The 64,000-nt window shown below is 42.8% G+C and overlaps 2 protein-coding genes across 4 annotated transcripts; both read left to right on the top strand.

Moving 5' to 3' along the window:
- Positions 1-5,704: 5,704 nt before the first annotated feature.
- Hipk1 (homeodomain interacting protein kinase 1) lies at positions 5,705-56,736 on the top strand. 3 transcript variants are annotated; one of them, XM_041638184.1, is made up of 16 exons: positions 5,705-5,834; positions 16,773-17,850; positions 28,015-28,138; positions 32,751-32,870; positions 33,573-33,659; positions 34,631-34,815; positions 35,121-35,181; positions 37,090-37,315; positions 41,160-41,281; positions 42,132-42,266; positions 44,587-44,729; positions 45,100-45,282; positions 45,884-46,090; positions 48,455-48,696; positions 51,016-51,146; positions 52,042-56,736. In XM_041638184.1, the coding sequence occupies exons 2-16, from the start codon at positions 16,775-16,777 to the stop codon at positions 52,528-52,530; spliced, it is 3,531 nt and encodes a 1,176-aa protein (XP_041494118.1). In that variant the 5' UTR covers positions 5,705-5,834; positions 16,773-16,774; the 3' UTR covers positions 52,531-56,736. The 3 variants fall into 3 exon arrangements, with proteins under 3 accessions (XP_041494118.1, XP_041494119.1, XP_041494117.1); XM_041638185.1 differs by having other exon boundaries at positions 35,121-35,283; positions 52,750-56,736; XM_041638183.1 differs by having other exon boundaries at positions 35,121-35,283.
- A 1,950-nt stretch (positions 56,737-58,686) lies between these two features.
- Positions 58,687-61,283, top strand: Olfml3 (olfactomedin like 3). The gene is made up of 3 exons (XM_041638124.1): positions 58,687-58,827; positions 59,460-59,745; positions 60,048-61,283. The coding sequence occupies exons 1-3, from the start codon at positions 58,714-58,716 to the stop codon at positions 60,866-60,868; spliced, it is 1,221 nt and encodes a 406-aa protein (XP_041494058.1). The 5' UTR covers positions 58,687-58,713; the 3' UTR covers positions 60,869-61,283.
- The last annotated feature ends 2,717 nt before the right edge of the window (positions 61,284-64,000 follow it).

Raw genomic sequence — 64,000 nt, 5'->3', positions numbered from 1 at the left:
CTATTTAATTGCCAGATCTAGTGGGTACACCAGTCCCCCCCCTTTACTTTTCAAAATCTTTGAATACCACAGATCAGCATTTTCTTTTAGAAAGCATTGTTGTCTGAGGTTTCTGTCCTGCCCAGTTCCTGCAGTTGTTAAGTCCCAAAGAAATCACACAGAGGTCTACATTAATCATAAACTGATTGGCCCATTAGCTCAGGCTTCTTATTAACTCTTATAACTTATATTAGCCCATTATTCTTATCTGTGTTAGCCACATGGCTCGGTGCCTTTTTTAGCGGGGCAGGTCACATCTTCCTTCTTCTGTATCTGGGCAGGACTCCAGAGGGAGCTTCCCTCTTCCCAGAATTCTCCTGTTCTCATTGGCCCACCTCTACTTCCTGTCTGGTTGTCCCGCCTATACTTCCTGCCTGGCTACTGGCCAATTAGCGTTTATTTAAAACATAATTGACAGAATATAGACAATTGTCCTACACCAAAGCATCAAAGAGACTTTCTCCTATTATCAGTAAGCTAAAAATCCCTGCAAATAGAAAATATATCCCACAGTGGCTTTGTTAAGATAAACTCTAGAAATGGGGGCAGTTCCAGGTTTATTCAGAAGCTCAATGACCCACTCATTCCACTGTTCTTGTTGTCCCCCAAATGCTGTCTCTATTGCTCCTCATGACAGCTTTAGGCTCATGTCTGAATTCCTTTCTCTCAGAAAGTGGACAGATGCAGGAAAAAAAGACTTTTTCTTCCAGGAAGTAGTGGTGCAAGCCTTTAATCCCAGCTTTAATCCCAGAGGCAGGCTGGTCTCTGTGAGTTCCAGGCCAGCCTCGTCTACAGAGGGAGTTTCAGGACTGGCTCCATAGCTACTGTGAAACCCTGTCTCAAAAAAAAGTGTATATATAAAATGTAAAAAAGTGTATATATGAAAATAAAGTGTATCTATACACTTTAAATGTATATTTTATGTATATAAATATACACAGATATGTATTATATAAAAATATATATACAGACTTTAAATACACACACACAGACTTTTTCCTCTCAAAGTGGTTTATTTTTTGACACAGGGTTTCATTTTGTAGCCTGTACTAACTTGATAATCATTATATAGACCAGGCTGGCCTCAAACCTATAGTAATTTTCCTGCCTCTGCCCATCTTAGATTATGGATATATACCACCAGGCATGGCCAGTGCTCCATGCAGGGTCTCACTGTGTAGTTCTGGGTGTCCTAGAACTTGATATGTGGACCATGCTGGTCTCCAACTAACATATATTTAACTGCCCCTGTCTTCTGAGTGCTGAGATTAAAAGCATGCATTACCATTCCCAGTTTTGACCAGTGCTATCTTAAAAAAAAAAAAAAAAAACTTCTCCAGGAGGCTAGCCTGCAAATTTCACTGGCCAGAGCTGGATCCACATCCAGATTACCAGAAGTGGTTTATGCTTAGTCTCTGAATTGTATGGGGGAACTTGACTTGTCTTCCTTACAAATCAAAGGGTCAGGGGGCTGGAGAGATGGCTCAGAGGTTAAGAGCACTGGCTGCTCTTCCCGAGGTCCTGAGTTCAATTCCCAGCAACCACATGATGGCTGACAACCATCTGTAATGAGATCTGGCGCCCTCTTCTGGCATGGAGGTGTATATGCAGGAGGCACATTGTATACGTAATAAATAAATCTTTTAAAAAAAAATCAAAGGGTCAGCTGGGCGATGGTGGCGCACATCTTTAAATCCCAGCACTTGGGAGGCAGAGGTGAGTGGTCTCTGTGAGTTCAACGCCAGCCTGGTCTACAAGAGCGAGTTTCAGGAGAGGCTCCAAAGCTACTGAGAAACTCTGTCTTGAAAAACCAAAACCCAACAAACATTAAAGGATCTTCTACCTTGCAGTCTGGGATTAGACTGCTAGGAAAGTACCTTTGGTTCAGAGGTGGATTTTCCCTTTAAAACACTCTCTCTTCCCTGGGCACGTAGGCTCAGCTGTAACACCCAGCACACCTTCACCTTAACAGCATCCATACCCTAGAGTTCCCACCACTGAAGGTGTGCAGAACAGATGTGTGTGTTCATTGCACACAGGCCTGGCCTACAAAATCTTCCCACACTGGCCTGGAGAGAAAGCTCAGAGGTTAAAAGCACTTGTTGCTCTTGCAGAAGACCTGAGTTCTGGCCCCAGCACTCACATGGTGGCTCACAACCATGTAACTGCAGTTCCTGGGGATCTAACATCATGTTCTGACTTCTGAGGCCATGTGGTGCACATATAGACACCCAGGAAAAAAGCACAGGCATAAAATTAAATTGGGGTGGGGGGGAAAAGACAGGATTTCATTGTGTAGCTAGCTGCTCTGGAGCTCACTATGTAGACCAGGCTGGTCTCAACTCACAGAAATCATTTGCCTCTGCTTCCTGAGTGTTGGTTTTAAAGGCTTGCACTACTACACTCAGTTCCAAATGAATCTTTTTTTTAAAAAAAATTTAAATCCTTACAATCCACATTCTTCCTTTCCTTTTTTGTGCTCAGATAAAGGATTGGGTGGAGAAATGAAAGGCTCTAAAAATAACAAAGCTAAAGAACCTGGTTGAAAGGTGCACGAACCCTCGAATGCCTTCTTGGAGTCAAATATCCCTCGTACCCCTAGCTACCCAATCTATTAAATAGAATTTGATAATCTTAAAACACCAAGGTATTTTTTTTTTCAAGACTGGATATCACTGTGTATCTCTAGGTGGCTTGGATCGTTCTATGTTACCAGGTTGACCTCAAAGTCATCAAGATTAGTTTGTCTCTGCCTCCTGGAAAAGTAGCTTTAAAAAGTTACTTGAGCCAGGCGGTGGTGGCACACACCTTTATTCCCAGCTCTTGGGAGGCAGTGGATCACTGAGTTCAAGCCCAGTCTGGTTCCAGGAGTGAGTTCCAGGACAGGCTCCAAAGCAAAAGAAAGAAAAAAATAATAGAGACAAGGTCCAAGGCTGTAGTCCAGGCTGGCCTTGAACTCCTGATCTTCCTGCCTGTACCTCCCAAGGGCTGGGACTGCAGGCCTGTGCCACTAGGTTTGGCTGCAAGTGAGTTCAGACTCTGCTTTGCCCTTCCAGCTTCTCATAGCCCCATCTCCTTTTCCAGCTGCTCTGCCCTTGTCTGGGAGGGAGTACTTCATCTGCCCCTCTCCAGTTTTCCTCCACTCCAGCCAGCTGTCTTCCCTACTCCCACTTCTTCCTTATTAGTCCTCTGATTAAGCCTCTTCATTAATTTTCAAAATGTGAGTCTCCCTGTTTACTAATCCGGCACCAGCGAGAGGAGCTGTAAACTGCAGGCTCCATCAGTGCATGGGCTGTGCCGTTTCATCTTTAGTTTCTAGCAACGTCTGGCACACAGCAGTTACCCTAACTCTAGAGATTTGGTGAATGGGTTACCGACTTGTCGCTGCACCAAACTTGGAGCTTTGTTGACTAGCGCATGCTTGAATATGGTCTTCTCTGATGGTGCTCTCTGACTCCATTATTCAAGTCATGTGTATTTGTATTCATTTTTCCTCACTAAACTGCAAACTCTGGGAGGGAAAAAGACTGTATCTTATCTTACTCATCTTTCACCTGAACCAGTGTCTAGGGAGTGTTTGGCATGAAGCAGTTTGTTAGATGAATGAGCGAATAACATTAGCAAGGAAAATACTAGACTTTGAAAAGTTCCCTGAAGATCAGAAAACAAACAAATAAAACAGAACAAATCCTGGAAGCTGGGTTGTAGTGACACACACCTTTAATCCCAGCACTTGGGAGGCAGAGGGAGTCGAGGCCAACCTTGTTTACAGAGTCGCAGGATAGCCGTGATTACATAGAGAATCCCTGTCTCGAAAAAACAAAAACCAAAAAAACAAGCAAACAAAAGTTCCCTGAAAAATGTGAGATTAAGGAAAAGAGTTAAGAACAGTGAAAATAGAGAGTAATTAATGTAACAAAGGCACAAATAGCAGGCAGATGACGGTGCTAGATCAGACCTGGGAGTCAGTCAGAAAAGGCTCTCTATAGGTAAAATCGGAGACGTTTTACACACAGAAGGGACATAACAAGAGAGTAAATTAGAAGCCGGTCATGGAGTTCTGGTGAAGTATGGCAAAATACGCAATTCATGACTAAAGTCTGCTTTTAAAGCAGGATCTGTTCAACCCCAGCCTCAAGTTTCTGCCTTTTTCTTGGCTCACTAAGCAGGCATGCTCATTCATTCTTGTGTCTTGATATTTCCAGGGCCAGGCCAACGAGGGGACTTCATGTTCTCTAAACAGAAGGAAGTTTCTGTGAGAATGAGCAAACAAACCTGCCCTGTGGGACTGAATGCTTTTGCTAACCCTGGCTCTCCAGGGAAATGAACTTCCCTGTTCCAGTGGTAAGAAGAGAAAGTCAAATGACTTTCCTTAAAAGGTATTATAGGATAGTCTAGAAAAATTTTGTGAGGTGAATTCAAAGAAATCAAGGATGTATATAGTAAGTGAGGTGTCAGAAACATAACAGATAGAAAGGCTTCCGAAGTCTGCTCCCCTCCTCAGAGAGAGAACATGTAAATTAAATATCCATGGTGGCAGTGGCAGACAGTCACTGACTTTAGTAATCTGTGAGATGGGACAGGTGGATTCTCCCCCAACCTCACTTTGAAGACCAAGCTGGCCTTCAACTCACAGATCCACCTGTTCTGCCTCTTGAATCCTCGGATTAAAGACAAGAACCATCACGCCCTACTCTCATAAATACTAGCCTCTAAAAATGTTCCCCATTTCAGGCGTCAACATTTTACACAGCAGAAGGCATATCTGAAGGCCTACGGCATCGCTTGAGGCTGAGTTGGCAACTGTGTATTAAGATAACCCAGTTTTCAGTGTCCGTTTTCTTAGAACATTGTGCCCAGCGCGCTGTTTCCTGAGTCCTCTGCCTCTCTACCGTCTGTGGAGGTAAGAACATTTTCGTTTACTGCATGCATTTAGGAGTTGAGTTCGGAGTAGTTGTTTTCTTTTTTCCTCTCACACCGCAATGGGAACGCTTCAGTCAGTAAAGGGAGGCGTCCAGATCCCGTCTGCTGCCAGAAAGTACTCGACATGGCAGCGAACCACTGAAGCCTAAACTGAGATAATTCTTCATCCTAGGGGCTTCTCAGGTAGTCTATGTCTCCCCGAGCTGCCCAATCGCTAGGATACGCCTGTGTGTGTGGGGGGGAATCACACTGGTTTGGGGTGATGTCACATAGGCTGAGATGACATCTACCAGCGGGAAACCCGACAGCCTCCAGACGCCGGTAAACCACCTCAGAGACTGCTTAGCGGAGGGGGCCGGGGAATCCGGTCCCCACACACCGTCCACGCTGGCTCCCCACGGAGGCTCACCCGCTCCTGCGGCCCGCAGCACGAAGCAATGATCCCGACCGGCCCGCTCCTCCGCACTTCCGCCTCAGTAGGTGTCATGGCGCTAGGAGGCTGAATGGTTCCGGCGAGGCGGGGCCGGCCGGATGAGGGCGGGCGCTCGGGGCTCCATTTGTCGGGTCTGGCGACAACGGCAGCTGCGGAGCGAAGGGCCGGGCCGTGGCCCCGGACGGCAGCGGGAGGGCGAGGCGGGAGCGCGCGGCGCTGAGGCGGCGGCGGGAAGGGGCCGGGCGGCGGGGCAGGCGGGAGGCTGGCGAGGCTCCGGCCGCGGGACGGGCTCGGGGACGGCTCCGGGGGGCGGGGGCCGGGGCCCGGGCCGGCTCGTGCGGGGGGTATGATGACCCGGCGGCGGGGCCCCGGATCGCGTCTCCTCCGCCGTCTCCTCGCGGCGGCCCCGGCTCGCGGCTGAGAACTACACCCACCGGCGGTGAGTCAGGCCGGGCGAGGATGGATGGGGTCCGGGCGCCCTGGGGTGGGCGCCCCGAGGTGGCGCCGAGCGGGCCGCGGGCTGCCGGGGGCGGCCGGCTTGCACCGGGAGCCTCTCTGGGCAGGCCCCGCGCGGCCCCGGGAGCCGCGTCCCGCTGCCTGGTCGCGAGCGGCGGGACGCGACCGTGTGCCCGGGAAACTCCCCCTGCCTCCTGCCACCTCCCTCCCGAGCTTGCTGTTGTCCTCAGGTGACAGGGGCCCGTCTGGCGGCTCCCCACCCTCCGGTTCCCCGCCCCTACCCCTGGCTGCGGTGGCAGGTCCCTATGAGAAGCTTGTGCGTGTGCATGTCACCCCACTGCCTGTCGCTCTAGTTCGGGCGTATTTGTGCTTCGGGGGACCGGGAAGCCGTGTCTAGAGAACATTGTGGTGGTCGGGTTGGTGTGGAAGCTTTTCTGTTCTCTTCGCTCACGATTCTGTAATCGTTGAGTTTGTAGTTTGTGATGGTGGGTGGTGAGGCTCTGTGGGGACCAGCCACTCAGATGTGTTTTTTTTTCCCCCAAGACAAAGCTAGAGGTCTTTTTCAAAAGAAACTTTTGCAGCCTGTCGTTACTTTCAAAGCCAAAACCAACAAAAACCCCAAACGGTTAAAGGAAAAGGTGGAAACAACCAAAATGACTTGGGTAGGGCCCGCGCTATAAACAGCTCTGTGGGGAAGAGCCCCCTTTGTGCTTTGGCAGCCGAGACCTGAAACTTGGTCTCCAGGAGCGTCGGTCTAACCTCCAGTTTGTTGTGGTGACGAACCATGAGCAATGGCCTGTGTGTTTATGCTGGGCGCGCTTTCTTTCCTGTTTGGGGATGGGTACTGGGAATGGAAGGGGGGGTGGGGTGGACAACCCCAAGCTCCAGTAAGTAAATCTTTACGTAACCACTGACTCGGTCTTGGATACTCATCTTAAGATGCTCATTCTTGTCTAGTTAGTGACACTGAGAAGTCTCAGTAGTGTGGTGCGGCCACATTCTAGTTTCAAGAGTAGATTCTCCTGCCGGAGACCGCCCTTTTTATCTTGTTTCTTAGTAACTCTGAAAACAGCAGTATGGCTTCCTGCTCTAGGTGAAGTGGGGTTAATTTAAGTGGCTGATGTCCTCAGCAGAACCTACAATTTTGCTCTTGTTTGTATAAAGCTATTTTTGATTCGTGGTCTGTAAGATTTTTTGTTGTTCTTAAGATTAGAGAGAATGCAAACCTTCGTCAGCTTTTCTTTTTCCATTTAAAAACCTAAAGCTTTCTGTAAAACAAAAACTTAACTGATTTTACCTAATCATTGTTATTCAGCTGGTTATTTTGGGTATTTGCATGCAATTTCATTAGGCGTAGGTTGTTACCATATGATGAAGGCTTTAAGATAGCTTCTCAGCTTGAAGGGTATTTTGTTGAAGTGTTTGAGATAGAAGCTGGAGGCTTCCAAACTGGTAAAGCATCTGACAGAAACGGTGACTGCGATCTTGTCTGTGTGCCAGCTCTGGTTTGTGATAGTCTCATGGCCAGTTGATTTCTGGACATTGTATTATATTTTACAGATTTTAGACCAAGCTGATTGGTAATGAGATTTAAAATCAAACCAGACCTTCCTCCTGAACAAAAAAAAATAAGTCAAAGTTCACATTTCTCTGGAAAACAGAATTCTTTCCTCCTTTGTTTTTGTTTTTATAAGCCCAGATCCACCGATCTACCAGTGGTTTGTTGGTAGAAATCAGTGAGCCAGACCTGCCTGTGAACTTCTTAGACTTGGAACTTGTGCAGCTTGTTGGTTATGTATTTTAACTCGGCCTTTCGTAATTTGAATAATTTTGTAAGCCTGAGCAGTCTGATCTGTCAGCTGCCCTTTTCTGGACTGTGTGACAACTGTCTATGTTTGGTTAGACCTTTCCCTACTAGTTCCTCTCCAGTTTCTTCCCTTGTAATTCATGTTGTTTTGCACACTGGTTATTAAGATTATTTTCTTCTTTTTTGTTTGTTACTAATGCTTTGTTGACCAGGCTGACCTCACACTCCTGACCTGAAAGGATGGTTCTGGGTTAGCATCGCTGAAACTTCATGGTGCCTGGTGTGGGTCTATTTTTGCCTTTGGTTTTGCCTTTTGTCCTTTTTTAATTGTAGAAATTCAGCTAGTGTATTATAATGTATTCCTGTAGTACATACTTTGTCACATTTATTTATTCAGTGTGTGCAGGAGAGGACACATTGCAGGAATTGGTTTTCTGTCATGTTTTCAGGCTTAGCAGCAAGTGCCTCTACCCACTGAGCCATTTTGCAGGCCCTCTAGTGCCTTTTATAGTTTCCTTTTCCTTTTAGGGTGCATATTACTTCAGCAGTCTTCTGAGGTTATTGAATAAGACGATCTATTTCTAAAGTCACCTGGTACCATGTTTTCCTTGCTGCTTAATGAAAAGGAACCAGGAGACCTGAATTCTTTGCCAGCATTTTGCTCATTAGCTTTGTGTAAAACTTATTTGGCCTTCTTGAGTTTCTTTTTTTCCATATTAGAATTAGAGGATGTTAGAAAGATTCTTTTTAAAGTCTGTTAGCTATAAAAGTCCAGTACTTTTTTTTTTCTCTTTCTTTCTACTTCTCCAGTCAAATATATTTCCTTTCTCTACACAGTTCCTCATTTTTCCATAGCCCTTGGATCCTGGCAAAAGGCACCCCATTCTTCTTGAAACAGCCTCATCTCCTCCCATCTGCCAAGCCATTGTTACCTTACTTAAGCCCTCCTTCTTTCATCTTTGCTGGCTGATCTGAACTGGGCCCTCACTTGGTGGTGTTTGTGTTTTATAGTGATCTCTACTTTGTTCTTATGTTGGGAACTCTTTGTGCTGTTGTTTTCTTTATCAAACTTTATAAATCTTGTTGATTATCTCTGATAAATATAAAATAATTCACATTTCTAACACAAAGGACCTATTTTCTTTTGTTCTGTTGCAATAGATTTGTTATGCAGAACCAGTTTAAGCAGATATTGAAACTGGGGGAAACATTCTACCTAGGAGAAAAGCATCCTTTTTTTTTGTTTTTGTTTTTGAGACAGGGTTTCTCTGTAGCTTTGGTGCCTGTCCTGGAACTAGCTCCTATAGACCACGCTGGCCTTGAACTCACAGAGATCTGCCTGCCTCTGCCTCCCAAGTGCTGGGATTAAAGGTGTACGCCACCACCGCCCGGCAAGGAAAGCCTCCTTTAGCTTGCTAGTTTATCAAAACTTGTCAGGGAATTTTTTTAAATGGCTGAAGGTACACAGAGTTGTAGATGATCTCCTGGCAGCTAACATCACCTTTCCCACACCCTGTTTTGCAATACTAGTTGGGAAACTGGTTTGTCATACACAGTCCCACATGAAGGAGGAAGTACTGCCAAGGGGTGGCAAACTTTGATTCAAATGTTGTTCATTAGGGTTTCAAGCTTACTTTTTTACTTCAGTGTTACTATGCTTAGAACAGTAATATATTATTACAGACAAAAGACTGTAATTTCTGTCACATCATGTATTTCTCTAATTCAGTCATAATTATTTCTGAGATTCCCCTACATTTATGTATGGAACAATAGTGTGATGTCTTTATAGTCAGTCATGCTAGGAAATACTTGGTACATACTGTATGCCAGCCATTATAATGGGTGCTAGTGATAACAGAAAAGAGAGAGGAAAACTGTGATGTCTCACTACCCTGATGTTAAGGATCATCCTTACAGAATGTAAACTTGAGAAAAGAAGCTGGCTTTTATTTTTTAAATCATGTACATGCGCACGCGCGCACACACACACAACATACACACGTCGGGACAGTTCTCCTCTACTGTAGTTCTGGGGATTAAGCTCAGGTACCAAATGCTTGTATCTGCTCAGTTATGTTGCTGATCCACTACTAGTCGGCTTTAAGATGTTTTGTCTCTTAGGTTTATTAATTTTATGTCTATCAGTATTTTGCTTGAATGTGTATGTGTACCACTTGTGTGCCTAGTACCTGAGATCAGAAGAGAGTGTCCGCTCCACTACACTGGAGTTGATGTTTGTGAGAGCTGAGAACTGAACCCTGGGTCCCCTGCCAGAGCAACAAGCGAGCCAACCATGGAGCCACCAGTCTAACCCCCCCCCCCCCCCATCTCCGGAGTCAGCTTTTAAATAAATAAGTCTAAATAGTGATACGTCTCTAAGTTATGGGAACTGTCCCTACTTTGCTCTTTGGGTCCTACATTTGCTTTCTCTAGTCTTCCCTGTCGTTTGGATCTCAGTTCAATTGCCAGCATCATACAAGGCTTTAATACCAATACCATGCAAGGCTTTTCCTGATGCCATCTCTATTATATTGTGTTTTCTTCATAGCTTACCACTATTTGCCTCTCTCTCTCTCTCTCTCTCTCTCTCTCTCTGTTTGTACATTAATTGCATTTCTCTTTCTCTCTTTGTGAGTGTGTAGAGAGAGAAGGGGTGGTATGGGAGAAAGAACAAACTATCCCCAGCTGGATATAAGCTCTAAGAGATAAAAGACCATACCTATCTTTAATACCACTGTGTCTGTTGTGTCTAGAACAGTTTCTGGCAGGCAGGCATCAGGTCCTCAATACATGTTTGTTAAGGGACTAAATTAAGCAAGTGTAACTGTAAAGAAAGTAGCGTGTGCTTTGGGAGTATTTATTTATCAGGAGCTTGACCTACTATAAAGTAGCCCTAGGGAAGACTTCCGAGTATTTTTGTCTGATTAAATAATTTAGTAGAAGGATAAATGTTTCTGTTTTATGTAACAGCCTAAAGTCAATGTTCTGTGTCAAAGTGGTGTTCCAGGTTAGTAGTCTGCTCCCCGCTCTGTGGACACTTCAAACCCATGCTTCCATCTTACTCTGCCATCGCTTGGATGTCGTCTCAGGGTAGAAGCTTGGGGCTCTGCAAACCTTATCCACTCATTGTTCTCTGCTGGCGAAGAAGACTGTTCAACATAGTCTAGTCTTGCGTCTAATAAAGGAGAAAGTAGATTTTTTTTTTAAATAAAAATCAACAAGCTCTAACACACTGAAGTGAGATTTAAATGGGGCCTAGGACACATAGACGTTAGAGAAAGAAAAGGCTAAGAAGGGAAATGAAGTTCAGTTGAGAAAAGCACATTGTATATGAAGGAACTTGGACTGGAGAAGTCAGGGCCCGAGTGTCCTGGGAAAGGAGTGGGTAAACCAAGTCTGTAAAAGTAACCCTAGGCCAGACTCTGTAAGGTCTGCTGATAAACACTGGGGCTTTGGGCTCTTCCTGAAGGTTTAAATGGGGCGGGGGGATGTATATTGTTTTTCCAGATGTACATTTCTAAAGCAAGCTTCAGCTAGGAGGTGAAGAGTGAACTGGGAAAGATGAGCACAGGCAGGGTTCTTACAAGTACAATTTGGGGGAGACCAGGCAGACTGTTTAAGTAAATAGTTCAGAATTGAAGTTTTAAGTAGCTAGTACAGGAGGACTGTAGAAAACTTGAGTGGAGTAGAAAGATTAGGTTTCTGGCGAAAGAATTTTCTCAAATTTTTATTTTACGTTTATATGTGTATGCGAACACATCCATGTATGCCAGTGTGGAGACCAGGTTGGTGTTACGTGTCCCCGTTTACTGGTAGCCATTTTATTTTTGAGACAGGGTCATCTCTCACTGAACCTGGAGCTTGAAAATTGGGCAAAGAGCTCCAAGGATCCACCAGTTTCTGCCCTCTAGCAGCGGCGTGTACCCAGCACCTAACTTATATGTGGGTGCTAGGGATCTGAACTCATGTCCTCATGAGTGTACACTATTCCCGAGCCACCTCCCTAGAGCTTGTTTTACTTTTACCAAACATGTACTCTTGGGCCGGGAAGACGGTCAGCGGTGAAGGTGCGTGTTGTCCATGCCTGGCCACCTGGGCGGAAGGAGAGAACGGATTCCACAGAGTTGTTTTCTGATCTCACATCACATCATGCCACATACACTCACTAATAACAGAAATAATAAATAAAGCATGTTCTTTTACTTATCTAATCTATTGATAAGAATGTCTGTCAGAATGTATATTGGAGAATATATGTTCTGCATCCAGGTCAGATACATGGGAGAACTCAATATAAAGTATTTATTGGTTTTAGTTATTTAGGTAATCAGTTGTTAGATTGTGTCAGAGAAGAAGGATGACACTGAAAACCCGAATTTGTTATAGGTACATTGCGGGGAACATGGAAGTTATGTACGCCTCTAATCCCAGCACTTAGGAAGCAGAGGCAGGGGGTTCTCAGAGGCTAGTTTGGTCTACAGAGCAAGTCTCAGGACAGCCAGGGCTACGCAGTGAGACAAAAACTTTGAAAATGATTATCTCACCTGTGGTCCCAACCATTCCATGCAGTGTTGTGTTTTAATTGCTGCAGGGTCACCTGCCTGTGGGGAAAGCGGTGTGCAGTACATGCCAGGGAGTAAGATGCTCTTAAAGAGCGCATTTGAAAGCCTTTCACTCCAGCAGGGCCTCGTTCGTGAGCAGTAGATACAAATACCAAACAGCCTTTGCCTCTTAGTTCTACTTTGGGATTATCGCGGGGAAAGCGGGGAGCAAATTCGTTGTGTCACGTTAGTTAAGTCTTTGGAAAGTGAATTTTGAAATAAAAAACTGTTCATTGCTGGAGCCAAGAGGTGAAATGTTTCAGGAAGTCAGAAATATTTGATTTATCGGAAGCTATCTTCATTTATACTGAAAAGATTTGTGATTTCTTTAACAGAGCATTATATACAGTAAAATACAGTCATTAATTCTGCCCCATATTTTTGTTTGACAAGTCTTGCCTAGGAAAATAATTGATTCCCATTTGCATAGGCAGATTTGTAGGACAGTATCTGTGTCTAGAAATGGCCTTTTTAAGCCTTATTTCAGAGTGGATTTATAAATAACAGTGTTAGTTTTTCTAGGCCATTTTGATTCTGTGTTTTCTTCTCACCTTGTTACTGAGGTCTGAGTGAGTGTCAGCCACATGAAGAATCCTGGCGCTAAAATACGTATGTGTGAGAAAGACAAGTGAAATCCTGCTTGTTTTTGTCCCTTGCATGGACTAGGTTTGTTTTTCTGAGTATGTTATATTCAAAATGTCCTAGGACATGTTTTCTTTCCTCTCTTTTTTGAGGGGTGGGGTCGAGTAATGTTGAGTGAAAATTTGAAGTCATTAGTATTTGTTATTTTGTTATAGGTCAAAAGTTGGCAGTAACATCACTCTGGCAAATGTAGTGTTTTTAAAGAGTATCTGGTAATGAAGGCTACAAAAAAACAGTGGCCAAGAGTGGTGGTGCACGCCTCAGAAGAGAGGGGGAGGAGGAAGGAGGGGTTCAAGGTCATCTTCAACTAAATAGTTGAGTTTGAGGCTAGCCTGAACTCACTAAGAAACTGTCTTAAAACTCAGGCAGTAAACAAATGGGTATTTCATGAATTCTGATAATTACTTTATAACCTTGTCTTTTGATTTTGGGTTCTGTGAGGTAGGGTCATAAAGCCTAGGCTAGTCTCACACTTAGCTAAGGCTAGCCTTGAGCTTCCGACCCCCTCTGCTCCTACCATCTCAAGTGCTAATATGACAAGTGTGCCACCACTGGCCCACGACCCCTTGTCCTTTACAGTGGCTTCAAACTGTACATTTTATAATAAAACTTTTTTTACGACTTTTAACTACATAAATATCGTGCTCCGTGTTTTTGCATGAATTGTTAAATTTATATTTAAATAGGGAAAGCAAATTTGGAACATTTATTTCTTTTTAAGTTTGGCGCAATTTTATGATGGCAAGTAATACTTTGTATTTATTTTAATAGGCAAAATTTGTAAAGGAATTCCAAATTCAGTTTTGTTTTCTTTTAGAATTTTTTTTAAAGATTTATCATTTTTATGTACATTGGTGTTTTGCCTGCATGAAGAGCAGCCAGTGCTCTTAACCACTGAGCCATCTCTCCAGCCCCAAGACTTTTATTAACTTGGTTTTACATTGGTGATGTAGGTAGGCCAAAATACTTTTTTTTTTTTTTTTTTTTTTTGGTTTTTCAAGATAGGGTTTCTCTGTGGCTTTGGAACCTGTCCTGGAACTAGCTCTGTAGACCAGGCTGGTCTCGAACTCACAGAGATCCGCCTGCCTCTGCCTCCCGAGTGCTGGGATTAAAGGCGTGTGCCACCATCGCCCGGCCCAAAATACTTTGTATATACATGACCTCCTAAGTTGAAGTGCACTGGCCTTAGCTTTTAATTTGTACTTTTTTTCTCCTTGAGGTTCATATAAATTATGGAAACTTACTTAAAGTAAAGCCAAACCACATTTTAGAAATTGAAGGTTGAAGATACATTTCTTCTTTGCAGCTGACTACAGTGCAGATAGTTCTAAGTTGTAATCAGGCACAAAGAAGTGCATGTATTTCTCCCCTCCCTCTTTCATTTAAATCATTGCCAGGGATCAAATCCAAGGCCCTGTGAATTCTAGGCAGACACAATCTCTGACCTCCACTCCAGCCCCTACACAATGCTTTTTCATGTTCTGTAACATCTATTGTCATGTTTCCTTCCTTTCTAATCATATGTTTATTTTCTTGTGACTTGTAAAATTGTACTATGGGGATTGGAGACTTCACCCATATCTTAAGAACCATGCAAACAAAAGAGAAGGACATGTAAAGAAAACAAAATCAAAGCCAAAGCATTTGAAAGTACTACAGTTTACGTATTAGTGTTAGTGAGTTGTAGATAATGAATTGGTAGGGGTCAAGACTTTCTTCCAGCAAATGTTGTGTTGCATTAACAGATTCTGGAAGGGGCTAGGTGATAGAAGTGAGGAAGAAAACAGATGGTACCTGTCCTCATGGAATTTATACTGTGGGCAGGGATGTGACAGTAAATAATTTAAAATTATAGGAGAAGAACGGCAACTTCATAATGGAAGGGACAAAGGGATGTGTGTGTGGGTGTGCACGTGTGTGCATGCTGAGGGAGAGAAGAGGTTTATATTAGAAACTGATGTTGAGAGCCTTACAGGAACTGATGAGCATATGCCTGTAGTCTCAGCCCTTAGGAGGTAGAGGCAGGGGGAGATGGATCAAAGTAGGGAAGCTGGTCAGCAAGAACATTTTGAAAATTTTTTGGTGAGGCTTTTGAGTCTGTGGACATGTGAGTATGTTTGCAGGAACAGGATGTGTGAGTGAGTGTGTGTGTGTAGGCTACAGGCTAATGTCATATCTTTCTCAATTGCTCTCCATCCTTTTTTGAGACAGGGTCTCTCACTGAACTTGGAGCTTACTGATTCAGCCAGACTGGATGGCCACCAAGCCTTAGGAATCCATCTCCCCAGTGTTGGGATTATAGGTGCATACTGCTGTGCCTGGCTTTTATGTGGGTGCAAGGGATCTTAACTCAGGTCCTCATGCTTGCATGGCAAGCACCTACTGGTCAAGCCATCTTGCTAGCCCCTTGGTTGATGGAGGAAGGTCATTGACTAATAAAAAAACTGCCTTGGCCCATCTGATAGGGCAGAATTTAGATAGGCGGAGTAAACAGAACAGAATGCTGGGAGCTAGGTAGCAAGCTCGAGGGTAGATTGGATACTAAAGGTCCTGTCTCAACCAAAACAACAAACAACCCCAACAACAAATAAAAGCAGTTTTTTGGAATTGAGTGTGTTTGAGGCAGTTCTTTGGAGGCTGTTTGCACTGTGAACTAGAATGCCGACTTGAACTGTAGTTAGGTACAGATCAGACAGGTAGTAGTTTGTGAAGACAGGGAGAGGTGTGCGTGCATGTAATGAGTGTGTCAGGAGCCACTGCTTTCCCTGCGTTAATACCCAATTCTCAGAAGAGCTCCGGACATGGCTGTGCTGTTACCATTATAGAGATGAGGAAGCCAAGGCTCATTGCTCCCTGATTCTTGGCTTGAGTCGGGGGCTGTTTGGTGCCATACCATAACTGGGATAGAAAATTGAGAGTGGAGTGAGGCCTGTCAAGTCGGATTTTGGACATGTTGAACTTGAGGTGTATTATAGTCAAGTGGGCATTTGGATCAAATTTGGTGGGAGGAGTAGAAGAGGAGGAGGAGAGAGAGGGGTCTCCATTTGAAATAGAAATGTTAGGTTTTTTTTTTTTTAAGATGACATATTGGGTTATAAAGAGGGAAAGTATAGAACTAGGAAAGGAGTTTGCTGTAGAGCCCCAAGGCCTCTGAAGGGAAGGCCCAGCTGGTGAGAAGAGAGCAGATGAAGATGACATGGCATGTGTTCTGTGCTAAGAGTTTGGACTTTATTCTTAAAAAATAGCTTTGGGGGGTTTAATGTTTCAGCTTACTGAACTTTAGATGTCTGCGGGAAATTCAGGACAGCCTTACTCTTATTTCCTTTCCCCTTATCTTTACATTTCTCTCTCCTTTCTCCTTCTCTCTTTGTCTCTCTCTCTTGTCTGACTCCATCTCCCTGTGTAGTCCAGCATGATTTCATGTACATGATATGCATGTATGTGTCTGGTGTGTATGTCATCTTCAGACCGTGGAGGTCAGAGGACAACTTGTGGGAGTCACCTGTCTCCTTCCTCCGTGAGCATCTTGGAAGAATGCTCACATTGCCGGCACTTGCCTTTGCCCACTGAGCTGTCTTACCTCCTGACCCTGTCTAAGGATAGCTTTCTGTACAAAGTCCTCTTGCCTTGTCGACCTGGGTGACTTCTGGTTGGTGGCGGTCTCTCCAGGGCTGGAGAGCAGAACACTATTTTATGTGTGGCTTGTGCAGAGGAGTGGACCTGTATCTGTGAATGTCAGTTAGGACTGAATTAGCCTTTGGGGGGCGGGAAACAGCGCGGTTTCAGTCTTTTATCAGCTACAATATGCTGGTGGTAAGCTTTGCATCACGAACCCTTGTGGTCTTATTCTTGCTTTCTTTCCATGTAGGTATGGCATCACAGCTGCAGGTGTTTTCCCCCCCATCAGTGTCGTCGAGTGCCTTCTGCAGTGCGAAGAAACTGAAAATAGAGCCCTCTGGCTGGGATGTTTCAGGACAGAGCAGCAACGACAAATATTATACCCACAGCAAAACCCTCCCAGCCACACAAGGGCAAGCCAGCTCCTCTCACCAGGTAGCAAATTTCAATATTCCTGCTTACGACCAGGGCCTCCTCCTCCCAGCTCCTGCAGTGGAGCATATTGTGGTAACAGCTGCTGATAGCTCAGGCAGTGCCGCCACGGCAACCTTCCAAAGCAGCCAGACCCTGACGCACAGGAGCAACGTTTCTTTGCTTGAGCCATATCAAAAATGTGGATTGAAAAGAAAAAGTGAGGAAGTCGACAGCAACGGTAGTGTGCAGATCATAGAAGAACATCCCCCTCTCATGCTGCAAAACAGAACTGTGGTGGGTGCTGCTGCCACGACCACCACTGTGACCACGAAGAGTAGTAGTTCTAGCGGAGAAGGGGATTACCAGCTGGTCCAGCATGAGATCCTTTGCTCTATGACCAACAGCTATGAAGTCTTGGAGTTCCTAGGCCGGGGGACATTTGGACAGGTGGCAAAGTGCTGGAAGCGGAGCACCAAGGAAATTGTGGCGATTAAGATCTTGAAGAACCACCCGTCCTATGCCAGACAAGGGCAGATTGAAGTGAGCATCCTTTCCCGCCTAAGCAGTGAAAATGCTGATGAGTATAATTTTGTCCGTTCTTATGAGTGTTTCCAGCACAAGAATCACACCTGCCTTGTGTTTGAGATGTTGGAGCAGAACTTGTATGATTTTCTAAAGCAGAACAAGTTCAGCCCGCTGCCACTCAAGTACATCAGGCCAATCTTGCAGCAGGTGGCCACAGCCTTGATGAAGCTGAAGAGTCTGGGTCTCATTCATGCTGACCTCAAACCTGAAAACATAATGCTGGTTGATCCAGTTCGCCAGCCCTACCGAGTGAAGGTCATTGACTTTGGTTCTGCTAGTCACGTTTCCAAAGCTGTGTGTTCAACCTACCTGCAGTCACGCTACTACAGGCAAGTGCAAAATCCTGAAGAACTGTCCTCGTGTTTAACATGCATAGCATAGAAATCTAACTATACTACCCAGGAGTCTACTTATTTCTAGATTCCAAGATGGGAGCAGGGTTTGTTTTAGCTCCTTACATGTATATGTGGCATTCCTATAAGTAACATGCTTTTCTTGCTGACATCCTCTTTAGTACTAGCAAAATGAGCTCAAATTTCATTCTGAAGGTTGTTGCTAGCCTAATTGTGCTAGTTTCTGGCTCATTCCTGACTGCCATTACACCCGACTTTTCCCACTTGAAGGACTGACTGTACAAGATGATCCATCTGGGCAGATGCTGCAGGGGTTTCTTTAGCTCATACCTTGGCATGTAAATGTCTTGGGAACACCTTTAGATGTAACCTAGCAGCAGTTTATTCTTATTAGATGATTGCTGTGATCTTCTGTTTGAACATCTCTACAGTATTTTGAACTTATTTAGTTATCCTAAGATAGCCTGACCTAAGTATGTTAGTGATTTATCTTTCTAGAGCAGTTTACTTCTAATACAAGGCTTTTTTATTATTTTAAATTCTTGTAACAGTACTTATGTTGGTATACACAATTTTGTGTGTTTTATAACCAAGGCTTTAAAAATGTGCTCTTCTTAGATCTTTATTTTACCTAGTCACTGATCTTAAGAATCTGATACTTAATAACATAAATAGCATATTGATTGTACAACCATTCAGTCCAGAAATGAAGCATGGACTAGGGTATGTAGCTCAAACACAGGATTTGCCTAGCCTGCATGAGGCTGAGTTTAATGCCTCCCCACACAAGAAATAGGTAACTATAAAATACATATTTATGTGTATTCTTTTAGGAGTATGTGTGTGTGTGTGTGTGTCTTTTTTTGCTGGGGGGGAGGGGGGAAGACAAGGTCTTACTATATAGCCTTGTTTGGCCTGGCTGGAACTTGCTGTGTAGATCAGGCTGGAATTGAACTCACAGCGATCTGCCTATTAGGATTAATAGATTTGTTATCTGTTTTCTTTGAATTTTGTGTATTTTATGTGTATGGGTGTTGTTAGTATGTATGTCTGTGTACCAAGAGTGTGCCTGGTCCCCACAGAAGCTCGATCCAGTCCTCTGCAATGAAGTTACAGATGGGTGTGATCTGCCATGTAGGAACTGGGAATTGAACCCAGGTCTTCTAGAAGAACAGTCGGTACTTTTAACCACAGAGTCATCTCTCCAGCTCCATCTCTATATCTTAATGATTTATGGTTCTGAGGTTAATCTGTTCTGCAGCACCCAGCAAGGATGTCTTTCCTTCTTCTGTTAAGAAATGTCTCATTGTATGTATATGCCACATTTTGTTTATCCATTTGTTGATAGGCATTTGGGTTGTTATCACCTTTCAGCTCTTGTGAATGATGCTACTTTGAACACTGCTGTACATGTATCAAAATTCATATTTTTAGGCTTTTCAGTTGGGTAGACTTGCTAGATCTTAGGGAGTTGTGAGTAGCTTTGAGAAGCTATTAACTTGCATGGAGGCTGTGCTCCTATATTCCTCCCAGCAGCGAAGGAAAGTTCCAGTTGCTTCATGTTTCCTCCAACACTTGTTATTTTCTATATATTTTTTAAAAATAGCTATCTTTATGGGTATAAAGTGGTATCTCAGGTAGTTTTGATTTATGTTTTCCTAATCAGTGATACATTTTTCATGTCCTTATTTTATACCTTATACTTTTTTTGGAGAGATACTTAATTCATGTCCTCCGCCCAGATTTTCAGTTGGTTTTGTTATGTTGTAGAAATTAAAAAATATATATTCTAGGCATTAAGAGATATGATTTGCACTTTAATCCCAGCACTCGGGAGGCAGAGACAGGCGGATCTCTGTGAGTTCGAGACCAGCCTGGTCTACAAGAGCTAGTTCCAGGACAGGCTCCAAAACCACAGAGAAACCCTGTCTCGAAAAACCAAAAAAAAAAAAAAAAACAAAACAAAACAAAGAGATATGATTTGCAAATATCTTGTATCCTTTTATAGCTTTTGAATCTCTTGCTAGTGTCTGATACACAAATCTTCTGACCTTGTTTATTCTTCAGGTGTCATGCATTACAAACCCATCATTGTGGAGTTTATCTCCTGTTTTCTTCTACAAATCTTAGACTTTTAGCTCCTACATTTATCTATTTAAGTTCGAGTTAATTTATTTTTGTGACAGGTTTTTGCTATATAACTCTGGTTGACCTGGCACTCACTTGGTAGCTCAAGCTGGCTTTGAACTCAGCAGTCTCCTTCCTGGCTCAGCCTCCTGAATACTTGGATTGCAGGCATGGGCTACCACCCCTTGTTCATTTTTTTGTTTTGTTTTTGCTTTTGTTTTTTGAGACAGGGTTTCTCTGTAGCTTTGGAGCCTGTTCTGGAACTAGCTTTTGTAGACCAGGCTGAACTCAAACTCACAGAGGTCCTCCTGCCTCTGCCTCCCGAGTGCTGGGATTAAAGGCATGTGCCACCACCGCCCAGCTCCCTTGTTCAATTTTTATTGTTTAAAGTAATGCCTAGGGGCTGGAGAGATGGCTCAGTGGTTAAGATCACTGCCTGCTCTTCCAAAGGTCCTGAGTTCAATTCCCAGCAACCACATGGTGGCTCACAACCGTCTGTAATGAGATCTGGTGCCCTCTTCTGGCCTGCAGGCATACATGCAGACAGGATACTGAGAATACTATACACATAATAAATAAAAAAAAATTCTTTAAAAAAAAATAAAGTAATGCCTAATTTAATTCTTTTGCATGTGACTATTTCACATAAAGTCCTTTGCTCTATAGACTGTCCGTTCCCCCAGTGAATGGTCTTGGCATCCTTGTCAAATTAATTCCACCGTATATTTAAGAGTTTATTTCTGTATCCCATACTGTTAATTTCTGTATGTCTATCTAAGCAGTGGTTCTCAACCTGTGGGGCACGACCGCTTGGGTGGTCGAATGAGCCTTTCACTGGGGTCATATATCAGATATCCTGCATATCAGGAATTTATATCAGTAGCAAAATTACAATTGTGAAATAGCAGTGAAAATAATTTTATGGTTGGGGGTCACCACAACATGAGAAACCATATTAAAGGGTCACAACATTAGGGAGATTGAGAATCACTGGTCTATAGGATAGATTTTTCTATTTTTTCCTTCCAGTCATAGGATTTAATAAAAATAACATTGACATCGCAAATTTTTTTGGGTAGTGCAGTACTGACAGCTTAATGATAGTCTTTTAATCTATCCTCACTTTTAAAAATCTTTATGGTTTTATAAAACTATGACATGTTTTGCTTGAAATGAGGCAAAGGAGCTCGCAGAACTGTGGTTCCCAGTGTCATCCTGCTCCTGCAACCCAGGCTGGTGTTGAAATTTTTCACTTCAGTTTACTTATTTATGACTTTGGAGATTTAGGCTCCAGCTGCATTTGCTTCTGATATTCCCCTTTGAGCACCCCTCCCCCATACAGTACAAAAGCACTGCATGCTTACAGGTGTGCTGGAGAACTTCCTGCCCCATTTCCATTCTCTGAGGGCAGGAGGTGAGAGCCCAGCAGCTCAGGCAGGACCTTCTCAGCTCTGAGCCAGTCCTTGGTGTGCAGGTGTTCATTAACCGTTTGTGCACCCTCTCAGAGATAGCTAGGCGGTTTTAAAACAAAACGGCAGAACAAAAGGGGATGTAGGATATTTTATGAAATCATTTTTGATTGGATCTTTACATAGAGACTAAAAGTGATTGATTTTTAGTATTAGGCTACTAAATCTGTATACTTTTTCCTTTTGGTTTTGATCTTATAAAAAATTAAGGTTTTCTAAGTTTTAAAGTATTCTACAAAGCTACTTATGAATTTGGTTGTTGGCTTTAAGAATAATTTCAAGGGGAAGAAAGCGTACTTCTTAAGTGTCTTCTGTTCCCATGCCATCACTGCGAGCAGCTCAGCATCCAGGGCTTGTGGCTTGGCCTAGGATTCCCCTGCTGGCCTAGGATTCCCCTTGCGTGCTGTGTTGTCTCATAGTAATACTTGATAACAGCATGAGCAGGTAGAAGAGCTGTGTAGGCAGCCCTCCCTCATCCCTGGTTTTGTCCTCAGTGGGCCTTGAGCATCCTCATATCTCTTTGTTGCCACCCCCCCCCTTTTTTCTTTTGATTTTCGAGACAGGGTTTCTCCGTAGCTGTCCTGTCCTGGAACTAGCTCTTGTAGACCAGGCTGGCCTCGAACTCACAGAGATCCGCCTGCCTCCGCCTCCTGAGTGCTGGGATTAAAGGCATGCGCCACCACCGCCCGGCTCCCACTCCCCCTTTTTTGTCTTTTGTAAACCTTTAGCTGGGGAAGCTGCCTTCAAATCCACTCTTTTAAGTTTACATTGCTTTGTCTCAATGTTAAACATACCCAGATACTACCATTTGGCAGAAATTTGCCACACTTAGCCGTAGGCATGGCTAAAGGATCCAGGCAGTGGAAATGTTTGAAAGCTGCTGTCTTTGGGGCTAGAGTTTTAGGGACAGAGGTCTGCCACAATTGCAGCTGCAGGGCTTTGCTCTTCTGTACAAACTAGCCAGCATTTGTTTCAAGCTTAGATCACTTTGTTATTTATGGGTGGACACTGTAGAGAAGAAAAGTATAGCTTAATTTATCCTACACAAACAATCTAATTTCCTGTAACAGTGAAACTACAGTTTCAATCTAAGCCACAGATGCAGGAAGTTGGACTTTATGTAACATCTCTAATCTGGTGAATAAGTAGGCTTGGTGCCTCAGCAAAGGGAAGAAAGAAGCTGAATGTTCATGAAAACAACCAAAGAATGATTTGTACTCGGCTTGCTGTGGGTGCCAGTGAACTAGAGCTTTATGACCTTGGAGGAGCTTTTCAAAATTGGGAAATGAACGCGCAGGGACTGCTGTTTCTGCCATTTGGCTATTTAATTAGTACCTTTAGTGCTTGTGCTTTAAGAATGGGGCTGTATCCTCTAAGGCAATGGCTCTCAACTGTCTTAATGCTGTGACTAGAAATACCATTCCTCATGTGGTAGTGACCCTCAGCCATAAAATTATGTTGTTGTGGCCTGGAGGACTGGCTCAGCCCGTTAAAGGCTAGGCTCACAACCAAAAATGTAAGAGTTCAGTTCCCAGCACCCATGGCTGTCCCTCCAGGTACCTTAAAAAATTATGTTATTGCTACTTCATAACTATAATTTTGCTACTGTTATGAATCATAAATATCTCTTATGCAGATATCTAACATGCAAATCCTGTAGGGGTTGAGACTCACGGTTGAGAACCACTGTTAGAGAGAGACGCATTATTCAAAAAGCACAATTAGTAGCATGTTCCTATTGAAATAAATGCTGCCAAGTTTGGTTGGTTAGTGATGTAACTCAATGGTAGAGCAGTTGCCTAGCAAAGGCAAGGCCCTGGCTTCAGTCTTCATGGGGGGAGGGGACAAAAAAAAAACCAGTTGTGCTTTCAGGTGGATCTGAGTTCAAGGCCAGCCTGGTTTACAAGGCGAGTTCCAGGAGGGGCTCCAAACCTACACGGAGAAACCCTGTCTCAAAAAACCAAAGCGATGGTGGCGCACGCCTTTAATCCCAGCACTTGGGAGGCAGAGGCATGCAGATCTCTGTGAGTTCGAGACCAGCTCTGGTCTTCAGAGCTAGTTCCAGGACAGGCTCCAAAGCCACAGAGAAACCCTGTCTCGAAAAACCAAAAAAAAAAAAAACAAAAAAAAAAACAAAAAACCAAAGCAAACAAAATACTGCCAAGTTTGTTGTTGTCATCTCTAGCTTTCTCCTACACTTGAGTACGTAGTCTTTTTATTGCCTTATGTGTATTACAATGTTGTAACTGGAAACAGACTAGATAAGTAATTATCTAATTCATCCTTCCTTTTTTTTCCCTTCCTTTCTTCCTCTTTTATTTAACTTTGAGACAGCACCTCCTGGTGTAGCCTGGGCTGGCCTTGACCCTTCAATCTTTGTGCTTCTGTTTCTTAAGTGCTGGGGTAACAGTATGTGCCTGGTTCGGCCTTCTTAAACACATAGCAGAACCAGGGTTTCCATGTCTGTAGACATTCCAGTACTGGGGATAAGATTCAGGACTAGCACATGTTAAAAATGCTCCCTACACCGAACTACCCCTCCAACCCCTCCAAAGACTTTATATTAAGACTGGAGAGTCTAAAGGAGGCCTAGAGGAAAATGCAGTGAGAATAATTTCAACAAATGAAATCTCAATTTAGAGGTGCTGTCATTGTTTGGTAAAGGGGAAGACACTTCATGCACTAACTAGAGGTTAAGATGAGTGTGTTTAGGCTCAGTGAGGAGAAGCCCCCACTGCAGCTTTCTTTCCTTTCCTTCTTACTCTCCCTTTCTTCTTTCCTCTTCTTTCTCCTTCCGCCCCCCCATCCACTTTTTTTATTTGTTTGTCATTAGTTTAAATCCATGAGGTTTTCTTTAGTAGTTGCCTTTGTGTAAGGGAAGAGTTGCTATCTTGTGTGGATTTTCTCTGAGAGCTGTTGGCTGCTTTAGTCATTCCAGAACCAGGGGAGCCGAGGAAAAACAGATTGCAGCCAACCTTCACTGTTTGTGTGTGTGTGTTTTTTTAAATGAGGCTGGAATTAGTGTTTTCCTTAATTTCTTTGACACTTCAAGCTGTGTTATTTTAAAGAAGTTAAAAACTGGGCTGGCCCATTATTCCCTCCTGATCTACCTTTTCAAAAATGTCTTTCTGTAAGGTAGGGCTGCTAAAACCTCCGGGTTCTCGGTCTATGCTTTGGAATGTTCTCAGCCCAGTTTTTATTCCGGCACCAAGCCATGTGTGCTCGCCCTGCCAGCTATTTCTGGCGCTGTCGTGAACTTGGAAATTGATGTTGCTGCTCACTGAAAGTAAGACATTTTTCCCCCTTTTTTTTCAATTTTAGAAAAGCTTTTATATTTTTTCTGGCCACTCCTATTCTCAGCTTTATTAATTCTCCTAAGAACATGCCATAGTGGTTGGAATTTAATTGAATTTTGGAATTCCATCAGTTGTAAATGGCTGCAGTTACTTTCAACATCACACATCACTTTTCTTCCTTCCTTTTCTTTTGTAAGACAGTTTCTGGAACTGCCATGTAGACCAGGTGGGCCTCAGGTTTGCAGTGGTCGTCTTGATGGATCACTGTATGGTGCAGCTGTGACGACTGTGGGTTGGGGTTCCTATCAGACACTACAGAAGCTGGGGATGTTTGCTCTACTCCAGCTGTCTAGCAGAATGAGTCTGAACAGGCCTAAATTTTCTACTGTTTCAGGGTAAGCATCAGGAAATGTCGTATAACCTACCTGTTTCCCAAGGGTGTTGATGTTTAATTACCTGTAGAAGCTATTTTTTTGTGGGGGGGGGGGATATTCTAGGCAAGTCATGATGATGCAGACCTGTAGTTCTAGGGCTTGGGAGACCAAGATAGGAGAATCCCAAATTCAAGGGCAGCCTGGGTTATAAAATGAGTTCAAGGCCAAGTGGGACTACATTGCAAGACCTCCTGGCTCAGAATATTAAAACAGCAGACAGCCAAAACCCAACAACAGTATAACCAATGAATCTTTTCTCAAGCAACTCAACACACACACACACAGCATAGCAATAATCATGTATTACCTAAAACCAAAATTTGGAAAACTTAGGCAATCTGTGAGGATGCATGTCCAGTTAGATGGCTCTTCATGGAGGGACCCGCTTTTTGTTTTCCTCTTACATGAGAGAGTTATATCAGGAATATATTTTCAGACCCCAAAATCTTAGATTTATTGGAAGGAAAGAACATTTTTAGAGAAAGTGATGAAGGTATCAGAGTTTGGATCGTAGATCCTGTCTGCCTAGGTGTCATTATTTAGTAGTGTAGCCTCAGACAAGTAATTTAACCTCTCAGTTTCTTCATCTGTCAAATGAAGATAGCGCTTTATCTCATCGATCCTAAAATGCTCTAATTGGCTCCAGGATGCCGCATTATTGCCACATGAAAGGAGCAGCATCGCCACTAACCTGAGCTATATCTTCATCTGTGAAACGTTAGAAAATGAAAACAAAGCCAGGCAGTGGTGGAGCACACCTTTAATCCCAGCACAGAGGCAGAGGCAAGCGGATCTCTGTGAGTTCAAGGCCAGCCTGGTCTACAGAGCTAGTTCCAGGACAGGCTCTAAAGCTATAGAGAAACCCTGACTTGAAAAAGAAAAAAAAAAGTGAAAACATGTGCAATTTAAGAATTGCTGGTGTGCTGGGCGGTGGTGGCGCACGCCTTTAATCCCAGCACTTGGGAGGCAGAGGCAGGCAGATCTCTGTGAGTTCGAGACCAGCCTGGACTACAAGAGCTAGTTCCAGGACAGGCTCCAAAACCACAGAGAAACCCTGTCTCGGAAAACCAAAAAAAAAAAAAAAAAAGAATTGCTGGTGTGCAACAATGCTTATGATTCAACATTTATGAAGACTTTAGAAGTACACAGCATATGGTACGCGCTGTCATTTCTCATTGTTACTGTATTCATGTTACCTGTTCTCATTCAACTGCTCAACCGTTGTTTGAGAATCAAATCAACCCATTGCATATGTTCTACCCCTGAGGTCTACTCTTAAACTTTATCATGTCTTTTTGAATCTATTTTTCAATATTTGCGAGTTGAGATTTTAGTGTTTTTTGTTTGTTTGTTTTTCATTTTTTGTGGGAGAAAAAAAATATATATATATGGAAGTCATAGGATAACTTTCAGGTTGATTTCCTTCTACCATGTGGATTTTGGGGCCAGAACTCAGGTCCACAAGCTTGGTTTACCTTTTTATCCACTGTATATAATTTTTTAGTCATACTTTGAGAAAAGTCTACTTATGCATGCCACCATTCCAAATAAGTTGATGAAGGTGAGGATGTAGCTAGTATATATTTAATTCTGCGGTGTGCTGAGAGCCATCCCTGCTCTATCACTTACTGTAGTTTTAGGATGTAGCTAGTATGTATCTAATTCTGCGGTGTGCTGAGAGCCATCCCTGCTCTATCACTTACTGTAGTTTTAGGATGTAGCTAGTATGTATTTAATTCTGAGGTGCGCTGAGAGCCATCCCTGCTCTATCACTTACTGTAGTTTTAGGCAGCTCTCTCCTGTCTCAGTTTCCTGTTCTGTCAGTGGGAATAGTAATTTCATTTCAGATGTGTTCGCCTATAGAGTACTCTTAGTTTATGGATTATTGGACTTGAAGCATTAATGAAAATCAAATTTCTAAAAAAAAAAGTTTTAAGACTCAAAATAATGGTGCTGAAATAATAATTTTTATACCTAACATTTACATATTCTTTTTATGTGCCAACTACTGACTCAAGATTTTATTAATTTATTTCAATTTTGTATGATAGGTGCTCCCACTGTCTGCATTGTGTATCAGAAACCCAAGGCATAGAGTTGACGTTAGATGGTGACAGTTACTAAGTAATGGGCCTGAGGTTCAAACTCCCATAGGTTGGTACTTGAGTCTGCTGCAAATACCAGTTTTTCAGAAGTCCTTTTTGTCATGAAGGTAGTAGTAAAACAACTAAGATGCTCAGAAAAAAAAAATCTTTATGATCTTTTATTTGTAATTATAATATTTAAAAAGCTCTCAAAACAGACATTTTCCCTTGAGTTTAATATAACTTCTTTATCATCAGGACCTGCCTTGAACCAGTACAAGATTGGTTAATGTCTTTATTTAGCCAATTTAATATGCTTACTTAGAGTATTATTACAGAGATAGTAACGTATCAATTGTGCGCACTATCATGAACTCTGGTGGGGTTGTTGGATACATAGATTATGTTCTGTATTACCTTTCTGCAGTTCGAAACTTCTGAATTTTTTTCAAGGCGGCATTCCTCCGTTTTGTTCTGACTGTCCTGGAACTCACTCTGTTGATTAGAGACCTGCCTGTATCTGAGTCCTGGGATTAAAGATATGTGCCACCACTGCCTGGCTGAAGCTTCTGAATTCAAGTTCTGACTGTGTAGTTATATACTGATGGTTTTCAGTTTCCTTAAACAAATGTTCTTGTTGCTGATACTGCAGCAGGATTTAGTCACCATCCATAGTTAATTTCCCTGATTAATGTTTGCTATTTTACCTTATGTCTTTGTATTTTGCTAGAGCCCCTGAAATTATTCTTGGATTACCATTCTGTGAAGCTATTGACATGTGGTCACTGGGCTGTGTGATAGCGGAGCTGTTCCTGGGATGGCCTCTTTATCCTGGTGCTTCAGAGTACGATCAGGTAAGAGTGTTTGTTTGAATCAACTTGGAGAGCAACACAAACTCAGATTGCATAGGTCCACACATACAAAGAGTGCTTCTTTAACAACTTGAAAAAACAGACCACACAGCGTAGGAATGTTGAAAAAAATTAAGGGTGTCGTAAGTCCAAAATATAGATGTGGACAAATAGTCTATTATATATATTGATACTTACCAAAAATATGTATAAATCTATTCTTTTAAAATAGTTCTTTTATTAATATAATTAAATTCCTCCCCCCTTACAAATCTATCCTGTCATTCCTTCTTTTTGGTTTTTTGAGACAATGTTTCTCTTTGTAACAGCTTTGTAGATCAGGTTAGCCATGAAATCAGAGAGATCTACCTGCTTCTGCCTCTGGTGTGTGCTGTAATCGTGTTAGCTTGGCTTGTTTCTAGCTGGCTTTGCTAGCTTGAATTATCCCATCTACCTTTTCCCTCTGGAGTTTTACCTTCTTTTGTTTGTTTGTTTTTTGTTTTTCGAGACAGGGTTTCTTTAGCAGCCCTAGCTGTCCTGGAACTAGCTCTTGTGGACCAAGCTAGTCTTGAACTCACAGAGATCCTCCTACCTCTGCCTCCTAAGTGCTGGGATTAAAGTCATGCACCACCACCCCCCAGCCTTTTACCTTTCTTTATTCTATTAACTTCTTCTTATTGTAGCTGAGTGGCTGGCCCCTAGTGTCCTCTTCCTTTCCATTTCTTCTCTCTGCCTGGCAGCCCCGCCTATCCATCTCCTGCCTAATTACTGGCTGTTCAGCTTTTGATTAGACCAATCATGTATTTTAGGCAACACAAAGCAACACAGCTTCACAGAGTTAAACAAGTGCAACATAAAAAGAATGTGACACATCATTAACCAAATATTCCATAGCATAAACAGATATATCAAATCTTCAACTAATATTCCACAGCAGTGTGCAACTATCACCCAGCTACAAATTTATTCTTAAAAGGTTAAAGCTTTCCAAAAACTTAAACATAAGACCACACATGTTGTCATTCTTTTTTTTTTTTGGAGACAAGGTCTCTTTGCATAGAGCCCTAGTCCTATGTCGACCAGGCTGGCTGATAGGATTAAAGGAGTGTTCTACCAAGCCCAGCCTTGATGCTATTCTTAAATAACCGGATCTCAATCATTACAGTATAGTGCTAACTCATAATTTGGTGTTTGCTGTGCTATTGTAGTATTTTGCAGTCACCTCTTGATGTTGACACACTGAACTCAAGGTTGGCGAGCATCTACTTACAGTGCTGCATACTGCTAATCATTTCTGCTTAAGGTAGCTAAGAAAACTTGATCTCTTGTGCTTCTTGTGCATTTTTTACAAATAAATATGTGTTAATAATACATTTATGGCTTTGCTAAGGTTTCTGGCCAACGCTAGGCTGTTAGTAATTAAGTCTTGAGGGATCCAAAATAGGTTGGAGATACAGCTCAGTGGTAGAGCACTTATTAACTAACATCTTGAGAGGGCTAAATTCGATAACCAGCCTTGATGTGGGGAAGGAATATACAAATTTTGACTATAAGGATGAAGTGTTGTTGCCTTAACCCTGTGTTCTTTAAGGGCTGGCCATCTGTTATTACTAGTGCAATATATTCTAGAGAAATAAATGTGCTAGCAAAGTATTTAGATAGAGAAAAAAGGAGTCTAATTGTTACTGAAAATTCAAAACATTTTTTTCTGCCAGGCAGTGGTGCCTCCCAGTACTTGAAAGGCACAGAGGTGTTGGAGGCTGCTAGTTCATTCCCGGCTGCTCAGTCCCAAGATAATCACACAGAAACTATATTATTTGCAATACTGTTTGGCCAATATCTTTTTTTTTTTTTGGTTTTTCGAGACAGGGTTTCTCTGTGGTTTTGGAGTCTGTCCTGGAACTAGCTCTTGTAGACCAGGCTGGTCTCGAACTCACAGAGATCCGCCTGCCTCTGCCTCCCAAGTCCTGGGATTAAAGGCGCGCGCCACCACCACCCGGCGGCCAATATCTTAAATGTATTGCTAGCTAGCTCTTATATCCAAAACTAACCCATTTCTCATTGACTCTGCCTTCCTTCTCCCAGCATTCAGTTTAGTTTTCCCACCTACCTCTATTCTGCTAAGCCACTGGCCAAAACAGCTTTATTCATTAACCAATAAAAGCAACACATATACATAAAAACCTCCCACACCACATGGGAAGGTGGATCTCTACATTTGAAGCCAGCCTGGTCTACAGAGTAAGTTCTAGGACAGCCAGGGCTACACAGAAAAACCCTGTCTTGAAAACAAAAACAAAAATAATTTCTTCTACCGCCCATTTGGTCTAAAGTTGTGTTTTTATCTCTGTGATAAAGAAGGATTTTATCTATATTATATATGGTTGGCATTTTTCTAGCTCTGTACTGATTAACTCTAGTCAACTGTGTCTTGTGAGTTAAGAGATGAAAGTAAAGTTTAACTGGAGTTCTGGGAGTGAACTTTGGCTTACTCAGCACTGCTATTATTTATTATTTTATTTTATATAGAGCTCAGAACAAAGTAATTGAATACATTAGGTTTCAGAAGTTATGCTACAGATTAGGTGTCTTCTGAAGTAGGTTTTATGAGGACAGTCATTTGAGTCATAAAACTTTTTTGAACTTATTTTGTGGAGACTGGCCTTAAACTCCCAATCCTTTGGCCTTGCTCTCTAGTACTGGGATTCTAGGTGTGTACCACTTTGTCTGACTCATAGCTGTAAATGCTGCTACTGTGTTAAAACTGATAAGTTTTAGAAGACAGGATACTGTTTCAAAAAAAAAAAGTCCATTAAAAAAAGTTTTACTATGGAAATAATTTGAATTCCCATTTCTTGCTCTCCACAATACTGGCAGTTCTTTAAGAGTAGAGACTTGCATTCCACTAGTCTGCCATCCACTGACACCACCACATCCATTGCACATAACAGACATAAGTTTTGTCTTGTTTTTGAGAAATTTGTAATTAGAAGGTGAAAAAGAACAAAACATTGTTTTCTCTTAGCTCAGAATTCTGTCTCATTTTTGAGCTGACTTGGAGTAAATTATAAAATAGGTTACTCGTGTTATAGGTAACTAGTTATGTTGTGCTTTGTAAGTTTTTAATCTTTCCTACCTCGTAAGAATAATGGCTTTCTAATTTAGAAGAAAAAAGTATGAGGGATAGGATATGATGCAAGTCCATAATTGGGATTGTACCAGAGCATTGACTCTCAGTTCTTAGTCCTTCCCGGACCCTTCTGAGAGGCTAATGAAGCTTAGATCCTCACCCTTGAAATATACACATATGTTGGGGGCTGTGGACCCCCAGACCCTGAATTTCTTGTAAACTTGTTTTGCTTGCAGCTGCTCTGAGCAAAACAACTTGTTTTCCTATGTTTGCAGCTGCTCTTAGCACGAGACCTTCAGGAATTCCTGATGGCAGGGGAGTGGTTTCTGGTGGGTTTGGGTTGGGTATGGCTGTCCATTAAGGATCCTTATATAAGCTGCCCTGGAACACAATAAAGGGGGCATTCTTGGCATTCTTGTTTCATATGTGTTTAAAGCTCCAGCCGCAAATGGTCCTGTAGTGCAGGTGCTATGCTACAGGCGTGGTATCGTAGTACACGTAGTAGTTCACGGACAACACACACACGTTGTCTTCATAAAACTTGAGGGGACTCATGGATTCTGCTCCAACCAATCACAGCCTCCAGGAATGTAGTTCTTAGTCCAGCTATTCAATTGTACTTGTTCAGGCTTAGCAACAGATCAGTGTAAATTTCCTAGAAGCAAGTACAATTGGCTTTAGAAGCTGATATAGCCAGCAGAGCTTTTTTTGTAAAGAAAAAGGATATGGTCCTTTGGAAATGTCTGTGTAATATGCTGGTGGGTGATAGGAGAAGTGGTTTGCCTGTGCTGAGTAAATAGGATGCTACTGGGGAACAGGACTGGGGCTAGTTTATCTTGGTGCATCTGGGTAATAAAAAAGGATTCATGCAATAGGGTCCAGCTAAGGTTTTTTGTTTGTTTGTTTTTATAAAAATAACTTTATAGAGTTAGAATTCACATGCTACACACATCAACCATTTGTACAGATTGATGGGTTTTTAGTATGTTTGCAGGAATGCACAATAGTTACCAATTTTAGAACATTCTGTCGTTCTATAATAACACCTAGTATCAATGCCTATTTTCCTCCAAACTCCTCGATTCTTCTTACCTCTACACAAATGCTAAGATATTTTTTTTCTCTATGTAAATTTGCCCTCTCTGGTGTGTCATAAATATTCATCACATAGAAAGTGTGGAGCTCTGTGATAGACTTATTTTACTTGTATCAGAACATCACTTTTTTGGCTAAATGATGTTCCATTGTGTATATACCACCTTTTGTTTATCTGTTAGTAGCAATATACATGGTTACTTTTTTTTGCCTATTGTGAATAATGCTTCTGTGAACATTGGTATACAAATATCAAAATCTAGAGCTGGAGAGATAGATGGCTTAGAGGTTAAGAACACTGGCTGTTCTGGCTAGAGTTGATTTCAGTGTAAAAGCTTTTGATATATTTTTCCACTTGAAATTGATGTTTGATGGTTTTGATTTTTCCAGATTCGATATATTTCACAAACACAAGGCCTGCCAGCTGAATATCTTCTCAGTGCTGGAACTAAAACAACCAGGTTCTTCAACAGAGATCCTAATTTGGGGTACCCACTGTGGAGGCTTAAGGTATGTCTTCCTTACAACTTTAAAATTAGGTTTTAGTTAATAATTTCTTGACTTAGAGGAAGGAAAGTGTGGGAAGGGGGTATATTTGTAGGAAAAATCCTTTGGAAAATGATTTTATTACATCTATTATGCCTTATGCATGTGTGAAAATCACAAAGATAATGAGCCAGTTCAGCTGTTTGAGATTGTTCTGCGTATTTAGGATTGGCAGTTGAGGGTGCAGAGACTCATGCTCAGTAAGCGTGGGAGCTAGAGAAGCATAATGACTGTCCCAGGGAGATCACCAGCACAGTGAGACAACCTTATTTCTAACGTTCACATTCAGGCCTTAGAGATTTTCCTGAAATAAGAGTCTGTTTTTAATACTGAACTTTCTCCTTTAGTGTGAGAAATCCATTAACCTCCTGACACTCTGCCTCTGAGCCTGTTAAACATTATTGAGGTCTGTGTCCATGTCCAAGAATCTGTAAGAGGAAATGGTTGCATCCCATTTACCTGACCGTAGCGCTGTGTGGTGTCCCTGCTGCCATGCTTGTTTCGCACTGTTGAAAGGACTCTGTCTCTCCACTGTAGAACGCTCAGGTTCTATCTTTGCCATCTGTAGTTGACAAGGCAACAATACAATCTCTTTGTATTCTGCCTTCAGATTAAAAGAAAAATGTGAAAATAATGTAGAGTTTTTTAAAAATCCGTGTTTTATAGACACCTGAAGAACATGAATTAGAGACTGGAATAAAGTCAAAAGAAGCCCGGAAGTACATTTTTAACTGCTTAGACGACATGGCTCAGGTAAGTGTGGCAAGCCTAGAAAGGCGGGATTGGTGTGGTGCTTCAGTCAGAGACACATGTCTGAGGATTATACATGCTAACATTTTGCTACGTGTTAAAAGAACATTTGATACTTTAAAGATACTTGATTGAGTTTCTGTAGCCCAAATACACCGAACTAAAACAATATTCTCAGATCTGAAGCTCTTTGTGTACCAAGTAATACTAAAAATGTCCATATTTTGGATTTTATTTGGGGTTTTGGTGTCAGGACTGTTCAACTAGTAAAGTCTGTGCAAGTATTCCAAATCTTTTTGGTTTTTAAGATAGGGTTTCTCTGTGTAAAAGTCCTGGGTGTCCTGGAACTTGCTCTGTAGACCAGGCTGGCTTCAAATTTACAGAGATTCATCTGCCTCTGACTCTGCCTCACGAGTGCTCGGATTAAAGGCATGCACCACTACTACCTGTCTATCAATATTCCAAAATCTTAAGGCTCTAAAATAGGCCCAAGCATTGTCAGCCTGTGTCTGTTTTTCCCTTGCTTTTGCTCACTGGGTCTTGTTTCATGCCGTTATTTTAAAGTAATATTTATAAAGGTTTCTTTCTTGTCCCATTTTCTATACCAAAATAAAAATTGCATAAGAGCTTACAGTTACTGAGAATGCTTATTATGTTCCAAATTTAAACACTTTGTACTGTGCCATTTAATCTTTTCAATGATAGAAACTTGTATTGTAATTTTTTGCTTAATTATTTTAAGCAATAATTTTAATATGAATTAACTTGGCTGTGTTGTACCCCCCCACAGAGGAGTTTCTGCCTGAGGAAATTATCATTCTGTAATCAAACTTCATTTCCCCAGGTTTCTCTTTTCTGAAATGCTAGTATTAAATATCTATTTTCTCTGTTTTGGAGAGAAAAGCAGACACAGTAAATCTTTAATCTACTATTAAACTTAAGTGAAGGAATATGTTTCTAATTTTCTTTGGAAGGTAAATATGTCTACGGACTTAGAGGGAACAGACATGTTGGCAGAGAAGGCAGATCGGAGAGAATACATTGATCTCTTAAAGAAAATGCTGACGATTGATGCGGATAAGAGAATCACTCCTCTGAAAACTCTGAATCACCAGTTTGTGACAATGACTCACCTTCTGGATTTTCCACACAGTAACCAGTGAGTATGGTACCATCTGGGGACTTTTGCCATGATGTGTGTGGCTCTTGGTTTAACTGCCATTCTATATGGGGAGCTATCAAGTTGGCTGTAACTTTGGCCTGTGTATTTGGTTCACTGATGCTTTTCTTTCTTACTGAAAAGTTGTGTGACTTAAAGAGAAGTCTTTATTTTTCTTCTTGTTACCATAAAAAGCCTTTTTTTTTCTTGAAAATATTTGTAAGAAATATTTTGTTCCATGTTTGTCTTGAGTTTTTGTTATGTAAATTTTAGCATTCTTTCAATCATTTTTTAATCTTTTTCAGTGTTAAGTCTTGTTTCCAGAACATGGAGATCTGCAAGCGGAGGGTTCACATGTATGACACAGTGAGTCAGATCAAGAGTCCCTTCACTACACATGTTGCTCCAAATACAAGCACAAATCTAACCATGAGCTTCAGCAACCAGCTCAACACAGTGCACAATCAGGTACTCAGGGAATGATTGGGGAGCTCAAGCCGAAATAGGGCAGAAGGCAGTAAGGCAAAGAGACCGGTCCTTGGGTTGTTTTTTTGTTTTTGTTTTTGTTGTTTTGTTTTGTTACTTCTTAAGCATTTTCTATTTGAGGGCCTGAGCAAGTTGGCTCAGCAGGTAAAAGTACTTGCCATGCAAGCCTGTGACCTCTGTTTCATCATGAGATTCACAGTTGAAGGAGAAAACTGATTCCCAAAAGTTTCCTCAGACAGTGAAACACACATACCCACACTACATGTATTACTATGCACGCACACATTCAATAACAATGAAGGTCAGTTCCGAGATTCAGTCTCCTCTATTGAAGAAAAAAGAAATTTCTATTTGGCAAATGTAACAAACTTCCAACTAGACTGACGTCCTTGTCAGTCATGTGCTGATAGCATTTAACTACAGCTACTCCATACCCTCAAGTCTTTGCGTATATGGGCTCTGCATATTGAGTTACTTTCTGCTAGTTTTACTAAGTTTAATCAGATAACCCACTCTTTCCAATAGGAGTTTACTTTTTTCAAGGGTTCTTTGAATAATAATCTTAAAAGGGTGGTATTGTTGCTTGCCAGTGAGCACTTAGTCTTTTGTTGTTTATAAAGACGAAAGCTTCTCCATTTCTTAGTTTGGTCTACTTTTTAAATAGGAATGCTTATGAATTATAGTGGAATTTCCTATGAAGCAAATTTTGTGCAGAAGTAGCTGAATTTTATATAGTTAAAACCAGTCTAGCACCTAAGAGTAACCACTTGCCACTCTTTGTGCTTACTCACCTTTGTAGTATTTCTCTATTATTACCTGTTTTGTTCTGGAGCTTGAAACTCAGACCTCTTGTTTGCTAGGCAAGCACTGTAGTACTGACTGTGTATTCCCAGGCCTGGAAATTTTCTTAAGTAGCCAGCCTTCCTTCCTTCCTTCCTTCTTTCCTTCCTTCCTTCCTTCCTTCCATCTATTTCGAGACAGGGTTTCTCTGTAGCTAGTCCTGGAACTAGCTCTTGTAGACCAGGCTGGTCTCGAGGAGAGAAAAGCCTGCCTCTGCCGCCCAAGTACTGGGATTAAAGGCACGCACCACCATTGTCCGGCTGAGAGTTATTTCAAAGATAGCTAAAGTTTTGTTCTGGGTTAGCAAGATGACTCCATCATGAGTAAGGGTGCTTGCTGCCAAGTTTGACACCCTGAGTTTGATCCCCAGAACCCTTATAGTAGAAGAAGAGCTCCAAGTCTCCCTCAAATTTTCCTCAGACTTTGCTTGCATATGGTGCAATACATAAATTAAAACAAAACAAAAAACACCGAATATAGTGGTGCACACCTTTAATCCCTGTTAAAGGTGGACAGGTCTTTGTGAGTTTCAGGCCAGCTTGATCTGCATGATGAATTCCAGGCCATCCAGGACTACACAAGAAGACCTTGTCTCAGAGAACAAAAATATAAAATAAACAAACAAATCCTTTGTTCCAAGTTTCTTTTTTGAGGCTAGGGATAGAACGCAGTTGGCAGAGTGCTTGTCAACATGCATAAAGCCCCTCTGTTATATCCCCAGCATTGCATAAAGCAAGTCTGGTGGTCCCACACTCAGGAGGTGGAGAGAAAAGGATCAGGAGTTCATATGCCACTCTTGAATGCATAAAGAGTTTGGTGCCAGCCTTGGCTACCTGAGACCCAGCCTCTAAAGTTTTTTAAATAAATAAATAAATAAATGGCTATTGCTTATCTCCATCTTATACTGATGTATGTATATAATTTTATTTTATTCTATTTTATTTTTAGGCCAGTGTTCTAGCTTCCAGTTCTACTGCAGCAGCTGCTACTCTTTCTCTGGCTAATTCAGATGTCTCACTGCTAAACTACCAATCAGCTTTGTACCCATCGTCTGCTGCACCAGTTCCTGGAGTTGCCCAGCAAGGTGTTTCTTTACAACCTGGAACCACCCAGATCTGTACTCAGACAGATCCGTTCCAACAAACATTTATAGTGTGTCCACCTGCTTTCCAGAGTAAGTGTGGAAACTCACTCCTGTTCTTACTTAGTAGGACTTTGGACTTTCCCGCTGTAGGCAGGTCTAGTTGTTTAGCTCTGCTTTTTGACAAGTTTAAACTCTGATGATGAAGAAAGCTGGAATTGGGAGCTGTCACAAAGTAATTTCCCCTTTACATTGATTTTTCTCTAATTAATAATATTGCCTGATGGATTAGAGGAGCTGTTTGTGTTTCCTTAACTTAATTCCCTCATAATGTGTTTGTGCCCACTGAAGCAAAATACCATTTATCTGTAGAAGCATATATATGTCTTAGTATGTAGAATATGTGCATCTTTAAATTGCCAAAATCAGAATTGTTATGTATTGAATCTAGCTTCATTCTATTTTAAACTAAAATAAAATGTTATTTTATTATAGTATATAAACAGTTAAGAATATAGAAACTAAAAAATTCATTCAGTAATACAGACTGTTACTTTTGAAGTGAAATTCTACAAGCAAGCTGAAGTTCTTGTGGGGAAGGCATTAAGACATCTGCTTCAGCCTGACTCATAGTCTTCAGACTCCCATTCCAATAAGATTAATATTCACATTCCCATGCTTTCTTATGTTTTCATTATTATTTTCTACTCCAGTCTGCTCAATTTTTTCCCACTTTCTCCCTAAAATATGGGAAATGTGTGTTGATTGTTTTGGTAAGCTATTTGGAAGGCTAAATTATTTTGCGTCTTTTCTAACAACACACTTGGCTTTCCCTTAAAAGTCTGTCAGGCCAGTGTAGTGGCTCACACCTCTAAATCCGACAGGAAGATTGTGGAGCCATCCAGGCAGTATAGGAAGATGGCATCTAACAAAAAAAGTCAAAGTAAAAATAGGAAACAAGCTAGACTGAGACAACAAACACGTTTTCTCTGTGTGGACCCTAGATCACACACCCGCCTGTCCTCCCCCACCTCTCTCCATGTGAGTGGATTTATGGGTTTGTTTGTAGGTCTTGAAATTAGAAAAGGGATGGTGGTGGGGAGAAGAGATCTTAGGGGAGGTGGGAAATAAAGAAGGGTAATGGAGTATATGTAATTGGAAAGCAGAAGGGAAACTTGCAGGGGGAGTGGGGAGGAGTAGGACCATGGAGAGGACGAATGAGAGAAAAGTATCATGACCTGTGTATGAGGATGCTGTGCACATCAAAAATCAAAACACTAATTTTGAAAAAAAGAGAAAGAAAAACTTGGTATCACTGTGAGAATGAACTAGGATCTAGACTTCTCAGAGCTTTTTATATAGAAGCAGATAGCATTTTTATCTTTTTACTTCAGTTAAATATTGATTATGACTTTTGTTTGTTTGGTTTCTGACAGAGTCGGAGCAAGCGGAAGGAAATGAGGGGCTGGGGGAGACTGAGAGCTTACCGGGAGGCCAGGAGAGCGATAGCGATGTAAACCAGGGAGAGACCGCAGGGAGAGCGGAGGAGCAGATTCGCAATCCGTAAATGCAAATTTAGCCTAACTTACCAAATTATTTTCTATATGTACCTTATAGGAGTAATTCTATATTTTGGGCTGTCACAAACTGATGCTTCTATAGAACCTAGCAAATTAGCCACCCCTTCTCCCACCCATTCCAAAGTAAATTCTGCAGGAACAGCACTCAAATATGAGATTCTGAGATCCTCTGCTGCTTCTCAGATGATTCTTAGATAAAAGAACTCTTGAGTGTTTTTTTTTAATAGAATAAGATGTAAACTAAAGCAATAGAGGGGGAGTGTGGGGGAACTCCTTTTGGTATAATTTGATAAATATAAGCTTTAGGGGAAAAATCTGTCTAAAACTCTAGATAACTTAAGGAAACTATAAAATAGAGCAGATTTTAAATGTTTGGACCAGAGGGAGCGTACAAATAAGGTAGTGATGGTGATACCTGAAATACATTATTACATATGCCAAGCAGTCCTGCAGTTAGCAGTTTATCCTTATGTATATTTGGCTCTAGGAGGTGGGTAATATCACCCCAATGTATAAATGATGAAACCTTCTTATGACCAAAGTGTTGTAGTCATTTATGGTAGACAGTTTGAAGCCTAGGCAGTGGGGTTCATCACATATGCATTGAAATATTCCATACTGCCAGATAGTTGTTGGTTGACTTGCCAGCTTCTGTTCTGTGCTGATTTCTACCCAGCAGTCCTCTACTTCAGCTTGTTCACATTTCTCTCTTACAAAATGGCCTCAGTGTGAGTAAATGGAGCAATCAAGCATGTATAGCTCAATACTGTAAATCACTTCCCATACTGTTAGAGTTGACGAGTGTTCATACTTTGCCCAGTGGTAACTAGTCTGTAATTTCCCCTTTACTTTATCACTCTGGAGCCATAGAGGAGTTACTGTAGTGAGCATCTTCTCCCAAAGTTTGCCTCAGTCCCTACATGTTTGGGGAAGCTCTTACAACACTGCGTGGAGTTGGTGATGCACTAGAGTTTTGCATGGCTTAGCTTTCCTGTTAGATAATGCATAAGGCAGCATGGCTGACAACTGTTAAATTTTAATATCCTTATTAGTTGTTTCTATATAAGTAGCATTTTTTAAGAAAGCATTTTTTCAGCAGTTTTAAATTTGCTTTTACTAGTCCCTCTCTTAACATTCCTAGAATGCTTTTTTCTTAATCAAAATTTGTTACTAAATTACTCACACAGAAAATTCGAAGACTGACTGAAAATAGCAGCATTATGCTCTATAAATTATGCTCACTTGACACTTCTAGAGTAAAGTTAAAGCAACAGTAAGGCCAGGCATGGTGGGCACACAACTGTAATCCCAGCATTTGGAAGATTGAAACAGTAAGATCATAGCGTTGCAGTTAGTCAGGGCTGCATAAGAAGACATTGCTGAGTAGGAGTGGGCAAAGATGCAGAGAGAGATTAAGATTGCTACTAGTTTTAGCATCTTCTAATTGAAATGTTTATGTCTTCACTTAGCAGAACCGCATGCATTAGTAGACAGGAGGCATGACAGAAACTTAGAGTCTGTAGTGAGAGTGCTGATAGGAGGGTAGGGAATAAGAGATCTTCTGGGCTCTTTAGTCTCGACAGAAAGAACTGTGTTGTTGGCCCTTTTCCCCAGCTCAAGACATTGCCATTTATAGGAGCCATTTGATATTTATGCCAAATCATAATAAATTGAGATAAGTAAGACACAGGGAGTGTTTTCCAGAAGTAGGTTCACTTTCCCAGCTGCCCCTAAACTGTAAAAGAGTCGGATGAGGAAGCTGCCAACAAGAACAGGTTTCTAGAATAAGAAGTGGATTTCTATAAGCTAACATGCCTCTTTTGTATAATTTCTTCATTTTCTGTTGACTTTACTCTTATCTTTAGATACAACATGTTACTAATTTTTGAACTAGGTTGTATTTTTTTTTTTGAGGAGGAAAAGATTCTTTACACAAGAGGGTAATAGGTTATAAATTACTGAGTTATGTTCAATTCTGTTTTTGATAGATTACAGTCTTAAAAGCACTTTCTTCCTCACCCACTCCCCTAGTGACTGAGAGATAAATGTGACTTAAGAGTGGAGATTGTTCGGCTTTTGCCTGTACTGATAATGGGGATGTAATCATTTTGTAACATTAAGACTTTACATTCCCTTAAGCCACCTTCCCTATATGAAATGACTTTGCACTAAGTTAACCCTGAAGGGAATAGAGCCTCCTTTTCTTAATGATTTATGTGAATGAAGGGCTTTGTCTTAAGTGTCTAGAATGAAAACCTGAGCAATAGAAAAAAGCTAAAAGTACCCCCCAATGACTACCCACCAATAGTATTCTTAGACCCAGAGAAGCAACCTAAATATAATGTTTTTCCCACCAGCTGGGCTGCAAGCAACAACAAAACATTCTGGATTCCCTGTGAGGATGGATAATGCTGTGCCCATTGTACCCCAGGCACCTGCTGCTCAGCCACTACAGATACAGTCAGGAGTACTTACTCAGGTAAAAGCCAGAACAACATGCTCAATATTGCTGAAGCACTATTGAGAATCAGATATTTTATCCTGAAAAAAAAATACTTGCTTTGAGTATAAAATCTTTCTTGTACATGATTCAGAGGTCTTAAAATGAAACATCTATAATAGAACAGATTACTTATTCCTGTCTTTTGTGGCTCTTCTATTACCTCCTTAGACTTGCAGAGGTGACATTTTATACCTTGAGAAATGGTTAAGGTAGTACACATGCATTTTTTTTTTTTTTTTTTGCTGTAAAATTAGGGTTTCATCCTTCCCTTTGGTGTCCTTTTATGTTTAGTTTTAGAATTTTCTAAGAGTTAAGGCTAGGTCACATCTGGCTACTTCTTCAAGTATAATCCTTCATTTTATGAGTTTAGTAGAAAAACTTTAAAATGTTGTTTTGCCAGATGATTGAGAAACTAAGGTCACAGACAAAATCATGAAGTTTTTGTATGGTATACAATGTTATACTTTGAATTCTATATGTTAGTGTTTGTGGCCTGTGATATACAAGAAATTCTGAAATCCCAAACTTATTGTGTGAGTAGGAGGAAGATTTCTTCATAAATGAAATGCCTATGTTTTACAGATTGGATGCTCTGAATCTGGTCCAACAAAGAGTCCTATACTTTTTCTGCCTGATGCCATTGACTTTTGACATAATGGGCCAAAGCCATTCACAGCTGAAAAGGAAAAGTTGTGTTTGGTGTGTGTTTTAGGTGCCATGAAATTAGTTCATGGTCAGTAATAACTTGGGGGGAGTGAGAACCCTTCTGAATCCAGATAAGCTGCCTCGGTGCTTATTTCACTCACCTGCCTGATCTACATTTCAGGGAAGCTGTACACCACTAATGGTAGCAACTCTCCACCCTCAAGTAGCCACCATCACACCGCAGTACGCGGTGCCCTTTACCCTGAGCTGCGCAGCCGGCCGGCCGGCGCTGGTTGAACAGACTGCTGCTGTACTGGTAATTCCCTCGCTTGATTGTGTTACTAACGGAGTTTCTTTGGTTTCTTTCTTTTTAATTTTTTTTCCTGTTTGTTTTTGTTCTGTTCTGGTTTTCTCATTTAAACAAACAAACAAACTAGCATAGTCTTTGCAGAGGGCATGGAAGCATGTGCCATCTTGTGGCTGTGTTCTTGCTACATCTTTAATGTCTCATTACTTCCTCCCCAACATTTGCTGAAGCACTGTTTGACTCTGAGGATCAGCCTAGAGTGGTTAAAGCTCTCTGTGTAGCCTCAGGAGAGCTTTAATACTTTCACCTTTCTGCCTTTCTTATCCTTGGCCCTTGAGATTGAAGAACATGGCCTTCCATTTGGCCCTGCCACAGGTATCCAGATACCAAACTTTGAACTCCCTACCGCTAGCTGCCCCCCTTTTGTTATCTTAATCTTCTAAAATTTCTGTATATATAGAAATGTTTAAAATGGTCTTAAGGTATTGCTTTCTCATTAACACTAACTTCTGTCTGTGACTGACTGAAGATAGTACTTTTGGCATTCATGATCGGTGGTACCTTTTATCTTCCATTTAAAGATATTCCCTTTAAAATACACTTAGATTATATTGTTGGTCAAAATTAAAAGATGAACTTATTTATAGGAATGTTTTTTAGAAAATATTTTACAAATAAATTCTAATACAAAGAAGGAAATATGGCTGACAAACTTGCCAATATAGTATCTTTGTTATTGGAAGTCCTGAGGGAGAAGGCAGTGTTGATTGCTGCAATTGTAGGTGAGTCCAGCTCAGATCTGGACAAACAAATATGGCTTGCTTTGAAGTGTGTTTGGTTTTGGTTTATTTGGGCAAGTTAGAATTGTTTATTTTAAATCCAGCATTTCATTATTTGAAATGTACAATTAGGTAAGCCTCTCCAAACCAAATGATACTATTGAATTCCTTGTATTTCTTACTTTCACAGTGGATTTAAATTTCTTTTGTTATCTCTCAAGTATTCATGAATGAAAACACAGAAACATACGTGGATGGAACTTGTTTGGTTTTCAGTTTAAAAGTCTTTGTCACCTGTGGATTGTTTCTCATATGCATAGAACCCAAGTGCTAGGGAGTCAGATATAATTCCAGCGTGGCTGGTCCACATTTTAACTTGCACACCTGTAGTTTTGAGATTGGAAATGTCAGTTGACCCTTCACCTTTGCTGCTCTCTTTAAGTTTGCTCTAGCCATTTGTTAAGCTTTGCATATTTTTGTTTTTCCTCTGTCAAAACAGTTCGTCGCTTGGAACGCCAGATTTCTGCCTCACATTGGAATGTTATTTCTTGCTTTGTATTAAACTACATGCTTTGTCTCGTGCAGGTGTTGGCTTTGGAAAGACGCATGGTGTGACTTAACATCTTCTCTTGTTTTCTGTTCTGTTCTGTTTCGTTTTAAATTCTACGTATGGTAGCAGACGTGTTTGCAGTTTCTCTGCTCAGAGGGCTTCTTGTTTGGAACCAGTATTTATAACAGGTGGATCTGTTACTTGCAGAAATATTTTTAAAACTGTTTGGATAGCCTTTCAATTTGAAATTCATGAAATAGAACCATATGTACCCTAGTAGATAATTGAACTACTGAACTCAGGTTTAAAAAAGAAACTTCCAAATCTGTTATATATTTTTTTCATAGATTTTTGGCAACTTTTAAAAATAATGTGGTGCTTTAAAAAATATTTTAAAAAGTATTTGCTCATTGACTTAATTTTTAATTCTATCATATGACTATAAATAATGTTGTTAGCTCTTTTGCCGGCAGAAGCTTATTTACCAAGGGATTTGGTATTTGGTCATCCATGTCTGCTGCGTTTTCCACCCTTCTGATAAAGGGAGCAATTCTGCCTTATATTTTAAGGGTTGAATTGATCTGGTGTCTTATCTGATTGGCCTTCAAGTTTTGAAATTTCTATTTTTCAATCTCAAGAGAGTCCCCTTAACTCTTTCTAAAGGATGTATTTTAGAGGCTTTTATTCACCAGGGTATACCTGAGCCTTCAGCTTCCTTTTCTCGACACACAGAGACTCATATTGCAGGGACCCTTGTTTGTTAGTGCCCTGCTGGTCAGGTTATGGGGACAGCCAAAGGAGAGCAATTGACTTCTTCTCTTCCCACAACTCTTGCAACCATGAGTAAGCCCTCTGTACTGTCTTTCTTTTTTTCTTTTATCTCTGCAAGTTAACAGTCTTCAAACTTTTTTTTAAGATACAAATTTTTCTTTCATCTGAAAAACAAAATCAAAAGGTAAGAATGAGTCAAGTCTGGACCTTTGTGTGTGTTTCCTTTCAGCAAGCCTGGCCTGGAGGAACACAGCAAATTCTCCTACCTTCAACTTGGCAGCAGTTGCCTGGCGTGGCTCTACATAACTCTGTCCAGCCTACAGCAGTGATTCCAGAGGCCATGGGGAGTAGCCAGCAGCTAGCAGACTGGAGGCAAGCACTCTCTCTTTCTCTGGGAAATGTGTATGGGTAGGAGCCTGTGGAGTAGGGATACTTGATGTGAAGAGACTGGAAAGAAAAATTAGGGAAAATTTTATATTTGAAATTCTTTGAGAAAAGGACTCATAAGGAAATTTGGAATATATGAAAGTGAGGTTCTGTGGTCAGGAATCATTTACTTCTCTTTTAAACAAAGCCTTAAGTGACTAGAGAGAACATAGTGAGATCTTAAAGCCTTAAAATCCCAGTGGCTGATCATAAAAGTAAGACACAGCTGTGCTCAATCTCTTCCTCTCTAATACCCGTTCGCCCCTGGACTCGGAGGTTTGGAGAGTCACTCTTCTGTTTCTTTATGTTGGTACAGGAATGCCCACTCTCATGGCAACCAGTACAGCACTATCATGCAGCAGCCTTCTTTGCTAACTAACCATGTGACGTTGGCCACTGCTCAACCTCTGAATGTTGGTGTTGCCCATGTTGTCAGACAACAACAATCTAGTTCCCTCCCTTCAAAGAAGAATAAGCAGTCTGCTCCAGTCTCATCCAAGTAAGTCCGTGTTAGCTTATGGTTAAGACTTTGAGAGTTAGATTGTCCAGCATTCAGGGTGTTACAGTGTAGGTGTTTTGGGTATGAAGCAAGTGCTTGCCAAATTGCACTTAAACTGACCCCTTCATCTGTGCAGGTGTGTCCTCAGTATGCTCATGCTTCCTCTCTGCTGTCACTTTATATTGTTTTCATTTTTTGTTACTTTTCTTGTTTGTACATGTGATGGGGTGTGTGATCATGAGTGCAATGCACATTCCTTGGCAGGTGTCTGTAGGTCAGAGGACAAAGTACAGGAGTCAGTTCTCTCCTACCATATCAGTTCCTGCATTGAACTCAGGTCATCAGGCTTGGTGCAAGCAACTTAACCTGGAGACAAAGATTCATAAAAATGTAAATTCTTTTATATTTTGCTGTTCTTATCTTTGGAAACACTAGCCAGAATCATTAATTTTTCATTAATTAATTAATTGTTAGTTGTAATGATTAGGTTAAAAAAAAAAAAAAGAACCAGAAAGCAATTAGAAAGTCAAAGGAAAAGATGCAAAGTTGGGTGGGTGGGAGCAAGGACCAAATAGTCTGAACTTGCGAACTTTCTCTACAGATCCTCTCTGGAAGTTCTGCCTCCCCAAGTTTATTCTCTGGTTGGCAGCAGTCCTCTGCGTACCACATCTTCTTACAATTCTCTCGTCCCTGTCCAAGATCAGCACCAGCCAATCATCATTCCAGATACCCCCAGCCCTCCTGTGAGCGTCATCACTATCCGTAGTGATACCGATGAAGAAGAGGACAACAAATATAAGCCCAATAGGTAAAGCTAGCCAGATGGTTGCCAGCCATTGTCTTGTCTTTGACTGTTAATGTTAGTATACCTTTGGTCAGTTTTGACTGAAAAAACAAAAAGAACAAGCAGAAAAATAATTTGTAAGCATGTCAGTCTAACTCAGAAGTGCTCGCAACTGAGCCCTGTCAAGTTTTCTGTAATGTTTTTTTTTTAAATATTTATTTATTATGTATGCAGTGTTCTGTCAACATGTATTCCTGCACACCAGAATTGGGCACCAGATTTCATTACAGATGGTTGTGAGCCACCATGTGGTTGCTGGGAATTGAACTCAGGATCTCTGGAAGAGCAGCCAGTGCTCTTAACCTCTGAGCCACCTCTCCAGCCCCAAGTTTTCTGTAATGTTATTCATCAAATAAATCAGTCTTTCAGACACATTAGAGAGCAATTTGAAATGGCTATCCTGAAAACAGCCATAACAGGAATGTATAAAGAACAGTTCATCATAATCAATAGACAGATAAATTATTTGAAACTCATATATATCTTAATCTGGGAAGGCTTTGTTGGGAAGGGTAAGACCCTTACCTTATATGATCTGAAAGGTGAGGAATTTAAAATCAGCTTATTTCCTTCTAGCAGTTTTGCAAGCGTATTAGTTATTTTTATGTTGTTGTATTGAACACTGTGACAGAAAGCAACTTAGGGGTGAAATGGTACGTTCTGGTTTAGAGTTTCAGAGAGGATAGCTCTGGTCATTCCATCATGGAGGGGAAGACATGGATGCAGGAGCATGAGTCTGGACTGACAGGAAGCTGGCTGATCATCCTTGATCCACAGAGAGGAAGCAGGGCGAAGCAGGGAGTAAGGCCAGGCTATAAAATCCCCTGCTCCAGTGGGTATGCTTTCTCTAGCAAAGCGGTACCTCCTAAAGGTTCCACAACCTTCCCACACATTGCCACCAGCTGGGAACCAAGTGAGCTTATGGGGACACCTCATTTAAGCCACATCATCAAGTGGCTGAGAGGGAACCGGTGAGTTTAGGAACTATGTGCCATACCTTTCTCTTAGTGTGAATGGCTAATGCCTTGATTGGTCTGTGTTATATTCTTCGATGAGCTTTTGGTGTTAGGTGTAACCTTTTACCTACAATTCACATGTGAAATTAAATTAAGAAGTGTTACAGAATTATAACTGAGAGTTAAAGCTTTATTTATTATTTCTGGTGTGGTGCCACATGTCTTTAATCCCAGCACTTAGGAGACAGAGGCAGGCAGATCTCTATGAGTTCAAAGCCAGCCTGGTCTACATTGCAATTTTTAGGCCAGCCAAAGGGCTACTTACTACTCAGTGAGATCCTGCCTTAAAAATCTATGAATAAACAAGTAAGTAAATGGAATAAAAATTTTACATTTCTGCTCAGGTTCCTCTGGAGGCTGGAGGAGGCCATGGGGTTAAGGCTGCCTGACTTCAGTGCTGGAGACTGACCTCTAGACCTCTGGGAGAGCAGCACGCACTCTTAATGAGCCATAGCCCCAGCCTATTGAGTGAAATTTGAATAAACTTAGAAAAGCAAAATTAGAAAGCATTTTGGGCCTTTAGTTTAAAAGTACAATATGAAAGATGATAAACTTGCAAGTCAGGTTTTGAAAGTGACCATTGAACTGCTTTGGGGAAGAGGAAGCAGAATAATGGCAAAGATTCTGCATGAGATAGAGCCAGTATGATTTCTTTGACTAAAGCCAATCCTATTGAAAAATAAGGAAGCAGAAAATGGCAAAGTGAGAGTCACAAAGGAATCTTTTTCAAAAACATAGTGAAGCTGGCCATGGTATTACAGTTCACGCCTGTTATTCCAATATTTGGGAAGCAGAGGCAGGAGGATTTTGAGTTTCTGGCTATCCTCTGCTACATAACAAGACTCTTGTCTCAAAGAAACAAAAACAAAACCTATAGTGAAAAGTCAGATTAAAGATAACGTCAGGAACATTTTAGTCTAAGGAAATGATAAAGGAGAAAAAGCAGTGCTTGAAGAATATTATTAAAAGAATATAAACAAGAATAGCTAAGAGGCAGCATGGATTAGTTATGGATTTTAAAACCTTTGGGTTCTGGGTCTGAATGCTGTCTTTACCATTTATTCTTTGTGTAACCTTTATGAATCCCTGGACTATGTTTTAATTTCCATATCTACAAAATGGGGTTAATAGTGCCAATTGTTCAGGGTCAGAAGATTCGCTGGTTTGTATAGTATGTGAAAATACAGAATAAATGCTTCTTAGCCATTTGCTACTGTGGTTACTGCTGTCATTGTTACGAGAGAACCACAGACCGTGTAGGACACATTGCCAAAACGGGCAGTTATAATTGTCTGCATTTTCTTCTCCTCAGCTCGAGCCTGAAGGCAAGGTCTAATGTCATCAGTTACGTTACTGTCAATGATTCTCCAGATTCTGACTCTTCCCTGAGTAGTCCATATTCCACTGACACCCTGAGTGCTCTCCGGGGCAACAGTGGGTCACTTCTGGAAGGACCTGGCAGAACTGCCACAGATGGCACTGGCACCCGTACCATCATTGTGCCTCCACTGAAAACTCAACTTGGCGACTGCACTGTAGCAACCCAGACCTCAGGTAAAAAGGGTCTTAGCTGTTAGAATTGAATTTTCCTTGGATGTTTATATGTTTAATATTTAGTTAAACTATGCCAGTGGTTAAGACTAAACATAGATATTCTTAAACAGTGCTTAATTCAGAAATCAGTTCTTCATAATAGCAGAGTTTGTTTGCATCAATTTATCTTCCTACATTTATTTGCTTGGATTAATATGAAAATAAGGTTGTATTTGGTACCAGTATAGTATCTTAGGTATATTCATCTCTGGTGAGAAAAGTTGATAAGACATACCCTAAGTAGCAGGAAGAACCGAGTAAGCAGTTTGGCCTGCTACATGTGATTTGAATTTGATGATCTAGAATAGGTTTAATTTATAATAATTTCACAATATTAATGATGACCATGAGCTGGAGATGGCTTAGTGGTTAAGGGTGTTTGCTGTTCTACCAGAATCCTGAATTTGATTCCCAGTCCCACATCAAGGAGCATACAACTACCTATTTAGCTCCAGCTGTAGGGGAAATCACCACCTTCTGGACTCTGGGCACCCTCCAACATAGACACACATACACATGCATAAAAAGAAAATAAGGGCTGGAGAGATGGCTCAGTGGTTAAGAGCACTGCCTGCTCTTCCAAAGGTCTTGAGTTCAATTCCCAGCAACCACATGGTGGCTCACAACCATCTGTAAAGAGGTCTGGCGCCCTCTTCTGGCCTTCAGGCATACAGACAGAATATTGTATACATAATTAATAAATAAATAAATAAATAAATAAAATAAATCTCTTAAAAATGACTTTAACATGGCCTTTAGACTTTCAGTCATAGCAGTGATACTTGGTTAGTTTCATTTTTACCTAATTACTTCCATCTATTTTTGCTGTTGGGTACTGTTTTAGTTGTGTAGTAACAAGTCCTGATTTCATAACAGAAGCTTACTTTTACTCATATGACTTCCTACTGCAAGTGTCCCTGATTGCTAGACTTGCATGGAATTAAGGACTAGAACCTTGGAATTCTTAGCATCCTATCAGAAGTTTGCAGGAGACAAACCTGTCTTAACTCTAGATGCAGAGAGGCCGAGGAAAGGTAGTCTTGTTAGGCAGCAACTTCCTATGGGCAACTTCACTGCAAAGTTGTTTTCGCTTCGGCACAGTGATGGCCTTAATCTATTGCGGTTTCAGCCAGCATTGCAGCTCCACAGCCTGCTTCTCTAGCAGCGGCCTGGCTGCTCAGACCCAACCTTCCGGGAAGTTCGTTCCCGCCGGCACTGGTTCTGTTGCTGCAGCTAAAGGTAGCTTTAACTAAAAATATATCCTTCTATTTATAAATACGACTCAAAATTAAAAGGCTGTGGTGAAAACTTGCGAGCTCAGAGGCTTAGTAGCCTTGTTGGCATCCCCGATAGCCCCGTGCTTCCACTCCACCAAACCAGAAAAACCTGTGCCACTCCAAGCTCCACCCTGCTACTTCCTTTGTGTCTCTCTCCTGGATGCCTTCAGGATTGCTTTCTGTCAGCTAGTTGCTAGCTCTGCCTCCTGACCCAAGGTTAATTTTATTTAATCAACACAATGCAAACTTGAGGTTCAAAGTGTGATCAAATATCCCACAACAGAATGGGAGGGATGGCTTTTGGTGTTACAATAGCCATCTGTGTCCTACATATAAATAGTATTTATGGGTTATGCTACTTTCTGCTTATAGGCCTTAAAAGGTTCTGATTTAAGAACTTGTGTTACGTCAGTATGCTTCTCCTCCATAGGGGTAGTCAGCTGCCTTGGAGATAAGGTAGAACATACTGATACCAGGTTTCTGAATATAATTATTGGGAATATAAATATTATACATGAATAATATTAATCCCTAATAATATAATCCACAGTCCAGTTTTCCTACCAGGAACACAGGAAAAAGCCATATTTTATATTCTATCATTCTTTAATCTCTTAGAATGTGAAGACAGTACATACCCAAAAGGATAGAATTTTGCTTTCATCTTAGACACTTTGAACCTTCAAATATTCTAAGAATTACAAATATCTTTCTGAGTTCCCCATTGTCATTTTTATTTAACCCCATTCCTACATAAAAGTATAGGTTTATTGAGGATACCGTGTGCATCCTCTATGTAATAGGAGACTAGATAATTTTACTTAAGTGACCATTTAAGGGTCTTTGTGGAAAGACAGAGAAGGGATGGAAAATACAGTTTCTGTTATTGTGGCACAAATGTAATTGAGGAAATAAGAATATTTAACTCTTACAAACTTCAAATGTGGACCTACATGATACCCTAAGGTTAGGGCAATGATGCTAACCCTTGATCTCTTTTTAGGTCTCCTTAGCAGTAAGACCAAGCCAGTGGCCTCAGTGAGTGGGCAATCATCTGGATGCTGTATCACCCCCACAGGGTACCGAGCTCAGCGAGGGGGGACCAGCGCAGTGCAGCCACTCAACCTTAGCCAGGTAAGCGCTAGGGGCTGCTACCTTCTGTTTGAGTTCTCTCCTGTTGTTACTCTCTGGAGAACCTTGCTTCTGGCTGGACTGCTGAATAAAGCCAAATGAAGCTCCTTTTGTGTTGACCACCTGGTGTTCTGTGCCTGCGTCGTACCTGCATGTGCTATGTCTCATTTGATCTGTGAGTGCGTTGGCGATGCACTGCACCACCATACATGCTTTGGACCAAATTCTCTTCCGTTGTCTCCAGGCCCTATATACCTGGAGCCTTATACTGTTTACCTGAGTCAAGACAGAAAGCACTTAAATCAGCTGGGTCTAACCCTGCCTGTTCCTAGAGTTTGGAACATCTCCTGCCCTGCCATGTGATCTTCTGACGGGATAGTAAGGGGTACTTTATTCCACTTCTGTTCCCCTTTTTCTCAACTAAAACTTTGGTGTTCATATGGTATCAGAATGAGGTTTAGCTATGTGTGGGAGAGAGTGAACACATGGAGGTGCAAGTGGAAATGGAGTTAGTGTGTGCACTCAAGGTTCCACACTTTAAGAGGCCTGTGGAGACCTTAGAGGAGAGCAAAAGAAAACAGCAAGGAAGGTTAAAGAAAAACCACGGATTCCAGGATAGGGTGTGTTAAGTTACTAACATGCAGGCATGGACACCCCTGTGAATTCGATTCTCCACTTCCTCTCATACTGTCATACTTGTGAGCAAACCATTGCTTTCTTGAACAGTTAGGATCTGTTCTTCCAAAAGGCAGAGGCATAGTTGGCTATCTTCTTACAGCATCGACTGCCAGTTTGTTCCAAGGCAGTCCTGAAACAGTACACATCAGAACCTCAAGGCCTTTGGTGCCGTGAACCAGACTGACCTCAAGATTCCTCATTCCCTTCTTCCTCCTTCCAGAACCAGCAGTCATCGTCAGCTCCAACCTCACAGGAAAGAAGCAGCAACCCTGCTCCCCGCAGACAGCAGGCATTTGTGGCCCCACTCTCCCAAGCCCCCTACGCCTTCCAGCATGGCAGCCCACTGCACTCGACGGGGCACCCACACTTGGCCCCAGCCCCTGCTCACCTGCCAAGCCAGCCTCACCTGTACACGTATGCTGCTCCTACTTCTGCCGCTGCACTTGGCTCCACAAGTTCCATTGCTCATCTTTTCTCCCCGCAGGGCTCCTCAAGGCATGCTGCAGCTTATACCACCCACCCTAGCACTCTGGTGCACCAGGTTCCGGTCAGTGTTGGGCCTAGCCTCCTCACTTCTGCCAGCGTGGCCCCTGCTCAGTACCAACACCAGTTTGCCACTCAGTCCTACATTGGGTCTTCCCGAGCCTCAACAATTTACACTGGATACCCACTGAGTCCTACCAAGATCAGTCAGTATTCTTATTTGTAGTTGATGAGCACCAGGGAGGCTTCACGGCTGCCAGCTCCTGGCCCTGAGTTCTTAATGGGCTCTGGTGAACACCTCCATTGTCTTCTCATGGACGTTCCTAGCCTGCAGCAGGGGTCCACTGAAAGCAGGCTTTGCTCTGGGGAACCGCGCTCAGTGTTGACTGCATTGTTGTAGTCTCCCAAGTCTGCCCGGTTTTTTAATTCTTTATTCTTGTGACAGCATTTTTGGACCTTGGAAGAGCTGAGAAGCCCATCTTCTGCAGTCACCAAGGAAGAAAGATCATTCTGATGTTATCCTCTGACATACATTTTGTCTCTTTAACTTTATTTCTATAAATGCTTTTAAAAACAAGTGAAGTGTTTCTTTACTTAACTTTGTTTTTATTAAGATTGCTGATCAGAGGAAAAATGCTAATAGAAAGATTTGAAATGTAACAGATGAGAAAAAGTCATTACTTTTTGTTTGTTTAAAAACCAAGACTTCTTGCCTTTTATTTTACAAGCAGCTTTTTCAAGGCTGTACTTTTCCTGTCAGACATTTTTACTCAAAAGTTGGTCTTTGCTAATGGCACATTGAAGCTTAAAGTGATTAGGTTTTTTTTTTTCCATGTTATATTTCATTATTGGGCAATTATTACTACTGTTGGCAAAAGTGGCTAAGTATTGAAATGTTTGCAGTTGCTTCTGTGTTCGTTGCAGAATGATGTTAAAAAGGCAGCCCAGCACTTGCTGGACCTCGGTGTGAGAGGACCTGTGTCCACCGAGGATTCTTTTTCAACGAAGCACCATGAATTCTTTCTTGGATTATTTTTTTTAAGTCCTCCTCTCTATGGTTCAACTTAAATTCTTCAATTCTACTAGAAAAGCCAGTGAAATGATGTGTATGGTGGGATTTTTGTTTTGTTTTGCATATAAAGTGAAGAATCTCTCTCTAGGAAGAGATACTGGCACTGGTGAGCTTTGCCCAAGATTTCTATGAATTTTCAATAACGCACCTCTGTGTTTTTCTCATCTCTCCCTTCTGTTTCATGTGACTTATCTGAGGGGAAAGCTAAAGAACTAAACCAGATAAGTTGTGTATAGCTTTTATACTTTCAAGTAGCTTCCTTTGTATGCCAACAGCAAATTGAATGCTCTCTTATTAAGACTTATAAGTGCATGTAGGAACTGCAAAAAATATTTTAAAAGTTTATTACTGAATTTAAAAATATTTTAGAAGTTTTGTAATGGTGGTGTTTTAATATTTTGCATAATTAAATATGTACATATTGATTAGAAAAATATAACAATTTTTCCTCTAACCCAAAATGTTATTTGTAATCGACTGTGTAGTGATTACACTTGAATTGTGTATTTAGTGTGTATCTGATCCTCCAGTGTTACCCCGGAGATGGATTATGTCTCCATTGTATTTAAACCAAAATGAACTGATACTTGTTGGAATGTATGTGAACTAATTGCAATTATATTAGAGCATATTACTGTAGTGCTGGGTGAGCAGGGGCATTGCCTGCAAGGAGAGGAGACCCTTGGGATTGTTTTGCACAGGTGTGTCTGGTGAGGAGTTGTTCAGTGTGTGTCTTTTCCTTCCCCCCTCCTCTCTTCCCTTATTGTAGTGCCTTATATGATAATGTAGTGGTTAATAGAGTTTACAGTGAGCTTGCCTTAGGATGGACCAGCAAGCCCCAGAGGACCCCAAGCCGTTCACTGGGATTAACAGAACAGGTTTAGTAGCTGTGTTGTGTAAATGCATTGTTCTCAGTCTCCCTGCCAACAGAGAAAAATCAAAACAGCAGCCTTCCTTCTTTACTGCCACTGCTGTCCCGTTTCATTTTGGATCCTTAGCTCAGTTCTCATGGAAGCATTCCCCTATGTGGCTCTCTCTCTCTGTGCCTTGCTACCTGGCTTCTGTAAGAGTTCAGGGAGCAGGTGAGACAGTGAAGCCAGTACTAAATATGCATATTTGAAAGTATGTGCAATCACTTAGGATGGGATTTCTTTTTCTCTTTTCCCATGCAGTAGTCCTTCCTGTGCATAGGTGACATTACTAGTAAACTATTTGCTTGTTTTTTTTTTTTTAAAAAAAAGCATGTAACAGACGTGTTTATACCAAAGAGCCTGTTGTATTGCTTAACATGTCCCCGTATTATGAGGCGGCTTTTGTAGAAACTACTGGTGACAAGAAGCTCACCAAAAGGCTTCTGAATCAGTGAAGAATATTCAACAGAAACCAAAGCCTATTGAATCAACAAGGTTTTTGAGGTTTCTTTGTAACAACATGTACATTCTTGGGGCCCGTCAAGCTGTGAAATTGTCCTAGTATTCAACTCCTCCATGGATTAGGGTCAAGCTGAAGGTACTGGGGATGAGGACATCCTTGCCATGAAGGATTGGCGGGGAGAAGGTTAACCCTGAGCTACAGATGTGTTCCACCTGAATCGAAGATTACACTTGAGTGAGAACCCTAGGATGCGTTCTGTATAGAGATGGTGTCCGGAAGGTGCAGGATGGAGATGGGAGATCATGGAGCCTGGTCAGCAAGCTCTGAGCCAGGTGAAACACCGAGGAGCTGTCAGCGAATTTGGAGTTTCTTCATCATGGGGAGTAGGGGTTTCCAGGACAGGGCAGGTAGTCAGGACAGCCTGCCAGGAACATGGTGTATTTTCTGTCTGCTCTTTAGTTATATTAAGCTGTACATTCAGCAGTCTGTTGTTGAGACAACCACGCGTTCGTGTAGTTTGTCACTAGTGTCAAACAGTGTAAGTCAGTGTGTGTGATTTTTGTGCCTCCTTTTCCCCAAGCATTCTGGTTTTCTTGTTTAAATACAGTTCTAGTTTCTAATCGGAACATTGTTGTACTTTATCTTTCCTCTCTACAAGGGACAAAATTTATTGGTTTTGTAGGAATGAGATGCAGGGGAAAAAACCAAACCAACCCCAGCATGCCCCCTCACCCAATAAGCAGTTACTGAAGATGGGTGTCTTCAGTCCACGGGCAAAGAGAATGCCTGAGTGCTCACATCATCGCCTTTAACATCTGCCTAGCAGTGTGACTGTCAGGCTCTGAGGTTGTCAGTCTGCAAAGGTGACCCACCGCTCTGCTGAGTGTGTGTCCTGGACGTGGTTTTACATCCACTCTGGCCTGGGGTGTAAACATTGACTGCCTGCCCTGCTGTCATGGAAGGAAGCCCCATGAATATAGTGAGCCACTGGCCTGGGTCAGCATCGCCTGGCCTTGGACTAGCTTAAGGCTTAAACCCTCTTTCAGAATTTGCATTTCTAGCGTCTCCCCTTCCCGAGGAGAGGAAATGGGGAGGGTTCATAGAGCCACCCAGGCACGCCAGGACGCAGAATCACCTCAGAGTTCCCAGTCACTGTCAGGTTCTGCTGAAATGCCAACCCCAGGAATAAGCACCCCATTTCAAACAGTTCTGGCCATTGAGAGCCTGCCTTTGTGGTTGCTCATCCACCATCCTCCACTAGAGGGGCTTAGCTTGACTACCCTTCGCCAGGCAAGCACAGAAATGTGTGCTTTATTCTGCATTATTTATTATGCAGAGATCTACTAGTTGAGATGGTTTGTTTTAGGATAGGAACTGAAGTTGCCTCTCAGTGACAGGAATGGCCAAGCCTGCTTTGTGTTTTGCCTTTTTTTAACTGATGGATGGTGCAGCATGTCCCCATGTCTCCATGGTGTTTGTTCTAAACTTTATCTAACGTGTGGTTCCAATTGAGCTTGAAAAATAATCTCACTATATGTAGCAGTACATTATATGTACATTATATGTCATGTTAGTATTTCTGCTTTGAATCCTTGATATTGCAATGGAATTCCTACTTTATTAAATGTATTTGATATGCTAGTTACTGTGTGTGTTTTAAACTTGTTCCCCCCCCCCCCTTTTCTGGTTGTGTGCTTCCTTTTACAACAAGCTTCTAGAAACAGGTAGTTCTGAGAATTACTGAGCTTTGTTTGTAATGCAGGTGTACTTAGGGAGTATGTAAAATAATCATTTTAACAAAAAGAAATAGCTATTTAAAATTTAATACTAACTATGGGAAAAGGGTCCATTGTGTAAAACATAGTTTATCTTTGGATTCAATGTCTGTCTTTGGTTTTACAAAGTAGCTTGTATTTTCAGTATTTTCTACATAATATGGTAAAAAGTAGAGCAATTGCAATGCATCAATAAAATGGGTAAATTTTCTGACTGTGGCTGTTTTTACTTCCTAGTTAGGGCGTGAAGGGGTTTGATCAATGGCATGTCTGGAATGACTAAACATTCTGTTTGAACAAGAGTAGAACACTCTTACATTAGGAGATCTTTGTACAGGACTCTGTAATGGAAATGAATACAGTTTTGTGAGAAATACTTCCGAAGAGTAAAGTGTCTCCAGGGCCCTGGACTCCTGACTCTGGCCCTTGAAAAGGCGGATGGCTTTTGAGCTACCTAACTTCTCTCCCAGTGTGTGTCACCAAACATTTAAAGCAGGAGAGTGGAAACAAGAGCTACAGAAAGATGTTTTTGTTTCCCTCCTGTGGCCGGGTTGGAGCTTGGCCTCTCCGTAAGAACAACCTGGGCCTTGAGAGGTGACTCAGCGGTAAAGCACTTGCTCTTGGGGAGGGGTGGGTTCCATTCCCATCACCTACATCAGATGTCTCACGATTGGTGTTAACTCTAGCTGCAGGGGTTTCTGGCCTCTGTAGGCACATGCATGCACACCCATATAGAAATATAAAAATATAAAATTTAAAAACAAGGCGAACCTCTGATCAGAAACAAAACAAAATTTCTCTTGATTCCAAAGTTTTCTCATGCAAAGAAACAGGAATCTGTCTAGATTAATCACTACAGGTCCCTGAGTAAATTATGTATGTTCCTGCCTAACGTTACGCTGACCCGTTAATTTACTTTGGGCAGATTTGCAGTTTTAGCTGGGTAGACATGAGAAACCCTGGGGCTGGTGAGCCGGCTTAGCAGTTGAGGGTGGACTGCTCTTGTAGGGTTCAGTTCTCAGCGCCCCTGTCAGGCCCCTCACAACCTCCTGAAACTCAGCTCTACAAGGTCTGATGCCCTCCCCTGGTCCCCACAGGTGCCTGCCTCACATGCACATACCTGTATACAGCTACCCAAAAGTATACATAACATTAAAAATAATAATAATAAAATGAGAATACTTAGAAATACCCTACTGAACCCTAACCAAGAGAGGTGACTAAAAAGCCTGTTCTCTCCCAGTGACAGGAAAGTCGGAATGTATTTGTTTTGACTTAGCTACATTGTATTTTTTCAGGTTAAGCCCCCTATATCCACGAATGTAAATTACCTTGTCCCTGCTGTGCCCTCCCGTTTTGGCAAGGGAATTCCTGGAAAATCATGTTGAATAGCTCTCAGGTCCTAATTTAAGTCCACTAGCTAAACAAACAACAACAAGAGAACCTCAGGTTTTATTGTTGATTTTTATCTTCCGCATTTCTTTCCTTGGGCTAAGTCAGAGATGCAGTAGTCTATAGAGAGTCCTGTATTTTAAAGAAAAGCCTACAAATTCAACCCACTTGGCTTGCTTGGATAGTTTTTCCACATGGGTGAAGTCCTACTCCGGTTTTTCTATTTATCCTGAGCGATGGCCTTAGGTGCTCAACACAAGGTGGCGCCAATGAGCTGTAGAAATTTGACTTCACGTTGCCCAGGGCCAATCCCCACCCCTCAAACCTCTTCTGTGTTTCTGGCTTCACTGAACAAGGCAGGAAATCCATTCTGTTATTGCTGGGGAAGGGAAGGTGTTGGGCTCTTATTAAGTGAGCACTGGGAGCCCTCTCCTAAAATGAGTGGAGTTTGCCGAGTTTTCCCGGGGTCTCAGCCTCCCGCCTTCCTCCCCTACCCTGTGACTGTCCAGAAGGCCTCTGCCTTCAGACTGCCATCTCTCCCTTCCCCAGGAGCTTACAAACCTAAGCTGCTGCTAGTTAAGGCTTCTGGCGACCGTGCAAAGGGGCCATCTGTGTTTGATCAATCCGGGCGGGAAGGAGGGAGGGGGGTGTAAGAGACTGAACGCATTCCAGAGTAGTGAGAGACACCCGGAGATCAGAAAGAGGAGGCGCCGCCCCCACCCCGCCTCCAAAGCTAACGGGCTGGAGGGAAAGAGGCCGAAGGCACAGTCCTACTCTGGCCCCACTTAAGGCTGCCATGGGGCCCAGTGCTCCTCTGCTACTCTTGTTCTTTTTGTCATGGACGGGACCACTTCAGGGACAGCAGCACCACCTTGTGGAGTACATGGAACGCCGACTAGCTGCCTTAGAGGTGAGGGATACGTTTCTCTTCTAGCCCAGCCCAGAATGATCCCACGTCTGTTGGTGCAACTAGTTATCAGGGCTCTGGGAGTGACAAGATCGGGCTCTGGTAAGAGGCTGCAGAAAACACACAGCGTAGTGCCGAGGCCCTCCTAATTACAGACTCCTGTTTCCCCAGCATCAAGCAGGTACACAGCAAATAAATGCACCACTTTCCCCTTGACATTAGATGGAATGAGGGGACAGAGTGGAAACGAGAGACAGAATTGGGCTACATTTCGGAACTAACTGGCTATAGTGTTGAAGTTTCCCAGGTAAAAATCTGCCTCCAACTTCCCGTCTGTCTCTTCCCGGCACCCCATGTCCACCCCCTTTAAAACAGTTTGAAGTCTGTAGCATCTTGATTTCCTGGAGGCTCAGATCACAGACAGCACAGGCTGAATGGAGACTCTTACGTAGGTGAATTAAGCTAGGTTCCTTGGATGGGTTAGCGCCTGACGACTTTGCTGTGGGAGCAACAGAGCCTGTTGGTGCCCAGCTGAGTGCTCCTTTTCCTGGTCGCGTCTCCCTGGTTGGGCCTCTGCTTGCCTGGGAGTTTTATCCCCGCAGCCTGCCTTCCCTCTGATTCCCCCATTCCTTCAGGAAAGGCTGGCCCAGTGCCAGGACCAGAGTAGCCGGCAGGCTGCCGAGCTGCGGGACTTCAAGAACAAGATGCTGCCCCTATTGGAGGTGGCAGAGAAGGAGCGCGAAGCACTCAGAACTGAGGCAGACACGCTCTCGGGGAGAGTGGACCGTCTGGAACGGGAAGTGGACTATCTGGAGACCCAGAACCCAGCCTTGCCCTGTGTGGAGCAGGATGAGAAGGTGACTGGAGGCCCCGGGGCCAAAGGCAAGGGCCGAAGAAACGAGAAGTATGACATGGTGACAGGTAAGAGATCTCAGAAGAGACCCAATCTCAGAGCTCCTCTTCCCTGCTTCTCTCCTTGTCCAAAGCCGCTGTGGCTCCGTCTTCCAGAATACATTTTGAGGAAACCCCTAATGACAAGTCCATAAAGAGTTTCTAGAGGCCCATGTCTTATTGGGCCCGCATGTCTTAAGCCTCCATGAGTGAACCCACACATAGGGACATGTCTCCCTGTTCTCCAGATGGCCCGCCCTGGGGGCATCCTGCTGTAGATTATCTAACTCTTGGCCTCTGTATTCTCCTGTGCTTCTCTCCTTCCTCACCAGACTGTGGCTACACCATCTCTCAGGTGAGGTCAATGAAGATCCTGAAGAGGTTTGGTGGCGCCTCTGGTCTCTGGACTAAGGATCCACTGGGGCCGGCCGAGAAGATCTACGTGTTAGATGGTACACAGAATGACACAGCTTTCGTCTTCCCAAGGCTGCGTGACTTCACCCTTGCCATGGCTGCCCGGAAAGCTTCCCGAATTCGGGTGCCCTTCCCCTGGGTTGGCACGGGACAACTGGTGTATGGTGGCTTCCTGTATTATGCTCGGAGGCCTCCTGGAGGGCCCGGCGGGGGTGCTCAACTGGAGGATACTCTTCAGCTGATCAAATTTCACCTGGCCAACCGAACCGTGGTGGACAGCTCAGTGTTCCCGGCGGAGAAGCTAATACCCCCCTACGGGCTGACGGGAGACACGTATATTGACCTAGCAGCTGACGAGGAGGGCCTTTGGGCTGTGTATGCCACCCGGGACGATGACAGGCATTTGTGTCTAGCTAAGTTAGATCCGCAAACGCTTGACACAGAGCAGCAGTGGGACACGCCATGTCCCCGAGAGAACGCAGAGGCGGCCTTTGTCATCTGCGGGACCCTATACGTAGTCTACAACACCCGCCCTGCCAGCCGGGCCCGCATTCAGTGCTCCTTTGACGCCAGCGGTACGCTGACCCCTGAACGGGCCGCACTCTCTTACTTTCCACGCCGATATGGTGCCCACGCCAGCCTTCGCTATAACCCCCGGGAGCGCCAGCTGTATGCCTGGGATGATGGCTACCAGATCGTCTACAAGCTGGAGATGAGGAAGAAAGAGGAGGAAGTGTAAGCACCTTGTGCTTTTGGTTCTCCTGTCCCCACACGTTTATCTTATTAGATCTCTTGCTGTCCTTTCTTCAGAGGAAGGCCAGTGGTGGCTCAGACCCCCTAATTTTTAAACAATAACAACAACCAAATTCTCCTAGCCCCCTTGTTTTATACAGAGCTCCAGATCTTGAGTAACCTTTTAGAACCAAAACAGCAAACACCCCAAATCTTCACTCCTGCTCTGGATCCATAAATTTTAGTCCCAAACCCAGAACCCTGACCTTTGGATAGGGTCAACCCCAGAGAGGAGTATGACCCAAGGGAGAGAAGAACTCAAGGAGACAACTTTTCCCTCCTTCATTCACCCCTCCAGTGTGGGGAAGAAGGGGGGTTTCCCCAAATCACTTTGTATGGCAACATTTTGCATTAAAAGGAAAACCCACCATTCCTCTCTTGTGTGTGTTTGGGGGCTGCTCTCAGATCAGAGTCCCTGTGGCTATTCTCTGCCTCCTGCCGGTTAGGGATTGGCTGGGCTCCCCTCGCTCCCTCGGGAACTTCTCTAGTTACACGTTTTACTGTGGGGCACTTTAGAAGGTTGGACAAAATGCCTCCCTCTCCACGCCCACTGTACGCCACAGCAGCCACAGCGAACCACCCGTGGTACAGCCCCTCTGACGGCTGGACCCTGGCTTCCAATTCCAGCTCTTGGTAGACTTTGAACCAGAAAGTGGATCTTACTGGCTTTGAAGTTTAGAGCAGGAACCCGCCTGCAGCATACAAGACGGTCTGGTCTCCCCTCTGAAGTGGACTCTGTCTCTGAGCCCAAGTCCCCACTCCCACCTCCAACACTGGCTCTTCCCGGGACTGGGTTGCACAATCCTTGGTCTGAAACGCTCTGATTTTCCTGCTGCCACAGCGTCTGCGGTTTGGGCAAGGAGGAGGGGCAGTGACCATCCCAGATGTTGGTCTCACCAGTTACGGAACATATCCTCTCCTCTTCACCCTCATCTGCCCACCCTCCTACCCAAGTCCTGGAAGCCACTAAACTCTGCCCTGGAGTCCTGGAAACTTAACCCCTGCTGGTCTAATAGCTTAACTATATGCACCAGTTTGCAGGGGGGCAATCCGGGAGGCAGAGCGGACTGTAGGAGTGTCTCTGGGGGCCTGCGGGTCTCTGCATGAGATCCCTCTCCCAGGCCTCATCCGACGTTCAACTCACAGGCTTAAGGCTGGCTGATGGATAGAAGCCCTGGCTTCCATGGGGGGGTTTACCTCAGGCAGCCCTCTGGATTATTTACCAGGCGGAAGGAGAGACAGGAACACAGCCTTCTCTCCAAAGTACAGCCCTCCCTCCACCCCAGAATGGGGTGGATCAGTCAGGGCCTGTGATCCTCCTTTTGTCTTTCTTCTCTCCTCAGGCAGAGCTGCTCCTGACGTAGGTTGGTTAGGAAGAGGAAAGGAAGACAGCGAAGCACCTCACAAAGGCGCTATTGTGGGGAGCCTGAGGCGGGAGGGGGCTCTCTCCCATTCAATCCTCTCCTAATGTGGGGCTGGCAACAGTAATCACTGCCTGTCAGCCCGTAGAGGGGTCTGCCCACGGAACATCTGGCTGCAATGCAGGGCACGCAGGAGGGTTGTGGAGGAGGGAGCTAGCTCTCTGTGGAGGCCTGGAGCGCAGGACCAGGGGATGGAAGGTGCAGTGTGGTACTGTGGCGTGTGTGATACGCTCGTGTGCCTCACTGCATGGCTATGAGTCTGAAGTGTGAGACGGCCTGTGCACAGACGTGTGGGTCTATGAGGCTGCATGCAGCTATTATGTGTGAGAGAGACAGAGGAGGGCACTGTCTGGAACTCTGTGTTGTGTAACTGTCTGCGTGTGTGTGTGTGTGTGTGTGTGCGTGCGTGCGTGTGTGTGTGCGTGTGTGCGTGTGTGTGCGTGTGTGTGTGTGTGTGTGTGTGTGTGTGTGTGTGTGCGTGTGTGCGTGTGTGTGTGTGTGTATAGGACTTGTCTCCTTCTCGGGCGGTGTGACCGTGTGCCTGGAAAGAAACCACTGGAGGGGGCAGCTGGGTCTGTGCAGTTTTGTTGATATAGGCGTGGCTTTCTGATGACCCTAATGAGAATAGCTCAGATGGTGTGTGTCAATATCAGCTGGAACAATTGTGTGGATTGTATCTTTAATACTACATCCATTTTCTACAGACTGGGGCCTCCTGGCCCACACAGGTGTGTACTTGGGACATCTTTCTTTGCCCGGAATCCTTAATGGGAAAGAAAAAAAAAAACAGCTGGCTTCTGCTTTTTGTTGATTTGTCTTAAAATTTCCTTGGAAAAGCTTGCCTAGACTTACCTGAAAGGGCAGAGGCCTCCGGGGCCTTGTCACTTGGTCCCTTTCTTTTTTTTTCATTTTGTCTCTTGAGCGGTGGCTGGGCCTATTTTGGAAGCCTTTCAGAAGGTGAGATGTACTGTGTGGGCAGATTCTGTGAACTGACCAAATTCATTAAACTAAACTCCTGTTGCTCAAGGAGACAGTCTGACAGCTGAACCCTATCAAAACAAGCCTTACTTACCCCCATCCCCCAGACCTCCTGGGCCTTCCCTTGGCTGGAACAGGCCATGACCTCTGTAGCTGACCAAAAGAGCACAGAGGGCAAAGACCCTAGTGGTGAAGAGCGAGGTTGCAAGCCCACGGAGAAGCTCCACATCTTCCCGTATCCCAGGACACAGGATAGTCCCCACCGATATCCGGGAAGGGCTGCAGTCTCAAGATACTGTCCTTTCAACTGCTGGTCCAGCGGTGCTCTGCCACCATGAGTCGGGGTCAGGAGGGCCTTCTCATCCCACCCCAGGCCCCTGAACTCCCTGCCTTACCGGTCAAGCTCTCCCGTTTGTTTTCAAAGTGCTTGCCTCCTTGGTGCCTGCCAGAGAAGTTGGAATGCTCGTCAGTTCCTGCTAATGGAGGCCCGTGAGCACCAGGTGGTGGGGAGGGGCAGGGCAAAGATAGAGGGCTGACATTGATGAGCTGTCACGGCCTCCCCGTGATGGCGCTCTGAGCTGAACAGAGCCCCATCACAGCTTCAGATTTTGCAGGCCCCTTTTTGATCCCTGTCCCTGTACAGGCGCCTGTTCCTGAGGCTTCTCACGGCTCCCTGTTTG

This window comes from Microtus oregoni, unplaced genomic scaffold (assembly GCF_018167655.1).
Source record: "Microtus oregoni isolate MIOR12 unplaced genomic scaffold, Mior012 000054F_ref0000373, whole genome shotgun sequence".
Lineage (NCBI taxonomy): Eukaryota > Metazoa > Chordata > Mammalia > Rodentia > Cricetidae > Microtus > Microtus oregoni.
This window is presented reverse-complemented; position numbering and strand designations above follow the sequence as displayed.

What these genes read in the sequence shown, in the direction of transcription:
- Hipk1 (XM_041638183.1), top strand. Translation starts at nt 16,775, where the DNA reads ATGGCATCACAGCTGCAGGTGTTTTCCCCCCCATCAGTGTCGTCGAGT. An exon ending in AACAGACTGCTGCTGTACTG is followed by an intron (nt 42,267 to 44,586) that starts GTAATTCCCTCG and finishes GTTTCCTTTCAG; the next exon opens with CAAGCCTGGCCTGGAGGAAC. An exon ending in TGTAGCAACCCAGACCTCAG is followed by an intron (nt 48,697 to 51,015) that starts GTAAAAAGGGTC and finishes ATCTCTTTTTAG; the next exon opens with GTCTCCTTAGCAGTAAGACC.
- Olfml3 (XM_041638124.1), top strand. Translation starts at nt 58,714, where the DNA reads ATGGGGCCCAGTGCTCCTCTGCTACTCTTGTTCTTTTTGTCATGGACG. An exon ending in GCCGACTAGCTGCCTTAGAG is followed by an intron (nt 58,828 to 59,459) that starts GTGAGGGATACG and finishes CCATTCCTTCAG; the next exon opens with GAAAGGCTGGCCCAGTGCCA. An exon ending in GAAGTATGACATGGTGACAG is followed by an intron (nt 59,746 to 60,047) that starts GTAAGAGATCTC and finishes CTTCCTCACCAG; the next exon opens with ACTGTGGCTACACCATCTCT.